At 42.1% G+C, this 72,089-nt stretch overlaps 1 protein-coding gene and 2 non-coding genes across 3 annotated transcripts; 1 reads left to right on the top strand and 2 right to left on the bottom strand.

Moving 5' to 3' along the window:
* Nucleotides 1-20,640: 20,640 nt before the first annotated feature.
* Nucleotides 20,641-20,759, bottom strand: LOC145415486 (5S ribosomal RNA). Its single transcript, XR_013900087.1, has one exon. It is a non-coding gene; the product is annotated as a 5S ribosomal RNA (ribosomal RNA).
* A 971-nt stretch (nucleotides 20,760-21,730) lies between these two features.
* Nucleotides 21,731-47,082, top strand: LOC145415337 (telomerase reverse transcriptase-like). The gene is made up of 4 exons (XM_080284614.1): nucleotides 21,731-21,776; nucleotides 22,502-22,800; nucleotides 40,580-40,806; nucleotides 45,414-47,082. Exons 1-4 carry the CDS (start codon nucleotides 21,731-21,733, stop codon nucleotides 47,080-47,082), a joined length of 2,241 nt encoding a protein of 746 aa, XP_080140740.1.
* Nucleotides 47,083-63,405: 16,323 nt separating this feature from the next.
* LOC145415480 (5S ribosomal RNA) lies at nucleotides 63,406-63,524 on the bottom strand. The gene has a single exon (XR_013900081.1). It is a non-coding gene; the product is annotated as a 5S ribosomal RNA (ribosomal RNA).
* Nucleotides 63,525-72,089: the final 8,565 nt, after the last annotated feature.

The raw sequence follows: 72,089 nt of genomic DNA, 5'->3' as shown, positions 1-72,089 counted from the left end.
AAAGGACAGAGTGAATGTGATTGCGAATGGTAGAGTGTAAGGAAGCGCCTCCCGTGGTGATCTTAATCTCGAGAGACCCTGTCGAGCTCAGGTGAGTGACAAGCTATCCTCCAAAACCTGAGGCTGACTGGGGCATAAATTCCCTCATAACATCTCGAGTAAGGAGTGATCATACCTCCTAATGTAGTGAGTAAGCGACCTTCCGAGGTACGCATCAGGTGTTTAATGTGGACCGACAGGTGCCACCGATTGTGGGGAAAGGTATTCCAATTCAAAGTGTTCATAGCAGTTATCAGAGTAACAACATTCCATCCATGCACATGTCATAGAAAATTGACTTGGGTAAAATTTGTTTTCCGAACGTGGGAGCCGTGTAGTGCCACACATTTGATATTCATGTATGTGTTTAGTAGTACTGTAATTTTAAGTTAGATAGGGTGTAACCTGAATATTAGTTTATAAGTTCCTACTCTAAGTAGTAATTCATATATTAATGATTAATGTAGGGTTAACTATTTTTACATGTATGTATCTCTGTATCTATGCAGTGGGTGATGTAATTGTGGATGTTGAGCTATGGGAATTCCCCATCTGGCCGAGTAATGAAAGACATATGCGCGCAGCTTATCCCCTTCCTTTGTGTGTTGTTGCCGGGCGCCGAGTTTAAACCTTAAACAGAATAATGATGAATATACAATTCTTTCCGTAACCTAGTTGTGAAATGTTTGCTAATGAAGCTGCTAGAACACAAGTATGTAAGATTAGCAGTCCAAAAGGCCTAAATAATGTCAATTGTGAGGATTTAAAGTTCCGTTTATCTTGGCCGTCACTAGATGGCATGAGCTGCTCTCAGATTCAAATTGAGATAGTGACAGAATCAGTATCTAAATTAAGTAAGGAATAAATCCCAAATTTTCCCCAATTCAATCAAAAGTCCTGGCGTCATGGGTACACTGCTAAATAAATTGTAAAGAGAATTGAAACCCACCATATTTCAAAAACACCACCTCATTTTATTTAGCAGTTGGCGTCGCTAGCGCCCGACGAGCTCACTCGAGCCTCAGATGTCATATCTAATGGACGTTCGTTCAGGTGAGCCGTCCACATTTCTTCTTCCTCCCCCTCTTTTTCTTTGTTTAATCCTTACTTATTATGGACTATATGAAGTAATATTGTTGAGAGTTTAACGTAGTCACTCGAGCCTCAGATGTTGTATCTAATGGACGTTCGTTCAGTCCCCAGACATCGGCAACATCAAAGTGTGCGTGAGGCCTTCTCGTGGTATTGCCCGTAGACTCTTACATACACACTTACACTACCCACGAATTATTTTACAGACCGAAAGTAGTTGATATGGTATTATTGATCCTATCAAGTGAACTTTTTTTTTTTTGTAGATAAGGAATAGAAATTTAAAAGTGATGTGATCTTGTAACGGAAAGGTGAAATTCAAATTCATTAACCGTTCTCTTTCTTTAATATTAATATGTTAGAAAAATCAGGAGCGTGGAAGGGAACTTAGTGGTTGTGAGCAATAATGTGATATTTGAGTTGTACCTCGAGGCTAAACAAGCCCGAGTGATTGGGTATTCTTGGTGATTATATTTCTTTTTCTTGAATTATTCCTCGAGGCTAGACAAGCCCGAGAGATTATGTATTTCTAGTGACTATATAGCATTGTTGATTATGAACTGTAAATAATACTGACTTGGTGTGGGATTCTAGAAAATTACATGAGGAGAATATATTATATGGGTGAAAGATGAACACAAATAATCATTCTTATTGATTCGAGGCTATGCCAGCCCGAACAGACAAATCATGCCCGTAAAAATGTCCCTGTCTTGAGGCTATTGTTGAGCCCAAGAGTAACGGCCAAAAAGAAAGTAAAGTACAACAATTCCACACCTCGCGTGTACCAAATTGTTTTCGTCTGGTAATAATGTTAGAGGAATGATCACCCAAAAACCTTGGTAACATATACAATCTTCTCTCATACTAAAAAAGGTCATGTAATTAAAAATGTTTTGTGGAAATTAACAGAATTATTAAAGTAGAGTAAAGTATATATCATTTTCTTTTCTTTATTAGTATACCTAATCAAGGAAATTATGTCCTCAAGCCAAATTCACTCCCCTTCCAATTCAAGATTCCTTCGCTGAGGGAACGACGACCACCTGTGGTACTGATTAAATCTAAGCTCGGCCCAAAACTACAAACGCTACCACAATTCTTTCTTTTCATAAATATTTACTATAAACTGTTATACTAAGTCGAGTACCACTTGTATATCCATGGATGAGTTGATCCGTACCCACAACAGGTAAGAATATAAATATCACTATCATTACACTGGTGAATACCGGTGGGATAAAATTCTTATCATCACACTCACACTTTTTTTTTTTTTTTTTTTTTTTTTTTTTTTTCCCCACAAATTGTGAAAAAAATTGGGTCTGGTTAGTACTTGGATGGGTGACCGTCGGGGAACACCAGATGCTGTTGGCATCCCTACGTCAAGTGGGGTTGGTGGAGGATTAGTGCCCCTCCCTGTAAAACAATTAACTCTAAGCCCTTGGCCACCCTGTCTGGGATACATGGCGTCTGGCAATGAATGAATGAAAAAAAATGTGAAAAAAATGCAGCGTGTGAGTACTGTATACTGTATATGTCAATGTGTAAATGAATACATTACTGAACGATAAAGTATAGTGTTTTATATCCTTTATTTATTTATTTTTTTCATTCATTAGGAAGATAATTTGTTCATTTGTAACATGTATCAGTTTCAGAACAATACATTTAAAATTAGGGCAGGGGAATGAGATGATTGTAATAATTTTTCGATGCTGCACAAATCACTGTGTGAGGCATGTGGGGAGCGTGAGGTCTGGTCGGGCAAGATTGAAATGATAGGAAACAGTTCACTCAGAGTGGCCAGGTGTGATGAACGACTATTGTTATTCCTTATGCCATAATACATTTTCTAGTATAGCTAGAAGTGTAATTTTTTTACGAAATGGATGGCAGACAAATGCTCTACAATCTTCTATAATCATTGCTGAAATGTTTGTATGTTTGTGAGTAAATGATCACTGAATAAATGAGTGATAAAATATGGTAATTCCTTTTTTTTTTTTTTTTTTTTTTTTTTTTTTTTATAAGGACGATCAAACAACAAATTGTTGTGAAAAAAAATACAGCAAATTATATGGTTATACTCAACCTACGTCGAAAGAGTGTGAGCGGTTGATATCACTTGGACGAATCCTGAGTCAAAAGAGTGTGAACGGTTGGATTCTTCACCGGGCCCCCGTGTATGAAAGGATTAAGAGGAGAGGTTGAGATAGTTGATAGAGGAGTTTGGAAGGGTGTGTGTGAAAGGAGGAATTAGAAAGAAAATGAGAATAAGAGTAAAGTGATGAAGTGTACGAGGTTGGTAGATGGTAGGAGGATAAATATAGTTTTGAATGATGAGTTGCTTGAGGAGGTGGAGTGCTTTAAATATTTAGGGTCACGTGTTGCTGTGGATGGAAGAAGAGATGTATATTTGAAATTTAGAATGAATGAAGTAGGAAAGGTGCTGGGAGGAATGAAAAAAGTGTTTAGATGTTGTTTACTGAGAATGGATGTAAAGAGAAGGCTGTATGAGTTTGTTGTTGTACTGACTGCGTTATGTGGGGCTGAAACATGGAATATGGGTGTAGCAGAGAGGAAAAGTTTGAATGTAATGGAGATGAGGTGTCTGAGGAGTATGTGTGGGGTGACATGCATGGATCGAGTGAGAAATGAAGAAGTGCGAAGGAGAACTGGAGTTGTGCGGGAGATGGCTGATTGAGTTGAGAAGAGGGTGTTGCGATGGTTTGGGCATATGGAGAGAATGGATGAAGAGCGATTGGTGAAAAAGATAACTGGATCTGATGTGAGAGGTGTAAGGCTGAGAGGAAGACCACGAATAGAATGGATGAACAGTGTGAAGAGAGCGTTGGATGCGAGAGAGATGTCTGTTGAGCAAAGAAGAGTGGCTGCGCATGATAGAAATGATTGGAGAGAAGTCATGAATGAATAAATGATAAACGCAGCCCTGAGGGGATATTCTCCCGCATTTTGTCTGATCAGCTGATCAGGTCTGGTGCGGGTAAGGGGATGAGTCTACTATGATGTGGCAGGGGTAAACCAGCTCTGCTGTCGGGCCCTGCTGCAGATGTCATTGATTGCACTGTACAGTTGACCCTCATACAGTATGGTGCGGTCCCTTCTCCCCTTGCGGCTAAGATGTGAACGATGTGTTTGAGTGGATGAGTAAATTGGAAGTGTGTCGTCCTGTCTCAGCTACCTCCCTTTCCTTGGGGGAAGCAGCCTAGGTATATTGATAGATATCCTCTGATATCCCAACATCCCATTCATGCAGCCAAATCTTATACAATGTACTGTCTACCATTCTTTTAGTGTCATTATTTCTGACTCTGTTGCCACCTGCTGATATTGTATCCTGCATTCTTTCCATGGCCAGCGTCCACTCCACCAGACTCCCCCCAAATCTCTCACTTTCCTCTCTTAAGTTAACCCTCTCTCCCGGACATGTCACCATTCAGCTCAGTGACAATGTCCAGTAAGCTCACTCCTACATCACTCTCCTTCATTAATTGTGCTTTCAGTTAACAGTCACATAGCTCTGCTTGTATCTGTGTGCTGGTTCATGGTCCTTACTCCTTCATATCCCATGGATGCTCTCGGTTGTCTCAACACTCCTACCTTTGCTATCTGCAAATATTTTTCATTTTTCTTTACCTCCTTCGCACCTTGCACAGTTTTTTTAATGACTCATCTATACTATATTTCATTAGGCCATTTTCACCCTCCTTGGGTTTTTAAAAAGTCCCTCATCATTCTCTGCAGCACACCTTTTGGCCTTCTTCATCATCCCTTTTTATACCCCTTCCATTCAGGCACATTTTTACTCTCTTCTACACCTCACTGTTCTCTGCTATTACCCTTGGCTTCCTCTCTCTAGCCTTCCTTGTGTGTGTGGGCTTCTCTTTCGCCACCTCACACACTACTTACTTATCCTTTTATGCATCAATCTTAGCAATCTCACACTTTCCTTGCTGCACTTGTTTCATGTTTTCTAGCTTTTTTTCTTTACCTGGAGTCACTGCTCTCGTTCTGGTATGTCCTTTGTTCTCCTCGCCCCGAGTTTGAACTGTTCTATCTATCTATCTATTGCCAGATGCCTCAGTCCCGTTTGGCGTGGCCACAAACAAATCGACTCCAAGTCGCCCTGTCCCCCGCCATTTCACTGCCCTGCTCCCAACTCACACCCCCCTCTCTCATATACCTCTCCACCCCATCCCTCCATCTCATCCTCGGCCTCCCCCTCCCTCTTCCCCCCTCCACCTCACTCACATACACTCTCTTCGTCAGTCTTTCACCCTCCATCCTCTCCACATGGCCAAACCACCTCAGTGTGTTCCTCATAACGCTTCCTATCACATCCACATCAACACCACAACGCTTCTTTATATCCTTATTCGTCAGCCTGTCTCTCCATGTAACTCCACAGGCTCCTCTTAAATAACTCATTTCCACTGCTCTCTCTTGACTTGTGTCTTTCCAACAACGTCCAAGCTTCACTTCCATACGTTAGAGTTGGTATCACAATACTGTCATGTAGTAACTTTTTCACTTCCATGCTCACTTCCATGTTTCTTATCACTGCTTTCAAAGAACCAGCAACCTTTCTTCCCTGCTGTACCCTTTCAAGCACTTCACCCTCCAAACCTCCATCCTTACTCATGACACTACCCAAGTACTTAAACGTACTCACATTTTCCAATTCCTCACCATCCAACCTTGCTGTACATTCACTGACTTCACCTCTCTGAAACACCATCGCTTTACTCTTCCCTACATTCACCTTTAGATTCCGTTTCTTACACACTCTCCCAAACTCATCCACCAAGCCTTGCAGCTCCCCTTCGTCTTCACTCAACAACACAGTATCATCTGCAAACAACAGTACAGGGAGTTTCCAAACACTATCCTCTCTCACCAGGGCTACTCCAACATCCACTACCCTACCTTGTACTTCTTTTATTACCCCATCCATGTACAGATTGAACAACCATGGAGACATGACACATCTCTGTTTCAACCCAACTTACAAAGAGAAAAATTCACTTAGTTCACCATCCACACGCACTGCAGCCTTCGCACCATCGTACATACTGTTCACAGCATTCAACAACTTCCCATCTACTCCATGTATTCTGAACACTTTCCACAATCCTGTTGCCAGTCTTTATTTACGCTCATAGACTTGCTCCACCAGCTCCTCACATCTCCCTAGCCCCTTATTTTCAGTCTCTAGGGTCCTGCACTTTTCTTCTGTGCATGCCCTGCACAAAATTCTTTTCCCATACATCCTGCCTCATGCCATTTCTCACACCCACTGCACTTGATCATCGTGCTCTCCACATCCTCCTCTGTGTACCCCACATTCTTTCTCTTTGCTGTCTTTTTGCACACACTGTTGTCCTTCCCTTAAAATATACATTACACAGAAGACTACCACATAGCTGTTGTTTAGTCCTCTCCATCAAGCATAGGGATTGTCTCAGCAATCGTAGGGTTACTCTAATGTAGCTGTCTTAATCATTAAAAATGTGTTAAGGAATGAGCTGTTCTTACATTTGCCTCTCATGAGAAGGACTGTTAATAGTTTAAGGTTTTATGTAAATGGGAGGCTTCCCAGGTTTTTATGATCTTTTGTTATTTTTAAACTGACTGAATTTTTTGTTACAGTTATTTCCAGACACACAAGAGCTTCCATTATGTCAAAGCCTACAAACATCCACCCAGCCAGCATGACAGCCAAGGTACTGTACAAGTCTAGTTCATTTACCTTAACTAGGCAAAGAAATGAAGATTACTGCAGAAGGCCAGTTGGCCCATGCCAGGCAGCTACTACAGGAGTGACTAACCTACTAGAATATAAAAAAGGGATAGCAAAGAGAGTAAACACAAATAAAACAGGTGATGATATCTATTGCAGATGGTGGTATTGTCAAAGCAGGAGTTTAGTCACGTGTGATTTGCCACAAGGATGTGGACAATAATGTCATTTTGTGCAGCTTTTTTATAGTGAATGGATAACGAAGGTAGTAATATTAGGGTTAGGCTGCAATGTGTGTGCTGTGTATAAAGGAGGGCATACAGAAACAGAGATGGGAGAAGATTAATCTTGTTTGAATATCTGTGTTGAGAAGCTTTGGTATTTGGAGGACCTATGTTTTGGAGGTGGGGCTGGAGCTAGCTCAGTGGTAGCAAGTGGTAAGGAGTGGTTGGGTGAAGTCCAGGGAGTTACTGTCCCTCGAATGACACTGAAAGGGCTTTCACTTCATGCCAAAGGGTCCTTGTGTGCAGCATATGTTAGGGCAATTGAGTTTCATCGCAAATGATTAATTGCCACCTTCTGGGGTACCATTTATCAGTGGAACAGGTACTAGCAATTTTAATGAGAATAATATAAATATAGGTGGTGGTGACCATCATCCACTCACTTGATGTAGTGCTGCCTACTTCTTCCTTAGCCTTTATCATTCTTTTTCTGTGCTTGCCCTCCTCTCTTCTTATTTCTTCCATCTTTCCTGTCACTTCTTATTGCTTTTCTTTCCTTTACAGGTGGCTTTACATTGGGTGACAAGCCAAATGGTTTCCTGTAAGCCAAGAAACCACTTACAATGTTGGGAGGTAACCATATAACCAAACCATACGTCCTGCCTACGTGTCAACAAGTGGGCTGGTGGAGGGTTAGTGCCCCTCCCCGTAAAACAAATAACACAAAGTCAAATGACCACCCCTTATGGGATTATGGCGTCTGGCAATAGATAGATAGATAAAATAAACATGCATTTCAGTCTGTTTTGTCTGTTATATGCTGATGACACCATAGTATTTGCAGATAATGATAAACAGTTGCAACTTGCTCTAGAAGCCATTCGAGATTATTGTAACCTTTGGTCACTGCAGGTAAATACAAATAAAACTAGTCATAGTATTTTCTAGGGGTAAGGTAAAAACGTATAAGAGCTTTAAGTCTGGAAATGACAGTATTGAAGTAGTTTACGATTATGTATACCTTGGGATGACAATTAACTTCAATGGTTTGTTTCATAAAACTAAGAAAAAACAAGTACTACAAGCCAAAAAAGGCAACATAAGGATTATTAAGTAATGTCAATGAGTTCAATCTCCCTTTAGATATAAGTATTGATTTATATGAAAAACTCATATTGCCAATTCGATCGTATGGATGTGAAATTTGGGGTTATGAGAATCTGGATATTCTAAATAAAAAACATACAACAGATTTCTGAAGGGACTACTTAACCCTTTGAGATTCCGATGACAATTTTGACAGTCGTTTCAAATCCAACCTCAGAGATTCCGATGACGCTTTTAATCGTCATTTTAAAAAACTTTTGTACAAATATTCACCATAAATTGCATTTACGCGTCATAACAAAGAAACTCAAGCATGACGTCACAGAATGGTTGTGCTATGTGTGGCGGGTACTGCACAGCTGGCCTGACTCATAGCTTTATTTCTTTATCAGTTTATTCTTGGCGAATATTTTTCCACAGCAAGGTATAAAATTTTTGGTTTTTGCCCAACTTAACTCATCAGTTTGACTTTTTATTTTCTTTGTTTTCCCTTTTTGAACATACTGCGTTAAAGTACAACTATTCAGCTTCAAAATAATGAGGCGGTGCCTCAATCGGTAGAGAGTTGGCCTGCAGTCCTAATGGACCCGGGTTCAAATCCTGCTGAGGCAGAGAACAGTTTAAGGATTTGAATTTCATAAAATCAGACTTTACTGATCTACCAGAAGACGCGCCGACATGCCGTAAAAATACCCCCGCTAATACCAATACACCATTCCTGTATGAGACAGCCTTAGCATGTATTCAGTATGGAAGGTGGGTGTTAGCGATGAAGTGGTGACATGTAGAGGTGTGCGGTACGTAGGAGGACTACTGGGCCTTGAAAGCAGGCTGCGAAGCCTATGCCCAGAGTCGGTCACAAAAAAAAAAAAAAAAAAAAAAAAAAAAACAGCAACCTATCCTAAAAAGTGTATTTACACTGACTGATCAAAGAAAAAGATTGTAAAGTGAATATGAGGCCGAGACTAAAATCATCTCTTTCCTTTCACTTTACTGTGCAATAAAATCCAAAAATTACAATATTCTATAATCATTGTAAAGGTAATTTATTGTAGTTTTGTGTGGTTTAAACCAGATTTACATATCTTTATTAGTATTTTTTTTGTCAAATATTTTTCTACGGCAAGGTATACTATTTTTGCTTTTCGCCTAACTTCATCATTTTGACAGTTTATTTTCTTTGTTCTCCTCTTTTGAACATGTTACGATAAAGTACAACTACAGTGGAGTCTCCTTTATCCGAAATTCTTTTAACCGTAATATGCCATTAACCGTAAGTTTTACTAAAATGTTCTTTTTTCGATTAACCACAAAAATCTTAAATCTGTCCGGAAATTCAAACACGACGGGCTTGTTTCATGCCACTAGCGTTAGTTTGCGATTGCTCCGCTAGTCACTAGAGCGAGCGATGGTTGTGCCAGCCCCCACCCACCACCTCGGAAGATTTGGATGATGTGGAAGATGATTTCGATGATGTGAAAATGATTCAACGAGGAAACAAAAATTATGAAAAAAACAATTAGGTTAAAGTCTGTTTGTTCGAATTGCTTACAGTGAATTACTTAAATTGTTTTGGTGAAGGTTTATTTAAGTTTATATGAATGAAGATTTATTTAAGTTGACAGTTTCTATTACAGTTACAAAAGTGCAGTTACATTCATAGTTGCTACAGTGTATTAAGTGTTTTGGTGATGGTTGAGTGGCTTTTGGGGTGCTGGTGGTGGTGGTGGGCTAGACGTCGCCAGAAATGGGTGATGGGTGAGTACAATACTGTTCCCTTGTATCCTTCATATTATTACAGTATCTTTTATCCGAAAAAATCGATTAAACGAAACCTTGAAAGTCCCATGATTTTCGGATAAAAGAGGCTTCACTGTATTCAGCTTTAAAATGACACCAAAAACAATATTCTATCATGAAAAGTGTATTTACACAGCGATCAAAGAAAAATATCAGGCCGCGAAGATGTGGGTCAGCGTGAGTGACTGACCCTAGCACAGACATAATCTGCCCAGCCCAGAAACCTGATAGGGTTAAGTTGGATAGGTATACTGCTACATGTATGGTGTATGGGGAACTTGGGATTAAAAGTATATCTGAGCACATAGACAACAGAATGGTCAACTTTTGGCTTAGAATTGCAACTGGTGAGGAGCACAAAATCTCAAATGTGCTGTATAAGTTTAATAAGGCATTATATGACAGAACAATATAAATCACCTTGGTTAAATAAACTTAAATTCCTTATGGACAGCAATGGTATGTCAAGTATACAGTAATCCCTGTACTTTCCGGACTTCCCACTTACTGGACATTGTGGGCCTGGACCTTTGGAACCCAAAGATGGCCAAAAAAAGAAAAAAATCCCCCCAAAATCCCTGTTTCTTCCCAGAATGACTTAAGAGCAAAAAATATAGAAATTGAAAATACCTTGGCTGAACTTTTGGGAATTGAAATAGAGGACATTTATGGAGGAAAAATAGATGTAATAGTATTTCATATGCCTCCAAAACTAGGCCATGGACAAAAGAAAATTATGAAAAGTTAATAAGAGAATCTGTTATTAAACTTAAGATGTTAATTAAATGAAGAAATAGAATAGTAGTAATGGGAGATTTTAACTGTTGAGAAATTGACTGGGAAAGTATGGATGCTGTGAACAGTGAGGAATCATGGGGAAATAAATTAATGGTATTGGTAATGGAAAACATGTTAACCCAATTAATTAAAGAAAATACAAGAATTAGGGGTGACAACAAACGATCAAGGCTCGACTTGTAAGGACCCAAATGATGTGAGGAACATAACCTACCAATGCCTCTTTTGTAAAAGTGATCATCTGGTTATTGAGATGGAAGTATTGGGAATAAGGGAAGGGGAAAGAGATGAAAAACACAGAAAAAATACATGCAATTATGGGAAGGCAGACTTTGCTTCCCTGTGAGACTTTTTCCAAAAAGTAGATTGGAGTAAAATGAATACAATTACAAATGTTAATGAGCAATATGAGTTTTTGATAGAAGTGTATAAAACAGGAGTTAGTAAATATGTCCCAAAATTTTCCGCAGCTATGGAAAGGAAGAAAGAATGGTTTAACTACAGATGTAGAATGGCACATGAGGCAAGAAAATGAGCATTGAAAAAAGTGAGACAAAGATATAGTGAAAGGATATGGGAGGAGTACAAGCAGGTAAGAAATGAATATGTAAGGGTGTGGAGAGAAGAAAGAAAATACGAAAAAGATATTGTAACTAAATGTAAACAAGAGCCGAAGCTATTTTACAGGTTTGTGAATGGTAAAATGAAAGTTAAGGACAGTATAATACGATTGAGGGATGGAGGTGAAACTTACGAAGGAGAAGAAGAATTGTTTGAAATAACAAGCTGCAGTCAGTTTATGTGTTGGAAGAGGAATTTGGGGCACCTGAAGTGGAACCCAGGATGAGGGGAATGGCAGAAATTACAGTTGAAGTGAATGAGGTGCTGCAGCTGATGAGGGATTTGGATGTAAGAAAAGCAATGGGACCAGATGGTGTGGTTGGATGGATCCTGAAGGAATGTGCAAACCAGTTAGTGTGGCCTGTTTATGTCATCATTAAGACCTCATTGGAAAATGGACAGTTACCTAAAGATTGGAAAAGAGCAAGTATTGTGCCGATCTTCAAGGGAGGAAATAGGGAAGACCCACTTAATTACAGACCTGTACTAGTACTGTTTGTAAAATCTGCAAGAAAATTATCGGAAAAAGATGGATAAAGCATTTAGAAGAAAATGAAGTGATAACTCCAAGACAATTTGGTTTTAGGGAAGGAAGATCATGTGTTACTAACCTATTAAGTTTTTACAGTAGGGTAAGAGAGAAAGGGATGGGCAGATTGTTTCTATATTGATCTCAAGAAAGCATTTGACAGGGTGCCCAATAGGAGACTGCTGTGGAAGTTGAAGACCTTCGGAGGGGTGCATGGGAAACTGTTAGTGTGGATGGGAGATTACTTGACAGGAAGGCAGATGAGAACACTTATAAGAGACAAGGTGTTATAATGGAGAAATGTGACTAGTGGAGTACCCCAGGGCTCTGTCTTAGTCTCAATAATGTTTCTGATATATGTAAATGATTTGCCAGAGGGTTTTAATAGTTACATAAGTATGTTCACAGATGATGCTAAAATCATGAAACATATTAAAGGTATTGATAGTTGTAAAAAACTGCAAGAGGATTGAATAAACTCCACAGCTGGAGCCAGACTTGGAAAATGGATTTTATAGAGAGGCAACGAGGATGATACCAAGCTTAACCCTTTAACCGCGGGTATTGTTTTGGTCTGACTGTCCTCTCCCGCGGGGGTTTCAGCCAAATGTAAACAAACCTTTAAACCTTAATAACTCTGCACAGAATAAAGCTAGAGAAAAAAATAAGGTACCATTAGAAAGTACTAACCTTCAGCTTTCCATTGATGTAGGTTTCATGACTTTGTTGACTTTCACAGGACGGGCAGTGCCGTTAGAAGTGAGGGGTGTAAAATCACTATTTTTCGCTCACACATCATTACCTTCGCTCATACACCATTACCAAATGCCAACCTCATTCTGATAATAATACTATAAACATATATGAACACTGCACATACGATAAACACCCACTCTGTGTTCACTGAGGCAGGTAAAAGGCACTGTAATTGCCTGCACTTCACTGCCACATCAGCAGTGTTGTAATCACTATTTTTCGCTCACACACCATTACCAAATGCCAATCACATTCTGATAATAATACTATAAACATATATGAACACTGCACATACGATAAACACCCACTCTGTGTTCACTGAGACAGGTAAAAGGCACTGTAATTGCCTGCACTTCACTGCCACATCAACATGTGTTGTCACTCACACAGCTGGACAGATACTGATGCGCGCTTGGTCAGGGGTGGGGTGGGGGGCCTAGGGGGTGGGAGGTGGGGCCCCAGGGGGGGGAAGAGGGAGGTGGGGGTCGGCTGGAGTGAAAGAACTTAATAGCTACTCTCCCTTGAAACAATTGGCGCACGGAAAAAACGCGGGGTATTCAAAATATTCACAAACATTCGAGAATGACACCCGCGGTTTGGTCCAGTTTTTGCAACGTCATTCTGGAATGACACCCGCGGTTAAAGGGTTAAGGGAACTCACCTACGAGGAGAGATTGGAAAAACTGAAGTTACCAACACTGCACGAGAGAAGGGAAAGAGGTGACTAGATCACGATATTTAGAAATGTAAGAGAATTGGAAAGGGTGAATAGAGAGGATTTTTTTGTGCTGGATGATGGAAGAACATGAGGTCATGGTTTCAAGTCGAGGAAAAGCAGTTGTCTTAATGATCTTAAAAGTTTCAGTTTCCCTAATAGAAGCATAATTATTTGGAACGACTTAGATGAAGAGGTGGTGCAGGCAAAAAAACATTCATGTGTTTAAAAGTAGACTAGATAAATGTAGATTTGGAGACAGGACAACATGAGCTTAGCTCAATTCCTGTTTACTACAAATAGGTAAATACACAATCGCCCATTTGTAGTCCAACTTTCAATCTTAACCACACAATCCTAGAGCCAACATGTCAGTACTCTTTTATATTCTCCTTCCATCTGTTACTCACAACAGTACACACTCATTCTTTTGCCCTCTCATTCTCACCTACTCCTTTGCATATACCCCATCCATACTCCCATTCTCTCTTACTCTCACCTTTCCATTTAGTTTCAGTTAATCCACATACATCCACTTTCACACCCTCAAGCACCTGGACAATCTCTCTCTCATTCACCTAATAGATAAACCCCTTACATTCCATGTAGCTATCCGTACCATGTCCTTTGTTCGGTCCCTAGTCATCACATTTTGGTCAGTCCTGGTCCGAGGCTCCTTGTTCTTATTTTTAGTTGGTTGTTTTCCAGGGAGTGGCACTAACCCTCCGCCAACCTACTTGTTGTCATGTAGGGAATATATGTTGGTTGGTTATAAGGTAACTACCCAGCGTTGTAAACGTTTTCCTGGTTTACAGGAAAACATTTGGCTTGCGACTCAATATAGAATTACCCTGAAAACAGAGCAACACTACACTAAGTGGGTGGATGCCCCCACCTTATTTACCCTAAAAACAGAGCAACACTACACTAAGTGCGTGGGTGCCCCAACCTTATTTACAGTAGGTTAGGTGGAGTTATATTTATGTGCTTTTGATTTTATGAGATTTCATAGTTGTATCATAATTTTGATCACCCGAAGCCTTGGATTCTCTTGGTGCCTGACTAAACATGGGGATATTGTTTCAGTTTTTACATTTATTATTATTATTATTATTATTATTATTATTATTGTCCATCCATCCATCATCCAATCCTATATTGCTCCATGAGGAGCGTAGGAGCCCGGGGCTAGGCAGTTGGTCCCGACATTTAAGATGAGAGTGACCAGCCTCACTCATCCCTGAGTGGCATTACATGAGCAATCAACCCCAACCACCCCGTGGATATAAACCTTCACCGGCTCAATCCGACTGGAACGCAATAGTTACCCACTAAACCACCATGCGCCAAAATGTGGTTATATGGTTACCTCCCAGCGTAGTAAATAGTTTCTTGGTGCACAGGAAACCATTTGACTTGTCACTCAGTGTAGAGTCACCCACAGGCTGAAGGAAGTGGAAAGAATGAAGGAAAGAAAGACAGAAGAGAGAGTTTAAAGTCACCTGTCGGCAGAAGGACAGGGAAAGAATGAAGGAAAGAAAGACAGAAGAGAATGGAAGGAAAGAAGGATGGAGAGGAAACAGCAGACACCTGAGAGCTGCACTACATTGAGTGAGTGGATGGTGAGCGCCCCCACGTACCACAAATTATTATTGTTAATATTATTATTATTATTATTTATTATTATTATTATTATTATTATTATTATATTATTATTATTATTATTATTATTACTGTGTGATGAGTGAATTAATGTGTTTGACTTCCAGGTTGGAGATGGGGGCATGTCAGCCTCATCACCTGCACCCATCCCCAGCACATCCAAGGCATCCACCTCCAGTGTTAAGGTATTGATTATTGTGGACGTACAGACACTCCATTTTCATCAGGGTTGTGTTCTATATATTTAGTTCTTCTCTTGCAAGCACTGTAGATTGGATAGCATGGTATTTCATCTTTGGGCTATTGTTACTTCACTTTCATTTTGTCCAAATTTTTGTCCTTTTAAATCTTACTTCTTGCAGTTTGTTGGAAGACTATGGCAATGCTTCACTCTCCATCCCTCCCATAGCTTTTCATTTTGACTGGCACCCAGGTGGTATCCTCCATATTCTGTGAATAATCTCAGTCCTACCCCCCCCCCCACCCCCCCAGGTCTGTCATTCAAGCTTACACAACACATCCATCTGAACATTGTCATCTCAGGACATATGAGCTTTTGAATATCCTGCTTTACTACCCAAGTCTTGCTACCATACAACATTACACTCCTAACTATGTTGCATACAAGGATGCCTTAGCATGGAGGGAGAGCCCTCTGTCAGGAGGGGCAACAACTCCAGAACTACTTTCAGCCACTCCTTACCCTTGCTACTAAGCTGTCTCCAACCTCACTTCCAGCATGTATCATGTCTTCCATATACTGCAACAAAACTCCTCCACACACTCAGAGTGACCCTTCAGCAAGATTAATATCCTCTCACCTGTGCTTTAGTATACTCTCCATTACATAGTGCTCACAAAAACTGGTATTATTTTGTAGCCTACCACTGATACCACTATGTCTCTTATGCATCCACTTATCAGAGACACTACACAAATTGGAGTTATTTCTCACATCTATTTGGCAAACTGCTCATGGCCACACTCCTTTGACATTACTGCCACCTGCCTTAGGTATCATCACTCTTGTTTTCTCCAAGTTTTCATCTTAAATTCACTGTCATCTTAAATGTCAGGACCAACTTACCTAGTCCCAGGCTCCTCCGCCCCTCATGCGGCACCATAGAATTGGATGATGGATGGATGGATACTCTGAAACCCTTTAACCCTATGCCATCTCTCCTTCCCAAAGCTCTCTCTCTCTCTCTCTCTCTCTCTCTCTCTCTCTCTCTCTCTCTAAGATTCTGTAGGAGTGAATAGTAATGTCAGTGCAAAGTATATATGCCTTTACTGTGATATAAGTATTATAAAATAAATAAAACTGACATTTCCAGTTCACACAGGTTAAAATTTAAAAACGCAGACAAAACAGGTTTGATCTTCAGCCTCGATGTCAGCATGTGGAACTGTCATGATTTGCCTGCGGGCCATTTAGCGTCCACCTTTATACTTGCCTACACCTTTCTGCCACAATTTTTGCCAAAGATTCTTCTGTATTTTCCCTATTCTTTACTTTCCAAATCAAAACATGCCATCAGGCATGATAATAAATATATATATATATATATATATATATATATATATATATATATATATATATATATATATATATATATATATATATATATATATATATATATACATACAGTAACCCCTCAACTAACGCAAGTTTAAAAAACGCATATTCGTTTTAACATGAGCAAATATTTAAGGAGATACGTTTAACTAACAAGGGTTTCTCGATTTAATGCAACTTTACACATACTGTGCTTGATGGTTTCAAATTAGCAGCGCACATCTTGGGCATTCCCGAGCTGATAGACCATGTGTAGCAGTTTATGCATAAATACAATGTTTTATTTGCCTGTTGCTTAAACTGGTTTTATTCAAACCATAATATTCGAAAATGAAGTTTGGTCCCATTCTGAGCAATTTGGCTCATTTTCAGACAAAATTTGACCAGGAAAGTGATGACAGATCTAAATTGTTACAACTTGATGATGCGGAACAGAAAGAAGAAAACCACTCAGACCTAGATAGAGCAGTTCTTTAACTTAAGGGAGTTATCTTCATCATCAGTAGCACAGGAGTCAGAGGAAGAAGAAGAGGAAGGACAGCAGAGCAAGGAGGGACAACAAATTTAGGGTGGGAAGCGGTGGGAGGTGGGGGAGTGGGGTGGGGAGGGACAGCAGCAGATGACGAGTGATGCATAGACAAAGTGAGGCTGTGTGTTGTTATTGTTTGTGACCTACCTACTGTAATGAAAATGTTGCTTTTCTTGTAGTGTTTTTATGACCTACTAATGCATTAATAATGTTGAGGAACTTTCACAATGCCGTGAATGAAGCAGAATTGAAACAAAACCCACGTAAAAAATGAAAACTGTATTTGGGGAGAAGTAAACAAAGCTTCGGCCCAACTAGGGCCCAGATGTTGTTTATTTCTCCCCAAATATACAGTTTTTTGTTTTTTACATGGATTTTCTTTCAAATTAATATTGTTGCTTTTAAGTTTAGAGTAGCATAACTCCTCAAATTGGTAGACTTTCCCAGAGTCCAGGAACGTAACCCCAAATATTACCATTGTTTCTTATGGGAAAATTATGTTTAAATAACACGTTTTTAACTAACGTGACCTCTCCAGGAACCTAACCCTCGCGTTATTTGAGAGGTTACTGTGTAAATACATATACCTGTATTGGTCAGCTATGTTTATCATATAATATTCTAAGCTTTTTATTTCTACGTAGGGTGTGGACTTTCTGTACTGAGTGTGTTTCAATCACCAGAGGAAGAGGGAGGGAAATGAACCTCCACCAAAGAGGACCTGTGGTGGAGACAGTAAGGGTTACCTGGACGATATCGAAGTGCCCTTTCAGTCCATGCTTTATAGGATGGCGGACCCAAAGGACTTTAAAAAACACATCTTGAATGAAGCAGCCACTGGTATGTACAGTAGAGGCTGACACAACCATATAGGCAGTCTTTGTTATCATATTCCTCATCTCTTTTATGACGTAAGAATGGGGCGAAGTAGGAACTGAAATGCAAGAGAGAGAGAGAGAGAAAACTAAGAGGACAGGGATGTAGCATTATATCAGTAATGGTGGTATTTGCCTATGTTTGAAGTACAGTAAACTCAATTTTCCAGCAAAATTCAGTCAGATCCACTGCCAGATATTGCATTGGTACCCTCAGTCATTCCTTTTCTGTCCAACTTTCTAATGCAGGGGTGTCAAACTTATGGCCCGTGGGCCAAATGTGGCCCTCGGGAAGGTCATAAATGGCCTGCGAGATGACGGTAAGATTTATCAGTCCGTGAAACTATAATTGTTATGAATGAAAATACTGTATAATATTAAGAGACAGAAAATTCATAAATTACTTTTTATTCATAATGGTAATAATTTAATTTAGATTAAAAATGCTAGTAATATCATTGCAAAAAGGGAAACTTTTTGTAAATAAATATCACGAATCCGTTTAAAACCGAAGACACAGCCACTGCTGGTATCTGAAGGCATGAGCCGCCAGGCCCAAACGTTTTAACTGTCACGAGAGACACGGAGAAGCGGTGTACGCCAGCACTTCTCTGATTAAACCTCACCGCTTTTTTAGCGAAATAGTGAGTTATACTTCTCTTTTTAATAACTCAGTTAATCAGACTATTACTAAATAATCTATGATACCTGAAGTCCCAGATTAAGGCATATTGATACATAACCCTTTTATCATTAGTGTCACTGTTTATTAAATAAAATAAAGTTTACATACTTAAGGTCACTAACTCTAAAAACGACGCCTATATTCCTGGTAAGCCAGTAAGTCCTCGTATTAAGCTGTAAACATCAGTCTTGCAAATACGTATAGGTATATATCTTTGCTGGCCCTCAAGACTGTAACTATTTTAAGAATTGGCCCTCAAAAGCTTTTGAGTTTGTCACCCCTGCTCTAATGCAAGAATTAACCGTTACTCCCAGTCCTTCAATTATGCAACAGGTCAACTCTGGAACTGTCTCCCTCTGTCTGTATTTCCTGCTAGCTATGATCTCCAGTCTTTCAAATGCAGTGTGTCCAGGCATCTCAAAATGATCGGATTTTGAATTTGGCTCTCTCTAGTATTTTGTTTTTCTCTTGGAAGGAACAGTTATTGTGGGCTCGTGGCCTTTGGTTCCTTAGCTATCCATTTCGACATTGTGTCTCAATAACTTTCCTACCCATGAGTAAAAGACTAAAACTACCAAGCCCTGGTGAGAGAGGATAGTGTTTGGAAACTCCCTGTACTGTTGTTTGCAGATGATACTGTGTTGTTAAGTGAAGACGAAGGGGAGCTGCAAGGCTTGGTGGATGAGTTTGGGAGTGAGTGTAAGAAACAGAATCTAAAGGTGAATATAGGGAAGAGTAAAGTGATGGTCTTTCAGAGAGGTGAAGTCACTGAATGTACAGCGAGATTGGATGGTGAGGAATTGGAAAATGTGAGTACGTTTAAGTACTTGGGTAGTGTGATGAGTAAGGATGGAGGTTTGGAGGGTGAAGTGCTTGAAAGGGTACAGCAGGGAAGAAAGGTTGCTGGTTCCTTGAAAGCAGTGATAAGAAACAGGGAAGTGAGCATGGAAGTGAAAAAGTTACTACATGACAGTATTGTGATACCAACTCTGACGTATGGAAGTGAAGCTTGGACGTTGTTGGAAGGACACAAGTCTAGAGTGAGAGCAGTGGAAATGAGTTATTTAAGAGGAGCCTGTGGAGTCACATGGAGAGAGAGGCTGACGAATGAGGATATAAAGGAGTGTTGTGGTGTGGATGTGGACGTGATAGGAAGCGTTATGAGGAACACACTGAGGTGGTTTGGCCATATGGAGAGGATGGAGGGTGAAAGACTGACGAAGAGAGTGTATGTGAGTGAGGTGGAGGGGGGAAGAGGGAGGGGGAGGCCGAGGATGAGATGGAGGGATGGGGTGGAGAGGTATATGAGAGAGGAGGGTGTGAGTTGGGAGCAGGCCAGTGAAAAGGCGGGGGACAGGATGACGTGGAGCCGATTTGTTTGTGGCCACCCCAAATGGGATTGAGGCATCTGACAATAGATAGATAAATAGATAAAATAAAATACAGTACTGATACACTCTTGAGCACCAGTGTCTACTCAGGGGTGTCCCTTTCCTACGCCTCTGAACTCAGGGAAGAGAGAAGGGGGGACAAAATGAGCTCCACCATCCTTTACCCCAGCTCCCTGCCTTGCTTTATACCCCCCCACCCCACCTGTCATTCTTAACTGGCAGTTACATCTCAGGCTGACCTCATACTTAACCCGTGGATTGCACAGCTACCTTTTATTATCCCACTGCATGGTGTGCAAAAAACAAAGAAAAAAAGTTTTTTTTTAATTTCAGTTTTTGTTTATCATAATTCATTCATTCATTCATTGCCAGACGCCATGTATCCCAAATGGGGTTGCCAAGGCTTAGAGTTAATTGTTTTACAGGGAGGGGCACTAATCCTCCACCAACCCCACTTGACATGTAGGAAGAACGTTATGCCAACAGCATCTGGTGTTCCCAGGCGGTCACCTATCCAAGTACTAACCAGACCCAACGTTGCTTAACTTCGCTGATCGGACGGGAAGCGGTGTACTCAACGTGGTATGGCCGTTGTCATAAACTTGAAGATAAACATCCAGGGCGTCATCTGGTGAAAAGAAAAAAATCTCTCTCTATCCGTCTTTGCGTAGCACTGTGCATAACTTTGCGTGGGGGTCGAGTTGTTTATGGTGATGCACAGCCAGCACAGCCTGAGTTGTGGCTTGCAATGTGATGCTACCCAGCCTGAGCTGTGGCTCGCGATGCACGGGTTAACACTCTTGGTCACACTTCTGTTACACAAACATAAAACTAGAATATGTGGTAGGTGGGGGTGCCCATCATCCTCACACTCGGTGTAGGGATGCAAACAGCAACTCCAGAATCTTCCAAATCTCACCCTCATTCAATAATAATTATCATCATCTACAATTCTAAAAGAACAAATTACAAAACTCACAGAGAGAGGAAGCAGCCTCTCAGTCAAAAAAGTATTTGAAAGCATCTCTAGGCGTTGTAAGGGGTGAGGGACCTAGCGCAGGATTTATGCCTGAGAATTGTGCAGTGAAGCGTGGTTTTTCTTCCGGCCGCTTATCATTGAATATGTCCAACACCAAGCACCAGCCTCCCTCCAAGACACGTTCCTCAATATCACTCTTTTCGTCACTTATTTCACTGCTTGAGAGGTCGTCATCTCTGTCATATCCACTATCATCTGGTATAAATTCTTCACCAGAACTATCACTGAGCTCCTCTGCCATGTTGAGAAACAAACAGCAGAAAAAACAGCAAAAAAAAACAGCTCAACACCCCCCTGACTGACCACAGTAGGCAACTGACTGGTTGAGCTGGCTTGCTGGCTGATAAAGCATAGACGTCACAGAGTCCCTAACCAAGAGTTCCCTGTGATTGGACGAGACCGAAAAGGGGAGGAGCTAAAACTGGACTAATAGGTGTGTCCTGCATTCTGTATCATCGCCTGGAAGCCTGGGCCAGCTGCTCTGTACTTCCCAGACTCGTCACAATAATTTGACGTCAGGGAAACGTCATGGCCCTGCCGACCGGATGGATCATGACGTTGTATTCACGTCATGGTACCGAAGGGGTTAACCCAGCTCAGGCTGGGTAGTGTCACGTTGCGAGCCACAGCTCAGGTTGTGCTAACCTTCCAGTGGCTGTGCAGCACCGCTAACTACTCCACCCTTACACAAACTTACGCATGGCGCTATGCAAAGATGGAGAGAGAGAGATTTTTTCTTTTTCACCAGATGATGCCCTGGATGTTTATCTTTAAGTTTGTAATAAACAAAAACTATTTAAAAAAAAAAAAAATTTTTTCACTACACTCCTACATAAACTTACACATGGCACCACGCAAAGATGGAGAGAGAGATTTTTTTTTATTTTTTTTTTTTTTTTTTTTCACTAGATGATGCACTGGATGTTTATCTTCAAGTTTATAATAACTTCCCCCCCCCCCACACCACAGGGTGGGATGAAAAAACATAATTGTGCAATCCACGGGTTAAACAAACGTCAAAATTTAGAAACTACAGAGGTTGAACAGAATGTGTAAATGTATTCATAATTAAAGTATTTTAAAGTTTGGAAGTTTGAACTTGAGAATATTGACTGTACTACTGTTAGTGGGTGGGGAGAGCCTTCCTGCTTTCCTTTTTTTGCCTGACCATAGTATAGTTTAGTTAGCTGTAGCCTATCCCATAACAGACAGCCTCAAAAGGACCATTAAATCTGTTGCTGTTTGCTTTCCTTTGTACTCCTTTGTGCTCTCTAATAAATCAATTTATCTGTATTTCAGATGTGAACGGGGTAACGCTAGTCATTAATGACATAGTCAGTCAAAAGGTTGGTGATGATTTACCCCAAATGACAGTGGATTACCTCAGTACACATGGGAAGTTCATGGCACTGATCAAGAAAATGATCAAAAACTATAAGAGAGTCAACTTGAATGCCATAGAAAGGAATGTATTTGGCAAGAATGATCACAAAAAAACACGAAAGCACCCTGAACGGTACATCTTGAACCGAGAGGATATGTTGAAGTTGATGCAGTGTTCTTCTCGTGAATCACCCTCAGTTTTGAAACAAGAACTGGTTAGTGTCCCTACCAATGTTAGTGTAATGTAACCTAACCTATAGCTTGGCCTAGAATTGCAGTGCCTGTCTTAAATGCACACTTTTGATTTTAAATTAACTATTGAAGCCCAGAGTAGTGTCATTTTTTGTAGTACTCCAGGATGTGGGGAGGGGGATTGTCCCCCCGTTCAAGAATTGGTTGAGAAGACCATAATAATATATAAATGCTACACCTATATCGCCTGATATCAGTATGGAATCAGAAATGGGGTTGAAGAAGGGTCATAGTTACGTGTAGATGCCACACTTATCAGAAATACCAGCAAATCACTGATTTCTGTCTCACATGGCAGATAACAGTGCAATACAGCCATTCAGGCACTTGAGTCATATGATGCCATGCTTCCTCTTCAAGAATTTGAATACTGAAGGTGGCCATGGTACAGCTGTTTTCTATGGACTGGAATAAAAAACCCAAGTCCAAAAACCAGCTTATTACTTCTCAGCAGTTGGCAGAAGCAGTTGAGGTGAAAAGAAATCTGACATATGGACAGTTAAGATTTGCAACAATGTCAGGTCGAACTGAGGTTTGAGCCGGACTTGGAAGTTGGGCTTGAGAGGTTTCCAAGCCCAAGCTCATGGCTTGCTGAAGTTCATCTCAGCCAGCTTGACTTGGCCATATTCTGAGTCAAAGCTCAAGTCTTATTTCACAAAGTCACCTTCAGGTCACAGATTTATGCAAACCTGTGAATGTAGTACTGTACAGCCTCATCATGCGATAGGGTTGCATCAAGTGAAGACTCACTGCATAATGAGGTCGATATAACATGCGTTCAATGGGGTTAGGGAGGATGACCTTGACTGCCAAGCCCAAAATGACTATCTATCTATCTGTCTATTGCCAGACGCCTTAACCCCGTAAGGGGTGGCCACAAACAAAGCACCTCCATGTCACCCTATCCCCTGCCATTTCATTGCCCTGCTCCCAGCTCACACCCCCCTCTCTCATATACCTTTCCACTCCATCCCTCCATCTCATCCTCGGCCTCCCCCTCCCTCTCCCCCCCTCCACCTCACTCACATACACTCTCCTCATTAGTCTCTCGCTATCTATCCTCTCCACATGTCCAAACCACCTGTGTGTGTTTCTCCTAACGTTTCCTATCACATCCCCATCGACACCACAATGTTCATTCACTTCCTCATTTGTCTCTCTCTCCATGTGATTCCACATGCTCCTCCCAAATAACTCATTTCCGCTGCTCTACTCTTGATTTCTTTCCCTCCAGCAAGGTCCAAGCTTCACTTCCATACAGTCCATGCTCACTTCCTTGTTTCTTATCACTGCTTTCAAGGAACCAGCAACCTTTCTTCCCTGTTGCACCCTTTCAAGCACTTCATCCTCTAAACTTCCATCCTTACTCATCACACTACCCTAGTACTTAAATGCACTCACATTTTCCATTTCCTCCTCATCCAACCTCACTGTACATTCAGTGACTTCATTTCTCTCAAAGACCATAACTTTACTCTTCCCTACATTCACCTTTAGATTCCATTTCTTACACACTCTCCCAAACTCATTCACCAAGCCTTGCAGCTCCCCTTTGTCTTCACTTAACAACACAGTATCATCTGCAAACAACAGTACAGGTAGTTTCCAAACACTGCCCTCTCTCACTAGAGCTGCTCCAACATCCACTGCCCTACCTTTTATCTCTTTTATAACCCCATCCATATACATATTGAACAACCATGGAGATGACGCATCCTTGTTTCAATCCAACCTTCAGATAGAAAAATTAACTCAGTTCACCATCCACACGCACTGCAGCCTGAGCACCCTCATACATACTCTTCACAGCATTCAGCAACTTCCCATCTACTCCATATATTCTTAATACTTTCCACAATCTTTGTCTATCCACCCTGTCATATGCTTTCTCCAAATCCATGAAAGCCGCATACAACTTCTTTCCCTTCTCTAGAAACTTTTCCACTAAAGATCGAAGAATGAATATCTGATCTACACAACCTCTTCCCTTCCTAAAGCCTCCCTGTTCTTCTCCAACTAATTTCTCTTTTCTTTCTGTAACTCTGTCAATAAGTATCCTACCATAACTTTTCCTGTTATACTAAGAAGACAAATGCCCCTATGATTACCACACACTTCTTTTTCCCCTTTTCCTTTGTACAAGGGAATAATTATACCTGACTTCCAATCCTCCGGGACTCTACCTTCCTCCCAGGCCAATCTGCACATCTTCCACATTCATTCTACTACTATCTCTCTTCCATGCTTCAGCATTTCACCACACACTCCATCAATTCCTGGGGCTTTCCCCGATTTAACTTTCTTCATTGCTTCCACAACTTCTATCCTACTGATTTCTTCCTGTCTTCTCACCTCCCTCCTTCTCCCAGCCATTCCCCAGCCACTTATACTCGCATTACTTCCATCCTCTATGTTCAACAATTCCTTAAAGTGTTCTCTCCATCTGGTCACTTTTTCTCCCTTCTCCACTAGTAATCTACCATTTTTATCTTTCACTCCCCTGCTAACTTCACTTCCACCCTGTCTTACTCTTTTCACCTCTTTCCAGAACATTTTCTTACAGTCCCTCCACTTTACATTTCACTTAATATTGCACACTGCAGTATTTGTTAAGCACATGCACTGTTATTTGGCAGTAACAGTAGTGTTTCAGTGGCCTTTCATGCCGAAGTTGAGGCCTAAAAAAGGGATGATGGTTATGTAAGGTTGACACGATTTCCAATTCAAAACTTTAAGTATTTCACTCACATACACAAAAAAATCTATCTATCTATCTATTGCCAGATGCCTCAGTCCCATAAGGGGTGGCCATAAACAAATAGCCTCCATGTCGCCCTGTCCAATGCCACTTCACTGTCTTGCTCCCAGCTCACACCCCTACTCTTGTGTACCTCTCCACTCCATCCCACCATCTCATTCTCAGTCTTCCCCTCCCTCTTCCCTCCTCCACCTCACTTGCATACACTCCTCATTAGTCTCTCACTCTTTGTCCTGTCCACATGGCCAAACCACCCCAATGTATTTCCTCAAACACTTTCTATCACATCCTCATCCACACCACAGCGTCCTTCACATCCTCATTTGCCAGTCTGTCTCTCCATGTAACTCGTCATGCTACTCTCAGATAACTCATTTCCACTGCTTTCGCTCTTGACTTGTCTCCTTCCAACAAGGTCCAACTTCACTTCCATATGTTAGAGTTGGCTTCACAATACTGTCATGCAATGACGTTTTTATGTCCATGCTCACTTCCCTCCCAATCACTGTTTTCAAAGAACCAGCAACCTTTCTTCCCTGTTGCACCCTTTCAAGCACTTCACCCTCTAAACTTCCATCCTTGCTCATCACACTACCCAAGTACTTAAATGCACTCACATTTTCCATTTCCTCCTCATCCAAACTCACTGTACATTCACTGACTTTATTTGTCTCAGAGACCATAACTTTACTCTTCTCTACATTCACCTTTAGATTCCATTTCTTACACACACTCCCAAACTCATTCACCAAGCTTTTCAGCTCCCCTTATTCTTTGCTTAAAAACACAGTATCATCTGCAAGCAACAGTACAGGAAGTTTCCAAACACTGCCCTCTCTTATTAGGGTTGCTCCAACATCCACTGCCCTACCTTATATCTCTTTTATAACTCCATCCATAAACAGATTGAACATACACTGTTTCAGTCCAACATTCAGATAGAAAAATTCACTCAGTTCACTATCCACGTGCACTGCAGCATTAGCACCCTCATACATTCTCTTCATGTCATTCAACAACTTCCAAAATTCACTCAGTTCACTATCCACGTGCACTGCAGCATTAGCACCCTCATACATTCTCTTCATGTCATTCAACAACTTCCCATATACTCCATATATTCTTAATACTGTACAGTCCACATATTTTTTCTATCCACTCTGTGATTATGCTTTCTCCAGATCCATGAAGGCAGCATACAACTTCTTTCCGTTCTCTAGGAACTTTTCCATAAAGGACGTAAGAATGAATATCTGATCCACATAACCTCTTCCCTTCCTAAAACCTCCTTGTTCTTCTCCAACTAAGTCCTCTGTTATTTCTTCAACACGGTCAATAAGTATCCTACCATATACATTTCTTATTACACTAAGAAGACAAATACCCTCATGACTGCCACACACTTCTTTTTCCCCTTTTCCTTTGTCTATCTATCTATCTATCTATTGCCCGACGCCCTAATCCCGCAAAGGGTGACCGCAGACAAAACGCCTCCAAGTCACTCTGTCACCCACCATTTGACTCCCCTCCCCTCAACTCACCCCCCCCCCTCCCTCATATACCTCTTAACTCCATCCCTCCACCTCATCCTCGGTCTACCCCTCCCTCTCCCTCCCTCCACCTCACCTACATACACCCTCTTAGTCAGTCTTTCATTCTCCATTCTCTCCACATGTCCAAACCACCTCAGTATATTTCTTCTAATCTTTTCAACCACATCCACATCTACCCCACAACGTTCCTTCACTTCTTCATTCGTCAACCTGTCCCTCCACGTCACTCCACATGCTCCTCTCAAGTAACTCATTTCCACTGCTCTCACTCTTGACTTGTTCCACTCTTGACTTCCTTTGTACAGGGGAATAATTACACCTAACTTCCAATCCTCCGGGACTCTGCCTACCTCCCAGGTCAATCTGCACATATCTATTGTGCTACTATCTCACCCCATGCTTCAGCGTATCACCACACACTCCATCAATTCCTGGGGCTTTCCCCATTTTGACTTTCTTCATTGCTTCCACTACTTCCATCCTACTGATTCCTTCTTCTCTTCTCACCTCCCTTCTTGTCTCAGCCATTCCCAAGCCACTTATACTTGCATTACTTTCTTTATGTTTAGCAGTTCCGTAAAGTGTTTTCTCCACCTGCTCACATTTTCTCCTTTCCTTGGGGGTGGCGGTGGCTTAGTCGGTAGAGAGCTGGCTTGCAATCCTACCGGACCCAGGTTCAAATTCCTGCTGGGGCAGGGAACAGTTTAAGGATTTGAATTTAATAAAAAGCAGACTCTACTGATCTACCAGAAGACCCGCTGACATGTCACAAAAATACCCCATCTAATACCAGTACAACAGTCCTGTATGAGACGGCCCTAGCATGTATTCAGTATGGACGGTGGCTGTTAGCACCAAAGTGGTGACATGTAGAGGTGTATGGTATGTAGGGGGACTACTGGGCCTTGGGAGCAGGCCGTGAAGCCTATGCCCAGAGTCGGACGCATAAAAATATATATACGAGTATATACATGTATGTACAGTATATATCTATATATCTCTGTGTATTGCCAGATGCCTTAATCCCATATAGGGTGGCCACAAACAAATCACCTCCACATCACCCTGTCCCCTGCCATTTCACTGCCATGCTCCCAATTCACACACCCCTCTCTCATATACCTCTCCACTCCATCCCTCCACCTCATCCTTGGCCTTCCCCTCCCTCTCTCCTCCTCCACCTCACTCACATACACTCTCCTCATCAGTCTCTCATTCTCCATCCTCTCCACATGGCCAAACCACCTCAATGTGTTTCTCCTAATGCTTCCTATCATATCCACATCCACATCACAATGCTCCTTTATATTAGAAGTGAGTATGGAAAATATTTAGTAGTGTACAGGGTACTTACAACACGTCCGTGGCCATTCATTACTAAGGTTAACCCACCTCCTCTAAGGCTCTGGCAGTGGTGAAAATGCTCTTGAAGCACGTACAGTAATCCAGTGTTGTGCTGCACTTAATGCTTTGCATTATGAGTTATAATTGTTTAACACTGCACATTCTGTTCTTAATATGCACCACGCCAGTTTTGACCGCCATTTTGCAATCTGTACTTAATCTTGGCACTCTGAATTCTAATTTCACAACACTGTAAATTCCCATGTGGTCTAGTGGCGAGGTATTGCAGTTTATTCACTGTTTATTCACAAAAATGAGCACGTCCAGCATCCATTGCGATGAGCATCTAGTCAGAATGGTATTTAGGTGGTAACTGGGGAGGGGGAACCAAGCGGTGAGTGTAAACACAGCTGTTCAGCGCTGAGCGCCAATTTCAAAGTACAGTTGAAAAAAATGTTAGATTTTTTGTTTATTTGTTTTTTTACATTTTTTGGCCATTTTTGGGTTCCAAAGGCCCGGGCCCAAAATATCCGGGTAGTGGGGAGTCCAGATAGTGGGCTTCTGGATAATAAACGGATTACTTATACATATATATATATATATATACAGTACTGTATATATATTAAGGTTGACTCAATTTCCCTGTCAAAAGTTTCAGTATTTCACACACAAAAATATCATCACTTACTGTTGCACACTGCACTATTTGTTGAGCACATGCACTGTTATTTGGTGATAACAGTAGTGTTTCAGTGGCCTTTCATGAACGAAAAAGAACAAAAACTAACTCGCAGCTAATATAAACACTGGGCTGCCATTTTGTTTGCGTGCTTCACTGCATCTGCGCAAGCTTCTTGGAGGCGGCTGTTGAAAATATCTTTCTAGCAAAGTCATGATTAATTCTTTAATGTACTGAGACAAGATAGAACTTTTGGTTATCGTTGTAGTGATTTATCACGATGAGGCAACATATAACGAGGCTGCACTGTATTTTCAAATCAGCCAGTCACAGTGCTGACTTTTGAATATTAAATTTTCAAATGAGCTTTATAAAATGTTAGATACCGGACATCTATACTCCTTTTCATCATCTGTGTTAATAGAAACTATATACAGTAATCCCTCTAATATCCGAACATCCCCATTAACCAGACATAATCATCCTGGGATCCAATATTCCCAAAATGGGCCAAAAACCGCAAAAAAATCGAAAAAAATCTGACTTTTTTCACTCCCATAATTTGAAATTCCCGCCTGGTGCCGAACAGCTGTTACACCATGGTCCCTTCACCCCTTCCTTCCTCCCCCTCCCCCCTCCCCTGTCAGGGTTGCCATTTGGTATTTTTCATTACCAAGTGTGGGCCAATTTGGTAATGAAAAATTCCTTTGGTAATGAATCAGAATAATGCATTACCAAATGGATTTTTCACATGTATGAGGATACACAGGATGAAGATGGTGGATTGTTTGCTCTCTCTGATTAATCTGCTACCCTACATAGCGTGAAAATAATCAACATGGTGTTAATTATAAGGAGAGTGATTACATGTATTTCCACTTGTATATATAATTAGTGAAGAATAAATGCGAATTTGGTAATGAAAGTTGAGGAGATTGGTAATGTGGCCGTTGCGATCTGGCAACTCTGTTACCCCGCCATCATCAACAGTCACAGCCAATCTCCGATCGAGAGCAGATGCTTATAGCAGTGCAAGCCACAGGTGCTTGTTTTTTGTGAATAAACAGTGAATAAACTGCAATACCTCGCCACTAGAACACACGGGAATTTACAGTGTTGTGCAGTGTTAAGAAATTAGAATTTAGAGTGCAGAGGATTAACTGTGGACTGCAAACTGGTGGTTCAAACCAGTCCAGGAGCCAGGGACTTGTAAGTACCCAGAATGTTTAATATTGTATAAACTCACCTCTAAAACCTCATTTTATGGTTCGTTTGCATTTATTTCAGTCTTTTATGTCCCTTAGTGGTGTGATATGGGTCTTAAATAGGTACAATGCATGTCCAGAGGGAGTTGTATAGGTGTTTTAGAATAAATATCAGTCGTTTTGAAACCCTTATAAAAAGTTAATATTTCTTATGCCGAGAAAACTGTGATGTTGATAAAGTAATCACGTGTTTACAACTGAGACAGGGCTCTGGCAACAGTATGAGGAACGTGTGTGATAGCGTGCAAGTTTTGTTCCACTTAAATCTTCCTCAGCCGTTCCTGATATGATGTACCGTGTGATACCCCCTTTAGCTGTAGACACTAAGAAATCATGGAGACAGCTAAAGAGATCTGGCGGCAATTAAGCCACTCCCAAGCCTCGGAACCCATCAAACCACCCAAGCCTTAATCCTTATAAAAGTTTGATGGCCTTTTATGTTGTTTATTTATTTATTTTTTTTTTTATTTTTTTTATGCGAGGAAGAAGGAACCAAAGGCCAGAGCCCGCAGTAACAGTTCCCTCCAAGAGAAAAACAAAATACAATAGAGAGCCAAATTCAAGATCCGATCATTTTGAGATGCCTGGACACACTACGTTTGAAAGACTGAAGATCATAGGCAGGAGGAAATACAGACAGAGGGAGACAGTTCCAGAGCTGACCTGTTGCATAAATGAAAGACTGGAAGTAACGGTTAACTCTTGCATTAGAGAGTTGGACAGAAAAGGGATGAGAGTTTGCTGCCAGACGGGTGCTACGCGCCCGTCGTAGAGGTGGAGGAATGCAAGCAGACAGTTCAGAGGAGCAGTGACCATTAAAGTAGCGATAGAAAAGAGATAAAGATGCAACAGTGCGGCGAAGAGACAGAGGTTGAAGGGAGTCAGTAAGAGGAGGAGAGTTAATGAGACGAAAAGCCTTTGACTCCACCCTATTGAGAAGAGCTGTATGTGGGGAGCCTCCCCACACATGAGAGTTGTACTCCACACAGGGGCGGATAAAACCCCTGTATAGAGTCAACAATTGTGCAGGGGTAAAGAAAGAGCGGAGTCGGCTTAGCACACCCAATCTCTTGGAAGCAGATTTTACAAGAGATGTAATATGATCTTTCCAAGATAAGTCCCGAGTAAATGAAACCCCAAGCATGTTCAAGGATGATGCAGGATTAAGCTGAATATTATTAAACATTAGTGGGTATACCTGTGGAAGATTTTGTCGGGTTGACAGGTGTAAGAACTGAGTCTTAGATGCATTAAAGACAACCATATTATTTTTACCCCAGTCAGAGATATGAGCCAAGTCAGACATTAGGTGTGCCATAGCCTCATCCCTTGTTTCTTGAAGTAACTGTTGAGATGGGCGTTGCGGGAACCGATTGGAAAGGTGAAGGGTGGAGTCATCAGCGTATGAGTGGATAGGGTTAGATGTACAGCTTAGAAGATCATTGATGAATAAGAGGAAGAGAGTTGGTGATAGGACAGAGCCCTGAGGAACACCACTGTTGATAGATCTAGGAGAAGAACGATGGCCGTCTACGACAGCGGCTATAGAACGACCAGAAAGGAAGCTAGCGATGATGGCACAGATAGAAGGATGGAAACCGTAGGAGGGCAGTTTGGAAATTAAAGATTTATGCCAGACTCGATCGAAAGCCTTCGAGATGTCAAGTGCAATGGCAAAGCTTTCGCCAAAGTCCCGAAAGGAGGATGACCAGGAGTCTGAAAGGTAGGTGAGAAGATCGCCAGTGGAGCGTCCCTGACGGAACCCATACTGACGATCGGAAAGAAGGTTGTGATAGGAAAGATGCCTTAAAAAAATTTTATTAAGAATTGACTCGAAAACTTTTGAAATACAGGACGTTAAAGCAATTGGACGATAGTTGGAGGGTTGGGAGTGGTCACCCTTCTTTGGGACTGGCTGAATGAGAGCAAACTTCCAGCAAGAAGGAAAGGTACAAGTTGACAGACAAAGGCGAAATAGTTTGCCTAGGCAGGGTGTAAGCACAGAAGCACAGTTTTTGAGAACAACAGGAGGGACCCCATCAGACCCATATGCCTTGTTAGTACTGAGGCCAGTAATGGCAGAAAATACATCAACTGAAGAAATTTTAATGTCAGCCATGAGGAAGTCAGAGGGGGGAAGTGATGGAGGAACAGCACCGGAATCGTCTTAGGTGGAATTGGAGGAGAAAGTCTGTGCGAAGAGATCTGCTTTATCAGTAGAAGAAATAGCTACAGAACCATCAGAGTAGAAAAGAGGAGGGAAGGATGATGAGGTAAAGTTGTTAGAAAGATTGTTGGCAAGGTGCCAGAAGGAGCGGGAAGAATTCGAGTTGGAGAGTTGAGAGCATTTAGTATGGATGAAATTATTTTTAGTAGAGCGAAGAACAGACTTAGCACGATTCCGGGCAGAAACGTAAAGATTATGTGATTCAGGGGTGGGTTGGCTCCGGTACCTTTTGTAGGCCTTCTCCTTGTTGCGGACAGCATTAGAACAAGCGTTATTATTAATATAATAATGCTTTATTTCATGTTGGGGGAGAGACTGGCAGGAAATTGCAGGCATAAAGTAGTTAAAAGTTAGAAAAATGGGCCACCGAAAAACCAATTAGAAATTTTCCCATTGATTGTTCAGTTCAGCTATCGTGTATTCAGCTGTCACGCGCGTTTACTGTGACTAATTAGGCGCCATAGCAGGGGGTTGAGTGTATATATATACATATATATATATATATATATATATATATATATATACATATATATATACATACAGTAATCCCTCCAATATCCGATGTAACAGAGCCAAAGGCATGTCCAGATAGTGATCCTGTCTGGATATTGGGCCCCAGCCTCCTGGACTTGTACTTATGGACCCTAACTCAGAAAAACACTTATACAACTCCCTCTGGACATGCATAGCACCTATTTAAGACCCAAATCACAACATTAAGGGACATAAAAGACTGAAATAAATGCAAAAGAACCATAAAATGAGGTTTTAGTGGTAGGTTTATACAATATTAAACATTCTGGGTACTTACAACAAGTCCCTGACTCCTGGACTGGTAGTTATGGACCCTAACCTAGCCTAAATCAGAAAAACACCTCCCTACTGCACATGCATAGCACCTAAGACACTATTCACACCAATAAGGGCCATCAAAGAGTGAAATGAGGTGTTAGACGTAAGTATGGAAAATACAGTACAATATGAAACATTCTGGGTACTTACACCAAGTCCATGGCCATCTCGATGAATAATCCACCTTCTCTCAGACTCTGACAGTAAGAAGGAGTTTCTGAGGCACTTGCAGTACACTGTTCATGAAGTCTTGCACAGAACTTAGTCATTTGCACTCAGAATTCCATTCTCTTAACACTGCGCACTCTTGTCTTACTTGCGCTCCATTGTACCTTAATGAAATAAGTGTTGCACTCTGCACTTTAAGTCTTTCCACTCATAAAACCATTTTCTAAACAAAACACACTCAAGTTAATTTACATTACATTGACAGTCCATTACATCTTTGTCTTTTCACTCAGAACTCAAATTCCTTAACACTATGCACTATTTTTTTCACTGCACAACACTGTAAATTACCGTGTGGTGTAGTGAAGTTCTTGGCTTCTAATCACTGTCAGAGTCTGAGAGTAGCACATGCAGGTGACCTAGGGGTGCGTCGCTGGGTCGTGGTGATGGCGTACCCACTGCAGACGACTCTGAAGAGAGGCGCAAACTCACATCGAGTGGTGACTCCACCGTGCCTGAGGCTTGGAGGATGAGGGCCTGTCTTGGGGAGGCAATGGAGTAGAGCCAGGGCTGGGCACAGCGGGGGTCACGGGCCTGAAAAAGCTGTCAATCGTTGATTGACGCAAGGAATGACGATTTTGACAATTAATGATGCGCTGCCTGAAAGCGCGCACTTCCTCCACAAGTCCCAAGGGCCCCATCTCCCTGTCGCAGTCCGGGTGCTTCAGGTAGAACAGAACGAACTCTAGGAGTTCCCGGAGTGCGCTCAGCTTGGGGATGGCTGGAGTAGTGTCACGCTGATAGGAGTCCGCATCATCGTCGCCGTCCTCGTCGGCATCTTCATGCTGGGTACTGACACCTGCAACTGAAGATGCGATCTCGATATCAGACATGGTCTGATACCCTGGATCGCCCTCATCGTCATCCAACCACTCACGCACTTTGTCCACATCAACATTGTCCCCATGCGCACATAGACGTGCATGGAAGTCATCCACATCAAAACCTAGGACATCGTGCTCCACATCTGTTCTGAGAAGCAGATGAGACCAACCATTTTCTAGAGTCTTGACAGGGATTTCCTTCCATGCACTGGCCCAGTTGTAGATGGCAGACTTGATTTTGTAGCGACAAATGTTTTCCAAAGTCCGCTGGCCTCGCGTGTCCCGTCCCTCCCTGCGCTCGTCCTTGTCCTCGAAAACAACCATCACCTAGTCCAGGAACTTCCGCCGGTACAGCCTCTTCGTTGCCATGATCACTCCTTGGTCCATTGGTTGGATGAGAGCAGTAGTATTAGGTGGCAGAAACATGCACCTAATGCACCCATTCTCAGCCACCAACTCCTTGTCGCACGGGTGGGCAGGTGCATTGTCAAGGAGAAGGAGGGCCTTTACCTGGTCACGTGGGATTCCCAGTTTCTCTGTCTGGTGATGGATGACCTCCTTGATGAAATGGCAGTGGAACCAGTCTTTGAAGATCAGGGCTGTGAACCATGCCTTCAAGGAATGGTACCAGATGACAGGAAGGACATCCATCACCCCACAAAGACACCGAGGCTGCTTTGCACGGCCAACAATAACAGGCTTGAGCCAGTGCATGCCGTTAGCATTGCCACAACACAAAGCAGATATCCATTGCTTGCAGAGCTTGCGGCCAGGTACATGCTTCTCCGTCTCCTCAGCTAGAGTGTTCATAGACAAAGAGCGATAGAATAAGCCAGTTTTGTCAGCGTTGTAGACTTGACCAAGAGTTAGGCCCTCCCTGTCAATCAAGCCCTTCATCTTCTGCCGAAACTCATCTACTCCATCCTCGTTGGCATCCAAATTTTCGCCATGAGACTTACGGTTGGTACGGCCATTTACGAACTTCTCAGCAGCAGCCTTCAGCTCCGTGCCACGCACCATCACACCAGCAGCATGTTGCTGTTGATACGAAATCAACGTAGACCGGTCGACTTCTGCATACTTGGGAGTATACATCACCTTCCTCTCCACGTTGCGTTTGCTTTTCGACGAGAAGTCAGCCGTGTACTGCATGAGTTTGTCGCGGGATCTCTTGATATCAAACAAAGTAGACCGGGCCAGGTTGAATTCATGGAGGATGCGTGAGGTAGACCATCCTACATCCACCTTGTCCAATATCTCCCTCTTCTTCTTCAGAGTCAAAACCACTCTCTTCCTCTTCTCAGGCAGCAGGGCCATCATCACACACATGAAGGAGAGGCACGAGAGCAGCAGGTAAGGCACCACCACAAAAGCGAGCACGTGGGCGGCCACGACGACGAGCGTGCACACACAAGAGACGAGCGGTAAGTGGGGAGGATGCAGGGGTGCTCTAGCAGACATCAGCGGAACAACGCACCAGAACACACCTGGCCCGCGCCGCGCGCACCGCTTCAAATTACGGGCGGGAAAAAGTCAGATTTTTTTCAAATTTTTTGCGGTTTTTGGCCCATTTTGGGAATATTGGATCCCGGGACGAAAATGTCCGGTTATTGGGGATGTCCGGAAAATGGGCATCCGGATATTGGAGGGATTACTGTAATCTGGTTGTTTTTAATGTGTCAAAGACTCACATAACTCACGCACCTATCAACTCGACAAAATCTTCAACAGGTATACCCACTAATGTTTAATAATATTCAGCTTAATCCTGCATCAACGTTGAACATGCTTGGGGTTTCATTTACTCGGGACTTATCTTGGAAAGATCATATTACATCTCTTGTAAAATCTGCTTCCAAGAAATCGGGTGTGCTAAGCCGACTCCGTTCCTTCTTTACCTCTGCACAATTGTTGACTCTATACAGGGGTTTTATCCGCCCCTGCGTGGAGTACAACTCTCATGTGTGGGGAGGCTCCCCACATACAGCTCTTCTCAACAGGGTGGAGTCAAAAGCTTTTTGTCTCATTAACTCTCCTCCTCTTAGTGACTCCCTTCAACCTCTGTCTCTTCGCCGCACCGTTGCATCTTTATCTCTTTTCTATCGCTGATTCAATGGTCACTGCTCCTCTGAACTGTCTGCATGCATTCCTCCACCTCTACAAAGGGCGCATAGCACCCGTCTATCAGCAAACTCTCACCCCTTTTCTGTCCAACTCTCTAATGCTAGAGTTAACCACTACTCCCAGTCCTTCATTTATGCAACAGGTCAGCTCTGGAACTGTCTCCCTCTGTCTGTATTTCCTGCTTCCTATGATCTCCAGTCTTTCAAACACAGTGTCCAGGCATCTCGAAATGAATGGATCTTGAATTTGGCTCTCTCTTGTATTTTGTTTTTCTCTTGGAAGGAACAGTTTTGCAGGCTCGTTGCCTTTGGTTCCTTCTTCCTCACATTTAAAAAAAAAAAAAAAAAAAAAAAAAAAAAAAAAAAAAGATTGACTGGGCAAGTGCTTGTGTGGTCCCGTTGTATAAAGGCAAGGGTGATAAGTATGAATGTACTAGCTTTAGGGGTATAAGTCTATTGAGTTTTGTAGGTAAGGTGTATGGTAGAGTGTTAATTAAGAGAGTTAGAGAGGATACAGAGGGAGTAATTGGTGATGAGCAGTGTGGTTTTAGGAGAGGGAGGGGATGCATGGATCAGGTGTTTGCTGTGAGACAAGTGTGTGAAAAGTATTTACCGAAAGGCAAGGATGTGTTTTGGGCATTCATGGATTTAGCATATAATATTGATAGGGAGACTTTGTAGACTGTTTTAAGATTGTATGGACTTGATGGTAGGTTACTAAAAGGGGTGAAAAGTTTTTATGTAAATAGTAGTGTGTGTGTAAGAGTGGGAAATACTGTGAGTGATTGGTTTCCCGTGAGAGTGGGGCTGCGGCAGGGATTTGTGATGTCGCCATGGTTGTTTAATATTTATATGGATGGTGTTGTAAGGGAGGTGAATGCAAGAGTTTAAGGTGGAGGTCTGAGTCTGGTGAATGTTCATGGTAGAGAGTGGAATCTGAAGCAGCAGCTGTTTGCAGATGATACTGCACTGGTGGCTGATTCAAAGGAGAGATTGAGACAGTTGGCAGAGGAGTTTGGAAGGGTGTGTGAAAGGAGGAAATTGAAAGTAAATGAGAATAAGAGTAAAGTGATGAAGTGTACGAGGTTGGTAGATGGTAGGAGGATGAATATAGTTTTGAATGATGAGTTACTTGAGGAGGTAGAGTGTTTTAAGTATTTAGGGTCACATGTTGCTGTGGATGGAAGAATAGATGCAGAAGTGAAGTTTAAAATGAATGAAGTAGGAAAGGTGCTGGGAGGAATGAAAAAAGTGTTTAGATGTCATTCGCTTAGAATGGATGTAAAGAGAAGGCTGTATGAGGGTGTTGTGGTACCGACTGCATTATATGGAGCTGAAACATGGAATATGGGTGTAGCAGAGAGGAAAAGTTTGAATGTAATGGAGATGAGGTGTCTGAGGAGTATATGTGGAGTGACGCGTATGGATCGAGTGCGGAATGATGAAGTGCGAAGAAGAACTGGAGTTGTTCGGGAGATGGCTGGTAGAGTTGAGCAGAGGGTGTTGCGATGGTTTGGGCACATGGAGAGAATGGATAATGAGCGATTGGTGAAAAAGATAACTAGATCTGATGTGAGAGGTGTAAGGCTGAGAGGGAGATCACGAATAGGATGTATGGACAGTGTGAAGAGAGCGCTGGATGCGAAAGGGATGTCTGTTGAGCAAGGAAGAGTGGCTGTGCAAGACAGAAATAAATGGAGAGAAATTGTGAATGAATAAATGATGACACAGCCCTGAGGGGATATTCTCCCTCATTTGGGCTGATCAGCTGATCAGGTCAGGTGCGGGTAAGGGGATGGGTCTATTATTATATGGCAGGGGTAAACCAGCTCTGCTGCGGATGTCGCTGATTGCACTGTGCAGTTGACCCTTGTTCGGTGTGGTGTGGTGAGGATCTCTTCCTTCTCCCCTCTGGGGCTAAGATGCTAATGAATGTGTTTGAGTAAATTAGGAGTGTGTCGTCCTGTCCCAGCTACCTCCCTTTCCTTGGGGGAAGCAGCCTAGGTATAAAGAAAGACAGACCGTGGCTGAAAACAGTCAAGCAAAGAGTTCTTCATCCAGGAAAGGACTGAAGCAGAAGCCACCACTGAGCTACACCCAGAAAATAGAGCTAACTCAGAGGGTAGACAATGGCGAGAGGAAGTCCAAGATAGCCAAGGAGCTGAGTCTGAATGAGTCCATAGTATGCACTATCTACAAAAGTAAGGACAAGATAATGAAGCTGATTTTGAGGGCTTCCTCAGTGAGGTTTTGCTGAAGAAGAAGCATTAATGCAGCAGCAGCATGAGGCACCGTAGGCTAGTGTGCCAAAACTGCTACCCTTCTCTCATCGATGTAAGCATTGTCATCAGTAGGATTAAGGTAAATGCTTTTTAGTATTGTTTATTATCAAACTAGGATATGTAAGGTCTTGTAATATTTTTTATTATCATTATAAGATATGCAATACATACTTCTGAGACAGGATGTTAGTGTTAGTAGTGTTAAGAGGGGTTCCATTAATGTTATACTACTGTAAGCTACCCGACACCATGGCAGAATCAGACATTTTTCCCCATAAGGTGTGTTTTTTTTAACTCACATTTTTCCAACTCATGGCTTGAGTTCAGAAGGAAATTACCATGAGTTAGAAGAGTGCAATGTTGTCTAGGCCAGAAGTTTGACAACATCCATTACATCTGATGATGGGCAAAACAGGTGCTCTGCTAATTAGGTGTGCTAATGGTTTGGCAGACATTAAAAAAAAAAATCCATTGTCTTGGTTAACATTGTCACTCAGTACAGTATTCTGGGTCATGCCTGGGTTCTGTTTCTGCCTATGGTGTTTCTCGTTCAAGTTGTTACATGTTTCTTCGACCTAACCTCCTATAGTCTTGGCTAATGTCCCTCTTACTTGCCTAACCTATAACCTAGTCTATGTTTTTTACTGATGAGTAACCCCAGTCTTTGTGGCCAGGCAAGCCACTCTGACAATAATGAGGAGAGGTTAGTCTGTCTATCTATTGCCGGACGCCTCAATCTCGTTTGGGGTGGCCACAAACAAATCGCCTCCACGTTGTTCTGTCCCCCACCATTTCACTGCCCTGCTCCCAACTCACACCCCCCTCTCTCATATACCTCTCCACTCCATCCCTCCATCTCATCCGCAGCCTCCCCATCCCTCTTCCCCTCTCCACCTCACTCATATACACTCTTTTTGTCAGTCTTTCACCCTCCATCCTCTCCACATGGCCAAACCACCTCAGTGTGTTCCTCATAACGCGTCCTATCACATCCACATCCACACCACAACAGCCTTATTTACCCTTTCACTAGAAAAGTTTCTCCCAAGCTGAATAATATCAAATGAAGGTAGCTAAAGGAAAATGAAAAAGGCATCATCAGGTAAACTTGTACTGTTTAATATTCTGTTCACTGACAATTGTATTTTTACAATCTCCAGAAAATTTTTATTCACCTGTAGGTTGATCTCATATAGTGAAGAAGTTAACAAATGCTGTATTAACACCTGCAGTTCAAAAACACAGGGTAGTCTGTATAATGCTTTTAACTCTGCTGGGTAGTTTTTGTGCTATGGCGACAGGTCAGTGTTATCAATGCCTGTTTTGCACCATTTATTCCTATTGCCAAACCAGTGCCCACAGCAGCAGACTGAGCCATCATCACAGCACATAAGATGCCACCAGGCAGGATTCTAATGAAGTGCTGTTTATGGACCACCTGTATTCTTAAAGTGTAAAGAAAAGGCTAAAGATGCATTACTAAACCAAAGGGGTTAAATGACAGTTTTATAATTTACCATCAAATTAATATAAAAAAAGAAAAACTCATCTAAATCATATGATAAATTTAAACAAGGACTGACCATATTTTTTATTACTGTGAGCAGCCAGAGAAGAAAGGACAAGTGGAGGAACAAATGGTAGCGGCAAAGCACCACCAGGTGTTTAGTGTGGTACATGCTGTTCTGCAGCGTGTAGTGCCCAGTGACCTGTGGGGGAGCAAGGATAACTTTGTCGTCCTAAAACATGCCATCACGCTTCTAACAACATTAGGACGTTGGGACAGCATCTTTTTGGGGCAAATAATGTTTGGATTTGAAACAGAGGATTGCAAGTAAGTTTTTATGCTTTTCTGAAATTGTCTCTGTACAATAAAATGTTGATTAAAAGTGAATTGACATGTTTCAGGTATTGATATAAAGTGACAGTGCAGTTAAAATGAACCTTTCCCATTTCATGCAGGTTCACTTTTTTTTTTTTTTTTTTTTCCCAACAGCTACAGAAATCTAATAACCAATCTTTAAGAACTTGAAAAACAAGTGACTTGGAACAGAATACAGTATAAAATACCTGTCTATAGCCATACACAATAATACGGAATGGGATGGCTGTTTGGCTTTTGTGAGTTAGTTGTTTTATGAAGAGGGGCCCTAACCCACTTGTTGACATGTAGAGACATGGGTGGGCTGGTTATATGGTTACCACACAGCACTGTAAATGGTTACCTGACTTACAGGAAACCCTTAAACTTGTTACTCAGTGTAATGCTACCTGAAAAGGAAAGAAGAGTAATAAAAAATGATAGGAAAAATGAGAGAAATAGGAGGAGAGGAGGGCAGACACAGAAAAAGAATGATAAAGATGAAAGAAGAAATAGGCAGCACATCGTATCGTATGACTAATGCAAAAAAACTTGGTTTAATCACTTTTGTTCCAATTTTGTCCACAACAAGGAGAAGGCCTACAAAAGATATTAGAGCCAACCCACTCCCGAACCGTATATCTCATATATTTCTGCCCGGAATCGTGCTAATTCTGTTCTTCGCCCTGCTGAAAATAATTTCATTCATACTAAATGCTCTAAACTCTCCAACTCGAATTCTTCCCTCTCCTTCTGGCACCTTGCGAAAAGTCTTTCTGACAACTTTCCCTTATCATCCTGCCCTCCTCTTTTCCACTATAATGGTTCTGTAGCTATTTCTTCTACTGAAAAAGCAGATCTCTTTGCTTAGACTTTTTCCTCCAATTCCACCTTAGATGATTCTGGTGCTGTTCCTCCATCTCTTTCCCCTTCTGACTTCCTCATGGCTGACATTAATATTTCTTCAATTAATGTATTTTCTGCCATCACTGGCCTCAATACTAACAAGGCATATGAGCCTGATGGGGTCCCTCCTGTTGTCCTCAAGAACTGTGCTTCTGTGCCTACACCCTGCCTAGGTAAAGTCTTTTACCTTTGTCTGTCAACTTGTACCTTTCCTTCTTGCTGGAAGTTTGCTCTCATTCAGCCAGTCCCAAAGAAGGGTGACCATTCCTAACCCTCTAACTATCGCCCAATTGCTTTAACATCCTGTATCTCAAAAGTTTTTGAGTCTGTTCTTAATAGAAAAATTTTAAAGCATCTTTCCTATCACAACCTTCTTTTTGATCGTCAGTATGGGTTCCGTCAGGGACGCTCCACAGGTGATCTTCTCACCTACCTTTCAGACTCCTGGTCATCCTGCTTTCAGGACTTAGGTGAAAGCATTGCACGTGACATCTCAAAGACTTTCGATCGAGTCTGGCATAAATCTTTAATTTCCAAACTGCCCTCATACTGTTTCTATCCTTCTTTCTATGCCTTCATCTCTAGCTTCCTTTCTGGTCATTCTATAGCCGCTGTTGTAGACGCCTATTATTCTTCTCCTCGATCTATTAACAGTGGTGTTCCTCAGGGCTCTGTCCTATCACCAACTCTCTTCCTTTTATTCATCAGTGACCTTCTAAGCTGTACATCTAACCCAATCCACTCATACGCTGATGACTCCACCCTTCACCTTTCCATTCGATTCCCACAATGTCCATCTCAGCAGTTACTTCAACAGGCAAGGGATGAGGCTATGGCACACCTAATGTCTGACTTGGCTCGTATCTCTGACTGGGGTAAAAATAATCTGGTTGTTTTTAATGCATCAAAGACTCAGTTTTTGCACCTATCAACCCGACAAAATCTTCCACAGGTATACCTCTTTATGTTTAATAATACTCAACTTAATCCTGCATCATCCTTGAACATGCTTGAGGTTTCATTTGCTTGGGACTTGTCTTGGAGAGATCACATTACATCTCTTGTAAAATCTGCTTCCAAGCGATCGGGTGTGATAAGCCGACTCCGTTCCTTATTTGTCCCTGCACAATTGTTGACTCTATACAGGGGTTTTATCCGCCCCTGTGTGGAGTACAACTCTCATGTGTGGGGAGGCTCCCCACATACAGCTCTTCTCAATAGGGTAGAGTCAAAGGCTTTTCGTCTCATTAACTCTCCCCCTCTTACTGACTCCCTTCAACCTCTGTCTTTTCGCCGCAATGTTGCATCTTTATCTCTTTTCTATCGCTACTTCAATGGTCACTGTTCCTCTGAACTGTCTGCATGCATTCCTCCACTTCTACAACGGGCGCATAGCACCCGTCTAGCAGCAAACTCTCACCCCCTTTCTGTCCAACTCTCTCATGCAAGAGTTAACTGTTATTCCCAGTCCTTCATTTATGCAACAGGTCAACTTTGGAACTGTCTCCCTCTGTCTGTATTTCCTACTTCCTATGATCTCTTGTCTTTCAAACGCAGTATGTCCAGGCATCTCGAAATGAACGCATCTTGAATTTGGCTCTCTCTTGTATTTTGTTTTTCTCTCAGAAGGAACAGTTTTGTGGGCTCATGGCCTTTGGTTCCTTCTTCCTCACATAAAAAAAAAAAAAAAAACTCCCAGTCCTTCATATAAGCAACAGGTCAACTTTGGAACTGGCTTCCTCTGCCTGTATTTTCTACTGCCTATGATCTCTAGTCTTTCAGATGCAGTGTGTCCAGGCATCTCAAAATGTACAAACCTTGAATTTGGCTCTCTGTTATCTTGTTTTTGTTTTTTCTTGGAGGGAATAATTTGTGGCCTCCTGGCCTTTAGTTCCTTCTTCCTTGCAATAAGAAAAAAAAAAAAATGTATCCCTTTTCTGTCCAGCTCTCTAATGCATGAAGTAGCTGTTACTCCCAGTCCTTCATGTATGCAACTGTTCTACTCTGGATCTGTCTTTTTGTGTATTTCCTATGGCCTATGACCTCCAGTCTTTCAAATGCAGTGTGTCCAGGCATCTCAAAATGATTGGGCTCTTGAATTTGGTTCTGTTATCTTGTTATTGTTTTTTCTTGGAGGAAGCAATCTTGCAGGCGTCTGGACTTTGGTTCCATCTTCCTTGGATAAAAAGAACAATAATACAGTACAATCCCAGTTAACCGGGTGGCTTGGGGAATTTACCTTCCCGGTTACAGATTTTTCCCGTATTTCTGATTTTCAAGTCAAATCTATACAAAGGCTATCACAGCAGTAAATACAGTTCAGGTACTCACCAGTCACATTAGGGGTTACACTAAGAGATTCCGCCTGAAAAACTGCCTTGTAAACACACACCATGGTCATAACTCACGTGTGCAATGTCTAGCAACTAGCAGTACTGCAAATTACACCAGTCCATTGTTTACCGAATTACTGTATTCATTATATGTACTGTACTCATAAAAATTGAAAAATAAAATATAGAAATAAAAGCTTGAACATTTATTAGTGAACTGATGATGTGTTAAGACTGCACTGTAGAATTATCACAACACCTGTGCCCCCACGTGAGTTTGTTTACGTTTCCGACTGTTCTTCTTCTTCCCTACCTGACCTCCATCACTCCACCCCTCACCCGCCACTCAGCTGTTTTGCAGAAAATAAAATAAATGATGTACGTATGAAATGCAGGCATATTATTTATTTATTTTTCTTCCAACAAAGTAAACTTTCATTTATATTAACATTTATATTCAGCCATTAGTGTTTTATAATGTTCGCCTTTTTCAAGTCTGTTGCATATGTCCAGCTTCTGTTTCAGGGTAAGCACGATACGCTTACGTTTAGTTTGCACTTTAGGCATTTTGGAGTGTACAAATTACCGTCTATCAGAGGAACACAATAGTAAGAGACCTTGTTTACTGTCTGGTGGCAAAACGCAGACTGGTGATTTTTGGAAGGTGTGGAGGATGACTGAATTCAAGTAGGGGAAAGAGGGGGAGAGGAGGGGTGGTTAAGAGGATTTGCTAGGGATTTACATCAGCCGGAAATGCCTCCACCTCGCTTTGTCTGACTTCCCCCAGCCTCGTGTGACACTATCAAACGGCGGTTTGGCGGTCCATTCAAATTGGCGCACAGTTATAACTTACTGACATTTTTACCAGCCCTTGAATTTTCCCGTTGTTCTGAGTATTCCGTTTGTCTGGATACCGGATTGCTGGGATTGTACTGTATATACAAAAATGCAGATGTGCTAAACTTTGCTTGGGATGCTGTGCACATACAGTAGATGCAACCAGATCACATGTGACCATACTGCACTCCTGCTACTGTTTGACATTGTAGTAGTTCTTTCTGCGGAGTCGTCTGATCATGATGTGACTCTTGGCATAAGCTGTAGCTGTATGGCACTACATTCTCTCAGCTTGCAAACATGGGGTTATAACCTAACACTTGCTATTTTAGACAGGATCTGGGAAAGAAGCATTTGATTCAGAGTAGCCAGCATCCAACCCCTTCAATTTAAGATGAAGAAAATTCCTTGGTGCTAATAGGAATAAAATAATGTCATTAGATTGAAGATAGATTGTAGACCGAGGAACTGGTTTTTTCTTAACAAAATTTCAATTATTTACAGATGGGCAGCATCATTTGCATCATCCACTGAGAAGGCCTATATAATAGCAAAAGTGATAATATGGGTAGTTGTGAGGATTATGGTCCACACAATAGGAGTTGCCTTCTATGTCACCGAATTGGCAGGAGGAAATTATCAACTCCATTACTACCGAAGGAAAACGTGGACAAAAATTCATCGCGAAGGACTAAAGTCTTTGGAATCAACTGGTGCAATTTCCCATCAAGGGAAGATTAGATGTCGAAAATCTTGCACAAGAATTAGATTTATGCCTAAAAAGAGTACGGGAGTAAGACCAGTGCTCCCAGGCATAAATAAGAAAGTCAAGGAATCCCAAGGAATGAAACATGCTAAGGTACTCATGAAAAATCTGTGTGAGAGGACTGGAAATGATCCTGCCAGTATATTTAAAGAGAAGTGGCAGAATTTTATCACAAACTTACGATCACGTGGTGAGTCGGGCCCTTTGTACTTTGTACGTGCTGATGTAAAGGACGCATATGGGTCAGTGGACCACACGAAGCTCTTCAGCCTGCTGGAAGAGGAAACTGGAACTGAAGATTCACTCATAACATTTGGTCAGTATGAGAAAATACAGAGCCAAATGCCATACAAGGGAAAAAAGAGCCAAAAGCCAAAAAAGCATTATATTAGGCTGGATGAGTTTGGACAGCCAACTAGTCCACTTATGCACAGAGGAGTAGGTCTAATTGAATCAGGTCCACCTATAACAATGCACAACAGAAAAACACGGGACTTCATAAAGGAATGTGTCTCACCATTGCTGTGGAGTCAGTTCTCACAGTACAAAATGGAGCGGGGTCTACCTCAGGGCGGTATGCTGTCAGCAAAACTCTGTGAATTTTACTACTCCTCAATGTGCAAAGACCACTTAGAATTTGAGAATGACACCAGTATCCTCCTTCGTACAGTTGATGATTTCCTCTTTATAACCACAGACCATTCATTGGCTGTGAGATTTTTACAGAAAATGGGAAATGGCATAGCTGAATACAAGTGCGTCATCAATGATTCAAAGACTTTGACTAACATCTCTGATGCCAAGAGAAAGAGGTTGTATTTTAATGGTGTGATAGTGGACATAGGGTCAAAGGAGCTTCTGGTTAATGTGGCAAGCCTGGTTGATATACTCCCAAGATACACCTTGAGGCTTAACCAATACAAGGGGCAATATGAGTTCGTGAAAGACCGTGTGGCAAGGATTATCATTGCACGACTACCCTTACATGTCATATGCCCAGCCTATACCACTCCTACTACGCTTATAGACAATATATGGCGGGTAGGTGTCCTGACAGGAGCTCGCCTGGTGGCTTTAATGCATCATTTCTTAGGTCAGCGAGGTTATGTCAACAACAAGGAGATGGCCGATGTTGTCAAAGGGGGTGCAAGAATAGTTTGGGGGAGAATAGACAGACAGTGGCGATATGCTGGCGCAGACCTCGAAGTCACCAGAGATCAGATCAAGTTTGTGTTTATTGCTGGGGTGTGGGCCATGTTGAACCTGCCTGATAAACCCAACCGGCGAGCCCTTCAGAGAATACTGGAAGGCATACTTACAGGGTTTGTCAAAGATATGCCACTGGAGTCAAGGGCTATACTCCCCAGAATTCCGAAAAGCTTTCTATCAGCCAATAATGACTCATAAGACCACACTCTTTCCAGCATGAAAACTTACTCAACCAGGTGAAGATGATGATGATGATGATGATGATGATGCAGAATTCTGTGATGCCGAGCTCCGCTAGCAATATACCAAGTTATCTACAACTCTGATAGTACAGGTGAAGGGTGTATGAGTACCTGTACCATTATGACTGGAGGTGAGAAAGTTAATGTGAAAAAAAGATATCAACGAGATGGGAAGAGAGTGGCAGCGTATAATTTGTGCTTACTGTTAGTATAGAAATGGCTCACTCTCTGCTCACTAGCAAAGCGATTGGCTAGCTACTGAGAGAATGAACCATCAGAACAATAAACAAATCATGCTGAGTGCTGGTTACAAAGAAATGCATGAAGTAGTGGAAGCAGATGGAAGGATGTGCAGTTGTCCTCAGCACTTCCTGCTCCTCACCCACTTCTCCCTGGGGCACCTCACAAGCCTCACAACTTCAGCACCACACTCCGCATTACAACCATGCCATTGGAAACCATGACTGTGTAAGTAAATACTTTTGCATTAACTAAGAACTTATTAGAGGTACAGGAAGTTAGTTAGGGCTAAAAGAAACTCAGGTCAGTGGTTCAAAAGTAGGGTGTGATAGAACTGAATATAATCATGTGTTGTCAGTGTGGAGTTTAGGACAAAAGTCCCCAGGAGAAAAGCCTCTTACAGCAGAAGCCCTGTTATCGTAAATAACCAAACAACAGTCAACCCTAACTTGACCTGACCCGAACTAGACAAACCTAACTCAGCCTAACCAAGCCTAACTCAGCCAATCCTTAACCTTAACCTAACCAAGCCTGACTCAACACAACCTTAACCTAACCTCATCTAACTGGAAATTTTGTACTTTCTAATTTTGAATTTGGCTTTTGTTTTTTCCAATGGGGTTTCATGTATTTTGAATTATTTTATTGCTCATTTCTCATCAGAATTTTCTCAGACCTAACTTTACATGGCCCGACAACTTAAGCTAACCTTAAACTAACATAACCTAGGCTAACTCATTTTGAGGGACAGTGCTATATTCACAGGGGCATTTGTCCAGATGATGATGTCATACAAGACACACAAATGTAGTTTTTCAGTTACATAGGTATAATTTGACTGATTATTAAGTTATTTATAAACATACTTCACACAGAAAATTAAACATTTTAAAATATTTCCATTCTAGATGCAGGTAAGATAGATCAAAATGATTTGTTAAAAACTCAGCTAATTTACTATACTTTTGGGTCTCATTTTAAGGAGCAGAGTTAGCCTGATGTATTGGGAGGGAGCAAAATATGTGATTAGTAAACCCCTCTCCTTCCTCATTCCTAAGACAGGGGTTCCCAATTGGGTCATGTTATGTTTCTCATGGTGGCCTTGGGGGTACGCCAAAGTTTTTGCAATTACTGGTGATAAAATTCTTCAGAGTTGATATATGTGAGGATTTTTTTCTTGGCCAGTAATCTTATGCAGGGTATACCAAAGTTAGAAACAGTGCATGCATGGTTCCTTAAACTAAAGTGATTCTGTGGTCATAAACTTTCATAACGGAGAATTTTGTAACAAATAATACAATTGTAACTGAGTTATGAATTCATTTGGTGCATCTGATTGAGCCATGCACAATGTCTGCCCACAATATTTTGAGTCGTGTTACTCTCATACCCAACATATTCATTTGAGTGTTTTCTTATTCAGTTAAAGATGTCAATTAGGGCAGTAGATGTTAGGCCTACCATAAATAGTTGGAGAGGAGAGGAGGCACAGAACACAAAAGTTAGGAACCACTGTCCTAAGCCAAATTTAATCAGAAAGAATTAAACATAACATCAGTAAATTTCTCTGGCCTGACAGGTTTCACTTCAACTTAAGGTCATGATTTCCTTTCAGATACTGCCAGTGTGATGAATGTGGAACTTTGTATGTTACACAGGTGAAAGCAAACAGCTAATATGGTGGATGTTTAGAGTGAAATGCACAAAAAGATACTTTTGGGAATTTGATCTTGTGAAGTGAAGGTCGTGCTGCTGGACTGCATAGATCGTGAGTCCACGATTGGTGGCCAGAGCGAGTGGATGCGTCAAACACCTGCTCCTATACCAAAGCATTGAAACAAAGTTTTGAATCAGTCCTATCAGTACAGTTCACGGATCTTGTGATAGATTTTTCGAGGAAGCATTATCTTACATTGATTTGTCCCATGCTGAAATAAAGATGTTGAGGAAGCTTGACACCAGCAGGTCAGCAGGACCGGATGGTTTCCATCCAAGACTCTTGAAAGAAGCAGCTGAGGAACTGGCAGCACCGCCCAAGGTGATTTTCCAAAGAAGTTTGGATGAGCCCAAATTATTTCGAAAAGATTGGAAATCTGCAAAAGTTTTGCCAATTTTTAAGAAGGGTGTGAAAGACAAAGCAGAGAACTACAGTCCAATGATTCTCACGGGTATCATCTGCAAGCTACTTGAAGCAATTATCTGAGAGAAAATCCTAGAACATCTCACCTCGAACAAGCTGCTGAGTGACAAGCTGTTTGGATTCCTGAATGACAGGTCAGTTGTACTCCAGCACCTTAAATACAATGACAACACCTTAACTACCATGACAGGGTGTTTGAAGCTATACAAATTGGCAGTGTTGTGGACACCATATACTCAGATTTTCAGGAAGCTTTTGATAAGGTCCCACAACAGAGACTGCTTGAAAATGCCAGAACATATGACATCAGGGATCTGTCCTCAGATGGACTGAATCTTTTCTTGTCGAGAGAACTCAGGCTGTTTCAGTCAATGGATTGACAGCGACTCTGCACTGGTAGAGAGTGGTGTTCCCTAAGACAGCATCCTGGGACCTGTTGGATTCATCATCTACATTAATGATATGCTTCTGAAAGTCATCAAGAACACCTGTCTTCTTTTTGCTGATGACACCAAGATTGTTAAGAAAGTAGTGTAGGGGATGTCCAGAAGATCTAGTCAGACACTGAGGCAATAATGGAGTGGTCCAAATTATGGCTAATGAGTTTCCACCTAGGGAAGTGGCAATCATGAGAACATTACCCAGGGAAGTGGCAGTCATGAGAACATTATACTGGCCTACCCTTACTCAGTGAATGGAGAGGCATTGGAACAGGTGGAATCAGAAGATAATCATGGTGTGTTTGTGGATGAGGAACTGTCTTTTTAAGAGCATATCCTGTCAAAGGCAGCCAAGGCCAATCAGATCCTGGGTCTTATCAGGAAAATTTTCACCTATCTCACCATGAAAACACTGCTTTAGCTGTATAAAGCCCTAGTCCACCCACACCTAGAGTACTGGAATGCTGTGTGGCCAACACCGACCAAGCCTCTGGTCAGAGCTCTGGAACAAGTGCAGATCCATGCAATCAGACTGATCGGAGAGCTGAAACATCTCGCCTCTAAGGAGAAACCGGAGGAGTTACGTCTACCCTCTTTGGTCTACAGGAGAGAGAGAGAGAGGCGATATGATAGAAGTCTGGAAGCATTTCCATAGATACAACACTGATTTGAGACCCAAATACTTTGAACACCGAGAAAGGTCCAGTCATCACCATGATTTTCATCTCACTCAATTTAGATGAGGGAATAGAACACAGGGGAGATCATTTTACTTCAGAGTAGCTCCGGTATGGAACAAGCTGCCAAAGTCAGTGGTCCACTGCAACAAGATTGCCACCTTCAAGACCAGCCTGGATAAACATTAGAGAGACAAGCCATGCCTGTATGACTGCAGTGTGGAGGATCCTGACAGGCCTGACACCATAATCTGAGGGGGCTGCCAAGTTGAAATCTTTGGGAGTTCTTACTCCTGCCAGAGAAAACCATCTTCAAGTAAGTTGGTATTGTAATTACTTGTATTCTTTACCACAGCACAGCTATTGACTTTATACAGGGGCTTTATATAGTACAACTGTCATATGTAGGGGAGCCCCTCACATACAAGTCTTCTCAGCAGGATGGAGTCAGAAGCTTTTTGTCTCAACTCTCCTCCTTACTGACTCCCTCCAATCTCTGTCTCTTCCCCTCACTGTTGCATCTTTATTTCTTTGCTGTCACTACTTCGACAGTCACTGTTTTTCTGAACTGTCTACTTGCATTCCTCCTCTGTTATGGCAGGCACATAGCACCCGTCTGGCAGCAAACTCACCCTCTCTCTGTCCAGCTGTTTTACACAAGGGTTAACTGATACTCTCAGTTGTTCATGTATGCAACAGGTAAGCACTGGGATTGTCTTCTTCTGTCTGTATTTCCTTCAACCTCCAACATCCAGTCTTTTAAATGCAGTGTTCAAGCATCTTGAAATGAACAGGTCTTGAATTTGGATTTTTTATTTTTTATTTTTTTTTAGTCTTGTGGGTTCCTTCTACATTGCTTTAAAAAAAAAATACTGTAACCTCTAGCAGTCTCTTTTTCACTGCTGAACTGTAGACCCAGTTTAGTGGTATCTAGTAGCCAAGGAATCTGTGCAAACTGCTTTGAAGTACAGGCAGTTTTCACAGGCCTGAACAGAAATGATACTGAAAACAAGATTTTTAAATTTGTCACCAGAGGTGGGCCAAGGAGAAGGTGGAAAGATTTGGTGGGTGAGTCTGTGAGGATGAAAGGTATGGAAGTCGGTGAGGCTATGAGACTGACAAGAAATGTTGGGAGAAGTGCATGATCAGGGATTTGGCACCCCTTTTTAATGTGACAGCATCCAGATTGACTCTATTGCATATATGATGTAATAGGAAGTGTTAGGAGAAACACATTGAGGTTGTTTGGCCATGTGGAGAGGATGGAGAGTGACTGATGAGAAGAATGTATGTGAGTGAGGTGGAGGGGGGGAGGCCAAGGATGAGATTGAGGGATGGAGTGGAGAGGTATATGAGAGAGAGGGGTGTGAGCTGGAAGCAGGGCAGTGAAATGGTGGGGTACAGGGTGACATGGATGCAATTTGTTTGTGGCCACCCCTTACGGGATTTAGGTGTCTGGCAGTAGATAGATAGGATACATTTATGTGAAGCTATGGAATGTGGTGAATGTTTTTGGTGTATCAGATACAGCCAGGATTCTGGGGGCTTGAATGATGAGTGAATGGAAGCATGGCCCACTGGACTGGGCAGACTTGGGCTGTCTGGATGTGCTGCTCCTCACCCTTCCCTAGGGTGGGAAAGGAGGTCTGGATGATGATGATGAATAATGATTGTCACCAGTTCTATCTTAAAAATTCAGTTTAAAAAGTTAATCACTTGTAGGGTAAAATTATGTATTGAAGTATTCTGTTTCTGTTGCTATTGTATATACAGTAATAGGATGCCACAGTTTGACCTGTAATGTGCTAGCGATGTAGATCTACATCCCCCTCTAAAATGCCAGTGATTTAGATCTATGTCGTGCACCATTGAGAAGTCATTGCAAGCAACTGAAGTAAAATTGAAGGTAATAATGTACAGTATCTTGCTAACTTCAGACATTTTTCTGCTATGTTTACAACACTGAATGAGGAGCATGGGAGGCGAGTGACAGTCTTCACAGGCTCACAACCGCTGTGCTTTCTCAGTAACCATGATGATTTAAGAGATGGAGTGGCACGAACCTGACTCAATTCAAACAACTTTTCTGGCAGTGGTGATTACTTTTGCTGTTGCCAGGGATCTTATACTGACTGATTAAGCCCATTTAGCCACACAAAAAAACTCCATGTTCAGTTCACAAGCTTTTGGCAGCTCTGCTTTCTCAGTAACCTTGAAGATTTCTGAGATCGAGTAACTTTCTGGCTTTAATGATTACTTTTATTAGTGCCAGGGATCTTACATATGCATTAGGCCCATTGAGCCAGAAAAAAAAAAATCAAAATCGGCTGGCATAGAGGGGTATCATCCCCCTCCCCAGTGCGGTACAGGTTAAAAATTTTGTGAGGAGTAGGATAACAGCAAATACGTGATATACAGTATTATTTATTTCAGTACTGTATCTGGTTGTGTTTTTCCATTTCATATACAATACTTCATAAGTGAAGTACCAGTATGTATTTGTGAGCTCTAAATTTTAGAACTGGAATGTCAACAGGTCTCATTATTCTAGGGCCGTCATGTTCTATGTGCCTTATTGCTCAGCAGCAGAAACAACCATGCATTAGACAGCATCTTTCTGAAGAGGAATATGCCTGGCTTGACAAGTCTACTGTACATGGGGCCAGTAATAGGAAGGGTATGTATGAACTGCCACTATGTGTTGATGTAATAAATGTTGAATTTTATGAATAATATTGGCACTTAATTCTACAGCTTAGCATATGCACATAATAATGCAGGCAAAAAAGTCAGTTGTGTGCTGTGCCTTCATTATTTAGTCCCTGGTTAAAAATATTACATAGAAGTGTTCAGCTTTCTTGATATTGCAGATTTTACAGCAGTGACCGCTGGTACATATGATGAAGATGTTTATCAAGATGGTGTTGAGCAGAATACTACAACAGCATCTAGAGGTTTGTGTTGATATTTAATACAGTATTTATGCTGATATCCACAAGGAAAAAGGAAACATGAATTATCCTGAGCTCTTTCGTGTATTCACATTGTTGGGAAATGTGAATATACGAGAGCACTCAGGATATTTTGTGCTTCCATTTTCCTTGTGGATGTTGGCATATGTATGAATCATGCATTATTAAGTGATTTATTTGTGTAATACTCTACAGTATGACTCTCATCGTATAGATGTACTACGAGTTGGTAGATCAGCTGTCAATATTGGTACTGGGAGAGTGTAGTCTGTTTCTGCCAGTCATTTTGTAAGCACTCATGCATTACTTATGGGGAGGGAGGGATACCTTGTAGAAGATGTGTATAGTAAGGTTTGGCTACAGTAGTCTGCCAGTATCTAACCCAGAAAGCTTATAACCCCTCTAAGTACAATGAAAGGTTTTCAGTTTTTCTTCCATATTGCTAGGTTATCAGTTCTCACAGTCTCATTTATTTGTCCCTTAATCCCCTCCTATCGGCCATCATTCCCTTGCATAATAATTTCCTATCACCTGTCATCCTATTGTATCATTTGTAAAGGCTCCAACATTGTTATCCTCCATCTTCTCAACATACCCAAACCATCTCAGTCTGCCCTTCCTCATCACAACACTAATAGATTCCAGTTCCATTTTTCCTCTCAACTCTTCAGTCATAATCCTAGTCCCCCAGGCCTCACACTGAAGAATGCACTATACATCCATCTAATTATTTTCATTTCTATACATTTGAGCTTATGAATGTCCGCTTCCCTTACTGCCCAGGTCCCACTACCATACAGCATTACGTCCTTTCATGCCTGACAATCTTCACATGATCTCCCTAACACACTGCACACAAGAAATCAGCATTGTTCCATTGTCTGCCTCAAATACCGCTACATTTTTTTATGCACCCACTTATCACAAATGCTGCACAAGATGGAGTTGCTTCCCACACCCTTGTGGTAAACACACCCTCTGCTTTGACAGTACTGTCACAAGTGCTAGATATTATCACATTTGTTTTATCCACATTTACTCTCAGACCCGTATGCCCGATTCAGTCTTCATTTCCTAAATATTTTCTCAGCCTCTTTTTCGTTCACTGCACTCAACACCAAGTCAGCAGCATACAATATCTATGGGAGTCCATTTCTTAAGTCACGAGAGCTTCTGGCACCATGACAATAAGGGGCTTGAGACGGACCCATGATGCATGCTATCATTCACGGAAAAATCATTACTCACATCTCCCTTCACTCTCACTTGGGTGTGAGCACCCACATACATGCCATAACCACTCAAACCAGCCAGCCTTCAATCATAAGCTTTCTCATTGCCCCACTTCACAACCTTCCTAGGGACTGTGGATATTCTCCAGATGAACAAGAACAAAGTACAGCTCCATTTTTATTTCCCTATATATTTTTTCTGAAGCCGTCAGACAATGAATATGTATTAGTCCTTTTAAGACTTTCTCCATTACCTTCATTATCTGGTCCAAAAGCATTATACCTCTATAATTTCCTCTTTCCAGGGCATCAACCCTCCCTGTCTATCTGTCTAATGCCAGATCCCTCAATCCCGTACAAGGTGGCCATAAACAAATCACCTCCTTGCCACACTGTCCATCACCATTTCACTGCCTTGCTCCCAGCTCACACACTCCTCTCGTATATACCTCTCCACTCCATTCCTCCATCTCATCCTCGGCCTCCCTTTCCCTCTTCCCTCATCCACCTCACTGGCATATACTCTCCTCAGTAGTCTCTCGCTCTCCATCCACATGGCCAGACCACCTCAATGTATTTCTCCTAACACTTTCTATTGCATCCACCTCCACACCACAACGCTTCTTCACTTCCTCATTTGTCTGTCTGTCTCTCCATATAACTTCACATGCTTCTCTTAAATAACTCATTTCCACTGCTGTCACTCTTGACTAGTGTCCTTCCAACAAAATCTAAACTTCACTTCCATTCATTAAGGTTTGTATCACAATACTGTCATGCAATGACTTTTTTTTACTTCCATGATCACTTCCCTAAGAACCAGCAACCTTTCTTCCTTGTACCCTTTCAAGCACGTCACCCTCTAAACTTCCGTCTTTACTCATCATACAACCCAAGTACTGAACATACTTAAATGCACTTATATCTTCCATTTCCACATCCAGCCTCACTGTACATTCAGTGGCTTCATTTCTTTCAAAGACCTTAACTTTACTCCTCGCTACATTCAAATTTATATTACGTTTCTTACACAGTCTCCCAAATTCATTCACCAAGCCTTGCAGTTCCTCTTCGTCATCACTTAACAACACAGTATCATCTGTGAAAACAGTACAAGGAGTTTCCAAGCATTACCCTTTCTCATTAGGGTTGCTGCAACGTCCACTGCTCTACTTTGTACCTCTTTTATAACCCCATCCGTATACAGATTGAACAACCATGGGGACATGACACATCCCTGTTTCAGTTCAACATTCAAAGAGGAAAGTTCACTCACATCACTATCCACACATATTGCAGCCTTAGCGCCCTCATACATACTGTACTCTTCACGACATTCAGCAACTTCCCCTTTACTCCATATATTTTTATTACTTTCCACATTCCTTGTCTATCCACCTTGTCATATGCTTTCTCCAAATCCATGAAGGCCACATACAACTTCTTTCCCTTTTCTAGAAACTTTTCCATCATAGACCAGCTGCTCTGCTCTCTCTATTCCCACTCATCAGGCTTTCAAAATATTCCCTCCATCTGGTCCTTACTTCATCCCCATGGATTAATAATATACCACCTACATCCTTCACACCATCACATTTTCCGCTTTCACTTCTACATTTTTTAAACTAATAATCATGGAAACTGGTATGTGAGTACAGTATTATTATTATGTAACTTGCAGAGCGGGTTTTTGAACTCCTCAGTACACCTGGCATAACCGTACCCAGTGCAATGCATGGGTGTTCAACACACGCCACACAGTACCCTACCAGCCACCTGCTGCCAAAGACTGCAGTTTTGTTGGTAATTTTTCAAAACATTTCATTTCTGATGATTACTGTACAGTATTGACAAATTGTGGTTTAAGCAGATTCTAATTCACCAAGCCCTCATTTTTCAAGCTGTGGCTGAGAAGAGACGTGCATATGAAGTGTGGCTGCAGAGGAAGGATGAGATGTCATATGAGAGGTATAAGGAAAAGAGGAATAGGGCGAGAAGGGCTGTGCATGATGCTAAATTGGCAGCAGATGAGAGGTGGGGTAGGCGGCTGACAGAGAATTTTCAACAGAATAAGAAAATGTTTTGGAAGGAGGTGAAAAGGGTGCGAAAGGGAGAGTCTGGGAAGGAAGAATGAGTAAAAGCAGAGGATGGAAGGATGTTTATTGAGATGGATGCAGTAAGGAAGAGATGGGCAGAGTATTTTGAAAGATTGTTAAATGTAGAGGAGGAAAGGGTGGCTGAGATTGTGGCAGATGGAAGGGTGCAAGGAATAAATGTGTTGGGAGAGTTGAATGATTCTTTGATCATGAAGGAGGAAGTGGAGAAGGCAGTAAAGGAGATGAAAACAGGGAAAGCTGCAGGTATGGATGGGTGTGCTGTGGATTGCCTGAAGGGTGGTGGAGTGACTATTGTTGACTGGTTAGTAAGATTGTTGAATGTGTGCTTTGTGAAAGGTATGGTGCCAGTTGACTGGGCAAGCATTTGTGTGGTCCCATTGTATAAAGGCAAGGGTGATAAGTATGAATGTACTAGCTTTAGGGGTATAAGTCTGTTGAGTGTTGTAGGTAAGGTGTATGGTAGAGTGTTAATTATGAGAGTTAGAGAGGGTACAGAGGGAGTGATTGGTGATGAGCAGTGTGGTTTTAGGAGAGGGATCAGGTGTTGCGGTGAGACAAGTGTGTGAAAAGTATTTAGCGAAAGGCAAGGATGTGTTTTGGGCATTTATGGGTTTAGAGAAAGTGTATGATAGAATTGATAGGGAGGCTTTGTGGACTGTTTTAAGATTGTATGGACTTGATGGTAGGTTACTAAAAGGGGTGAAAAGTTTTTATGTAAATAGTAGAGCGTGTGTAAGAGTGGGAAATGCTGTGAGTGATTGGTTTCCTGTGAGAGTGGGGCTGCGACAGGGATGTGTGATGTCGCCTTGGTTGTTTAATATTTACATGGATGGTGTTGTAAGGGAGGTGAATGCAAGAGTTTTAGGTGGAGGTGTGAGTCTGGTGAATGTTGATGGTGGAGAGTGGAATCTGAAGCAGCTGCTGTTTGCAGATGATACTGCACTGGTGGCTGATTCAGAGGAGAGATTGAGACAGTTGGTAGAGGAGTTTGGAAGGGTGTGTGAAAGGAGGAAATTGAAAGTAAATGAGAATAGAGAATAAGAGTAAAGTGATGAAGTGTACGAGGTTGGTAGATGGTAGGGGGATGAATATAGTTTTGAATGACGAGTTGCTTGAGGAGGTAGAGTGTTTTAAATATCTAGGGTCACATGTTGCTGTGGATGGAAGAATAGATGCAGAAGTGAAGTTTAGAATAAATGAAGTAGGAAAGGTGCTGGGAGGAATGAAAAAAGTGTTTAGATGTCATTCGCTTAGAATGGATGTAAAGAGAAGGCTGTATGAGGGTGTTGTGGTACCGACTGCATTATATGGGGCTGAAACATGGAATATGGGTGTAGCAGAGAGGAAAAGTTTGAATGTAATGGAGATGAGGTGTCTGAAAAGTATATGTGGAGTGACGCATATGGATCGAGTGCGGAATGATGAAGTGCGAAGGAGAACTGGAGTTGTTTGGGAGATGGCTGGTAGAGTTGAGCAGAGGGTGTTGCGATGGTTTGGGCATATGGAGAGAATGCATAATGAGTGATTGGTGAAAAAGATAACTAGATCTGATGTGAGAGGTGTAAGGCTGAGAGGAAGACCACGAATAGGATGGATGAACAGTGTGAAGAGAGCGCTGGATGCGAGAGGGATGTCTGTTGAGCAAGGAAGAGTGGCTGTGCATGACAGAAATAAATGGAGAGAAATTGTGAATGAATAAGTGATGACGCAGCCCTGAGGGGATATTCTCTCACATTTGGTCTGATCAGTTATTTCAGGTCAGGTGCGGGTAAAGGGATGAGTCTGTTATGATGTGGCAGGGGTAAACCAGCTCTGCTGTTGGGCCCTGCTGCGGATGTCACTGATTGCATTGCGCAGTTGACTCTCGTGCTTTGTGGTGCGGTGAGGATCTGTCCGTTCTCCCCTTTGGGGCTAAGATGCGAATGAATGTGTTTGAATGGATGAGTAAATGGGGAGTGTGTCGTCCTGTCTCGGTTACCTCCCTTTCCTTGGGGGAAGCAGCCTAGGTATATAGATAGATAGATAGTTATTCGACAATTTTTTGTTTCGACATTTTCAAATCTCTGCCCCTTTTCGTTGTTCGACGTGGTTATCCTTACCATTTCGACAATTCAAAATGCACACTGCCTGACAGACCAGTGTAGCTACCTGTCTCCTGAGCTCTGCCCTGCTGCTTGGTTGCCTCGTCATCTGTATGCATTTCTTTTGGCCTCATTGAATACCACAGCACCACCATGGCTCCATTCAAGGCCCCTACTATTACCCCCTGTCAAGTGCAGTCATGTGCTGACCAACCTGAGTGAGTGTTTTGCCATCCCATAGACAGGTGACAAACAGGGTTGCCAAATCTGAACCCAGCTACATTATCAAACTCCTCAATTTTCTTTACCAAATTTAACTTTTTATTACCAAATTCTTAAGGCAAGCATTTATTCTTCTCTAATTATATATACAAATGGAAATAATCACTTCATAATTTTCATGCTATGTAGGCTAGCAGATTAACCAAAGGAGACAGTCCACCATCTCCATCCTCTGTATCTTCATACTGTACATGTGAAAAATCCATTTGATTGTGAATCATGCTGATTCACTACCAATCGAATTTCTGTCTATCTATCTATCTATCTATTACCAAACGAATTTCTCATTACCAAATTGGCCTACATTTGGTAATGAAAAATACCATCTGGCAATCATCACTGATGATGGCGCCATTGATGAACGAACGCTCTTAACCCACGATACTGTTTTGGTGCCAGTTTTACGGAATGCATATCTTACTTTGCACTGGGTTAGGTAGGTTATAGTCATTGGAGGGGTCCTGGGGGCAAAGCCCCCAGTTAGGTTTCAGCACTTCCAGTTAGGCTTCCACTGCAATTAATGATTATAAATTGAATACATTTGAGTTTTTTTGGTGTGGTGATGTCATGTCCAGTCAGTGGGATAGGCAATACACACACTATTGAAGGCGTTCAGCTGGCCTTCTTTAATAATGCTAAGTAGTTATATTTCGTTTATTCTCCAATTTTTTTTTGATCGAAAATCAGATATCAATCGTGTGAGATGTATGTAGTACTAAAATAATTTTCCTTGAGAACATAGGTCTATACGAAAACAGTTTAAATCCCTGTGTCACTTTCATATTTACCGGTATCTTTTCCATCTTTATTTAATATTTTTTGAATGACGAAGGTGGTCAGGAACCTAACCCCCTATTTCTTAACCCTATATTGCCGACCGTAACAATTTCGTAACGCTTGAAATAAATGGTGGCTAGGCAGAAATTACGAACTAGATGAGGTGTGACGATTACATCACGTTCTACTGAGCACAGGGGAGGGGTTGGCAACACCACTCGTTGGCAGTATCTGGCATATTTGCCTCAGTGTTTACAGAGAGTCAGCTGGTGTGGGGTGCAGCAACTTTACTCTTTTTTTTCACCTGTTTATGTACTTTCACAGGTGAGTGCTGTGCTTAGTAAAATTAGAACTTGTAGATAAGTCACTGTTGATTGTATAGGTGTGAAAAGCAGGCATAATACACACTAAATACACACATTTCACGGTGATTATTTGTATGTAACGATTTTGTACACTTCGTCATTCTAGTGGATGGTACAAATAGTGCTTTGGACACATTGAACCTGCCACAAGTCAGTCATTCTTTTTTTTTTTTTTTTTTTTTTTTTTTTGCCAGACGCCATGTATCCCAAACTGGGTGGCCAAGGGCTTAGAGTTAATTGTTTTACAGGGAGGGGCACTAATCCTCCACCAACCCCACTTGACACGTAGGGATGCCAACAGCATCTGGTGTTCCCAGGCGGTCACCCATCCAAGTACTAACCAGACCTGTTGAGTATTTTGGGAGCTTTTTTCATCTGATAGATAAATATAGATAGATAGACTGAGATTGATAGAGAGAGAGAGAGAGAGAACCAGCAAATCTAAGCAAGGCAAGCAAGCAGGATCAGTTAGGCAACACCACATTCAATAGAGCCAGTTAGAGCCAGGCAGGAGTGAGTAAGAGAGAGAGAGAATTTGAAAGACGAGAAGGTAAATACAAGTACAGTAGAAGTCCGAATTTTCGGCATCTATGGGACCAGGCAAGTGCCGAAATATCAAAATTGCCGAATTATCGAAAACCCTACCCACTCAGTACCTTATATGTTTCGGTGAACACTATCATCATTACTCATATCATTACAAATGTGTTTGGAGAGAGTACTGTATACTGTTTGATACTGTACAATACTGTAATGAATACAGTACTATACATGAATATGAAAAATAAAGAAATTAGTGAACATACTGTATATAAATGTAATGGTACAGTAGGCCTACAAGTTCACATGCACTTACCTAAACTTATAGTAGGTTCCTTATTTACATATGTACAATAGAAGGGGTTGATTGGAGTCTGCTACTGCTGGAAGAAGTCCACATCTTATGTGTACGCTTCTTGCTAACACCAGTTAACTTTCCACACTTGGAGGCCATTTTCAAAGCACGCAGAAGATGTTTATACTGTTCACAACACACGGCTGGTCCACTCAGGTGTTACAAAGCTCCTGTCTGATGTTACGGTGCTTACAGCACACTCGAATGGTAATTTCAGAGGTATTTCGGTACGAAGTTCACAAAGCACACAGAAGAATCAAGAGAAGTCGGCAGCAGCACGGCAACAACTCGGAAGAATGGCGAAACAGATTCTCTTTCCCATGCTAGACTCACTACATGTTTGTCCTCTCTTTATGCTATAGGAGAAAGAGCTAGCCTCTGAGCTTCATGGCAGTGGTAGACTCGTTCCATCACTTTCACTATCTCACTCACTAAGGCGGGTAGCTAGCTGGCGAGCCTCATGGAGAATTTCAAGACTGACGAAAAAAATCGGAGAATCTGCCGAACGATCGGAGATTTTCATAAATGGGACTATTTCTCAAAACTGCCGAAATGTCAGATTTGCCGGGGAATTGGATGCCGAAATATTGGACTTTTACTGTAAATGACTGCAGAAGAGGAAAAAACAATAAAACCTCCTGAGAGAGAGAGAGACACAGACAGACAGAGAACATGCAAATCTAAGCAAGGCAGGCAAGCAGCGTCAGTTGGGCAGTGCCACATCCAATAGAGTCAGTTAGAGCCACCCCTGGCAGGAGCGAGAGAGAGAGAGACAGACAGAGAGGGAGAGAGAACAAGCAAATCTAAGCAAGGCAGGCAAGCAAGCAGCATCACTTCGGCAACACCGCATCCAATAGAGCCAGTTAGAGAGAGAGAGAGAGAATTTGAAAGATGAGAAATATGAGTAAATGACTGCAGAAGAAAAACATTAAAACCTCCTGAGAGAGAGAGAGAGAAAGCAACCAAATCTAAGCAAGGCAAGCAGCATCAGTCAGGCAGCACCACATCCAATACAGCCAGTTATAGCCAGGCAGGAGGGGGAGACAGAGAGAGAGACAGACAGACAGAGGGAGAGAGAACAAGCAAATCTAAGCAAGGTAAGCAAGCAGCATCAGATGGGTAACACCATATCCAATAGAGCCAGTTAGAGCCAGGCAGGAGAGAGAGAGAGAGAACTTCAGTATACATTTCCATTATGCTGAATGTTTGCTCACCCACACAAAAAAATACTTTTGCAATAAAGATAACTATTTTATTTTGTGTTTCATGAAGCAAGTTCTTGAATGTCATGTTTGATACACACTCAGATAACCAGTTGGTAACTTGATTTTTTATTGTGTTTTTTTGTGGAAAAAAAAAAACATTGTGTTACTTGTTTTGGTATTTTTCTGCAATTTATTATGCCTAGCACAGTACAGGACAAACATTAAAATCTATATATATACAGGTATTTTATATCGTAAAAGATGAATGTGACAATTTTGTTCATTCATTCATTCATTCATTGCCAGATGCCATGTATCCCAAACAGGGTGGCCAAGGGCTTAGAGTTAATTGTTTTACAGGGAGGGGCACTAATCCTCCACCAACCCCACTTGACACGTAGGGAAAACGTTATGCCAACAGCATCTGGTGTTCCCAGGCGGTCACCAATCCAAGTACTAACCAGACCCAACGTTGCTATGTTTGAATAAAATTTTGTATAATACTGTATATATTTCTCAAAACTGAATGAAATTATGGCTTAATTTCAGCACTGAGAAAAAGAAAAAAGCAAGAATAATTTTTTTTCTAATCATATCATAGTTCAGGTGTTATAGGGTTAGCAGTCTTATGGGAAAAATCAGTTCATTATTCGACCAAGTTGTTATTCAACCACTTTTTATGGAACGCATCCCTGTTGAATAGTGGTGGAGAGGTGTATGGTAATTTTTGGTTCATTCATTCATTCATTCATTGCCATACGCCATGTATCCCAAACGGGGTGGCCAACGGCTTAGAGTTAATTGTTTTACAGGGAGGGGCACTAATCCTCCACCAACCCCACTTGACACGTAGGGATGCCAACAGCATCTGGTGTTCCCAGGCGGTCACCCATCCAAGTACTAACCAGACCCAACGTTGCTTAACTTCGCTGATCGGATGGGAAGCGGTGTACTCAACGTGGTATGGCCGTTGGCAATTTTTGGTACTATCATGAAAATAAAACATAATTCATAAATTGCAAAGTGAGGCACTTGTGTGGTTACCACAGCAAACCCCCTGACACCTCGCCACATGTCCTCTCGGTGGGGCAGTCCACCACAATAAACTGGATGTCATAGTGCATAAGCTTTATTTCATTCATTCATCATCTAATCCTTTGTTGCCCCATGAGGAGCATAAGAGCCCGGGGCTAGGCAAGTTGGTCCCGACATTCAAGATGAGAATGACCAGCCCCACTCATCCCTGCGTGGCATTACTTGAGCATTGAACCCCAACCACCCATTGGATATAAACCAGCATCAGCTTAGTCCGACTGAGGTGCCTTAACCCTTTAACTGCGGGCATTGTTTTGCCCCGACTGGCCTCTCCCACGGGGGTTCCAGCCAAAATGTAAACAAACTTTAAACCTTTATAAATCTGCACAGAATAAAGCTAGAGCGAAAAATAAGATACCATTAGAAAGTACAGGTAACTCGCACGGAACACGATCTCACGGAACGCGCTCGCAATTATACACGGTAAGGGCTGGGATACATATAAGACAACGTAAGATTAAAAAACCATTATGAAAACTACAAATTAACGCAGGAGAGGCCTTTGAAAGATCAAATCCTCGAACGTCACCGCAGCGCGCGGTTTGTTTTGATTACGTGACGATCTAGGCGGGAAATTATTCAGTGAGTGAGACATTCCTGAGTACAGTAGCACAGTATTTGTAAGTTAAATATTTACAGTACTGTACTGTTCTGGTAAGTTTATGTGCAACTTAAAGTACTATTAAATAACGTTAAAGCAAGAAATAATCTTATAACCAGTTTACCTGATAGGCGTCAGAATATTGCCTTTTTTATTTGTTCGTTTTTTCCACAGTGCTGTTCAGTATTTGTAAGTTAAATATTTACTGTTCTCGTATGTACTGTACTTGTAAGCACTTAAATAAAGTTAAATCATTAAATAAAGCCTTGTAACCAGATAACCCGAATTATATGATTACCCATGATGGGCGTCGGAATATTGCCTTTTTTGTTTGTTCGTTAAACTCTTACTGTACAGCTTTTCTACAGTACTGTATTTGTAAGTTAAATATTTACTGTTCTGGTATGTACTTGTAAGCAATTAAAGCATTAAATAAAGCCTTGTAACCAGTTAACCTGATTTATATGATTACCCATGATCGGCGTCGGAATATTGCCTTTTTTTTTTGTTTGTTCGTTAAAGACTTATAATGAGAGAAAAATACATTTTTGTCTTGGTATCTTTACCTATTTGCTCAGGTTTGCTGTAATGGTTTGCAACTTGTAGAAAACTGTGACAACTTTCGGGAAGTGAACGAAAATCTGGGACATGACCTTGACTTCACCCTCTCATGTATCATCTGTCAGACTCAGTTCACCACCGGCTATCGTGATGAGTGGATGTACGATTTTTTCACTCGTGGCCATGCCTACCCACACATAGTTACACCCATTATCTCGACCCAGACAGAAAATACAACCTTTTTCCTCCCTTGCAAAACACAAACAACCACCCTGTTTACGAGACAGCAATATATATTGCGAAAATAACAAGGTAAAATGATAAAGATGAACGTAAAATGATAGAGAAAGATGAACATGTTATGACGGAAGAAATACGTTTTTCCTGTCTGTAAAGGTATTTATTTCTGCTTTGTATCTGTATTCGTAATAATTAGACTTATTGTTAGTTCTGAAACTGCATTACGATTCTATTTTTAGCCATTCTCGTGGTGTGGGAGCTGGAAGTTGTGACACAACTTCCGTATTGCTAATCGGACTGACCCTCCACTTGATTCTCCCGTGGCAGAGTCTAGCCTTGGAGGACGTGCAGTTTTCTCATTTAGGACTGAAAATTCAACTCTTTCGCTCCCTTTTCCAAGCATGGGCACAACGATAACGTAAAAAATAACTCGAAACTACCATAAACATATATTAAAAAGGTGAAAATGTAATCATTTTTTTTTCCAGCCATTCCTAACAGATTATGTACTGAAATCATTCGATATCACAGTACTGCATTTCTAAGTTAAATATGTACTGTTCTGGTATGTACTTGTAAGTTAAAGCACTGGTACCAGTTAACCTAATTTATATGATTACCTATGATCGGCGTCGGAATGTTTCCTTGTGTTTACGTACAGTATTTGTGTGTTGAAGTTTTGCTCAGGAGTACTGTATTTGTGAGTTATAACATTAAATAAACCTTCTAACCACTTAAAGTGCTTTCTAGTGACAGATAACAGCAAAACAACACATTTGGGAGGTCTAGGGAGCAAAATACGGAGTAGTTTAAATATACGCGATTTCGCACCTAACACGGCACGGTAGGAACGAAACCCACGTGTTCCGTGCGAGTTACCTGTACTAATCTTTGGCTTTGCAATGATGTAGGTTTCATGATTTCGTTAACTAACACTGGATGGGCAGTGCCATTAGAAGTGAGTGATCTAATATCACTATTTTTCGCTCACACACCATTACCAAATGCCAACCTCATTCCGATAATAATAAGTGCCCCTCCCTGTAAAACAATTAACTCTGAGCCCTTGGCCACCCCGTGTGGGATACATGGCGTCTGGCAATGAATGAATGAATGAATATATGAACACTGCACATACGATAAACACCCACTCTGTGTTCACTGAGGCAGGTAAAAGGCACTGTAATTGCCCGCACTTCACTGCCACATCAGCGGTGTTGTAATCACTATTTTTCACTCACACACCATTACCAAATGCCAACCTCATTCTGATAATAATACTATAAACATATATGAACACTGCACATACGATAAACACCCACTCTGTGTTCACTGAGGCAGGTAAAAGGCACTATAATTGCCCGCACTTCACTGCCACATCAGCAGTGTTGTCACTCACACAGCTGGACAGATACTGATGCGTGTTTGGTCAGGGGTGGGGTGGGGGGCACGGGGGGGGAGGAGGGAGGTGGGGGTCGGCTGGAGTGAAAGAACTTAATAGCTACTCTTCCTTGAAACAATTGGCACACGGAAAAAACGCGCGGTATTCAAAATATTCACAAACATTCGAGAATGACGCCCACGGTTTGGTCCAGTTTTTGCAATGTCATTCTGGGATGACACCCGCGGTTAAAGGGTTAATTACCCACTAACCACCAGGTGCCATAATTTGGTTACTCTTATTAAACACAGAGAAGTTTGTTATTCACGATTGCTAAGCAGTACTTTGCTGTGAATTTGACACAAAATAATGATGGTGAGGTACTTCATAATAGCTAATTTACTAAAAAGATTGGCCGGTGGAATATATAATGATGTTTAGGCTATTTTTAAAGCCTGCATAAGCTTTATTCACATACTTCCTGTAATTTATGTTTCTTGCCTTGCCTTTACCTGTACATTTCACAATACAACATATGTTTCATTCAAGTATTTTGGTATCCTTTCATCTTTTGCCATCATGTAGGCACTGATATACACACACATGTATGTGAGTATGTATGTATGTGTGTGTGTTAGCAAGCCTATAAATGGCATGGTATTTGAATTTTTAACCTGCCCTTTCACTTTGAAATTATTAAGATACAGTAATACCTCAATATACAATACCCCTAGATGCGATACCCAGACTTAACGATGGAGGTAGAAATACCATCATACCCAGCCTAACGATGACCAAACCCCCTTTAAGCGTTTTTTTTTTTTTTTTTTTTTTTTTTTTAAAGTAAAATTGTATGTTTAGGTTGATTTATAAACTGTTTTTAAACTAAGATTAATGTGTTTTAGTCATAGGTGGGGTGAACATTGTCATTTTGGGGTGCAGTTTACTTACCTGATTTTTTCTAGACTATTTGACAATTTTAAGATTTTATTTGTTGGTTTTAGTGAGTTATTTACAGGTTTTAGGTTTAGGTTAGCTTCTTTTACAGCTGTTAGGCCATTTAGATTGGCTTTAAACTTGTTTTTGGGCTGATTTGGGTGGGTTTTGGACTTGATTTGGGGGGAAACCCAAGGCTGATAAACGCTTCCCATTACTTTACATGTTAAAAGTACCCCGTTATATGATACCCCGCCTAACGATGGGGTTTTACATAACCAGTTACATCATTAAACTGGCATAGGGGAGGGCGGTGATGGTTCGGACAGTGCATTCCCCGAGAAACATATTGGACCTAGGGCCGTGTGATCTTGTGTGAAAATGAAAGAGTTTGTTTACTTCAACTACACAGAACCTCCAAGCTAGAAACACTTCATTTTTTGATGCAGGTCAGATTTTATGTTTTTTTGGATCTCCTACATTATAATTTCAGTATATCGTAAGCTCTACCTTTATGAATATGCCAAGCATCAAACTGTGCATTATCAGGATGAATCTGTGTTGCTTGTAAAACATATTGCTATGAAAAACGAATGTTAAACTCTCTTGGGTGAAACTTGAGGGTACCCATCAGTTACATAGATTCAGGATGATTTGGACATTTGAGGAGGGGGATAGTTTGGAGAGTCCAAACTATCCCTCCACTACTACAAAGTCATGACCTTATCAAATGATAATGCTACTTTTGATCATTTATATTTGAACAGATAGTGAAACACCATTCTTAACCCCTTAAGTCCTAATTGCATCAATTGATGCGATTTGAGTTTTATGCCAAAATGCCTAATCGCATCAACTGAAAGAGGCCTGTAAAAACTGCGGAGCGCTTGCTCCACCCCGATTATGACATACATGGCTTCAGGCCAATGAGAACTCGCCCCTGATGTGGCGTGAAGGGGGATCAGACCAACCTGGGCGGTGGGGGGGCACCCCCCTCTTGGCCGCCTCCATGCCACCCTCTACTCACTCCCTCATGCCCTCCTTGTCCCTCATCACTCTTCCACCCCTCTACGCAACTGCATCTCTCCTCCCACAACAACCTCTGTCCCTTCCCACCCTCTCTTGCCCCTCCTCCCTCCCTGCTAGCCTCATCCCCCCCCCAAACCCCACCCCATCTCTCCCTCCTTGTCCCTCACTACCCTTCCAACCCCCAACAGACCCCCGAGTGTCAGGCCTGATGTACGTACCTGTTTCATATTATTTCTACTTCTTCCCAAATTTTTACACCTCACTCTGTTCATTTCTCACTTCGTACCTACAAGTTTCTGTATGTACGTAGTTGGGGAATGCTGTATGTTGTACTACATACGACGCAGCTTATTATTATTTTTTTTTCATTCTCCCTACCTGCCCAGATTAACACCTCTGAGTAGTGTCCGTCTGTGTTAGTTTTCAAAAGACTATGAGGCTTTGTAGGGCTACTCCCCGCACCTGTTTCATCTCCCCACACATACAAACACACCTGTTTTCATGGCTGGTGTGATAAATTCCAATGAAATGGAGAGTTTCCACAAAAGAATTTGGTTGTTGCTGAAACTGTAATGATAAGTGTGATGAAGTTTAACCCCTTAAATGCGGATCGTCGCTTTTGCGACAGTCGGCCCAAAGGACAGAACGGCGGATCGTCGCGTTTGCAATTTGAGTTAATTTTGAATAACCGCGGGCAAGCAGGCTCCAGCTGGTATTGTCTATCAGTACCGCCACCCGTGAGCTACGTTTAGCACACTTGACCTTTGTACTACTGACCTCGGTTGTTGCCAAGTTTCATTTTTTTTTACCCACCCACGCACCGATGCGTCGCCCTCCCTCGTCGTGCGATATGGCAACGCGCGGACGGCTCATACGTGTCAATCTGCGCCGTCATCTCGCAAGCACTTTCTGCTATTGGGAAACACTCGTTTCCCCAGTTGTCACACTGTGATTTTTTCATGTGGTTTGCCCCTGTTTAGCGTCAGTCCACGCGAATCTTCCACGGTGACACCATGTCAAATTCAAGCTCTTCCGAGTCTGTGCCTTCCAGCCCTCCGAAAAAGGGTTTTGTGACCTCAACCCCCTTCAAAACCTTACCAGGAACTGCTAAGGGACTGAGTGACTCTGCAATAGCCAGTGAACTATTGAAAGCTTCGATGGATTATGGGAGTGACGTCGGTGTTTGGTCAAGCCTGGCAGAGTCTGACACGCAATCTAGTGCTGAGTCTGTGCCAGAAGTGACTGTTTCAGTGCCAAGCACCTCGACAGGCAAGGCTCCTGTGAAAAGGGGCTTGGAATATGGGAAGGGAGCAAAGAGGAAAAGGAGTGGTGACCCAAGTTCACCGCCATTGTCCCCTACGCCACGTCACGCCACCGCCAGCCCGCCACGCAATCCCAGCCCCATTCTCTCGTCCTCCTCTTCAGCTGCCCTGTCTCCTGAGTCTTCAGAGTCGCCTTCACCACCTCGAAAGGGAAGTGGACGTTCAACTTTACGTAGTAGAGGTTTCCGTAGGCCCAGTGTTCGTGTTGGTAGAGCTAGAACTTTGTCCCCTAGTGTAAGGCTAGCTCGTAAGGAAACTCGCACTAGGCAACTTGCCAGTCACACCACCGCGAGTGACCTTGAACCCTCAGATAATCTCACCACCACCACCACCACTACACCAACACGACCTAGGACAGCCTCTGCCTCACGCACTGTCTCACCGCCTGCCTCACCCACTCCCACAGGACCTGCCTCACCCCCCGCCGCCCCCAGCACCTCCCAGCCTAGGCAGGGCACTCTTGATGCCTTCGTGTGGTCAGAGGGCTCAGATTTTGTGCCAGAGGATCTGCCCTTTGATGACAGTGGGTGTGGAGTTCAGGCTGACTTCCCTGTCGACGAGGATGGTGAATGCTTGGACTACCTGTTGGCCTTCCTTGACAACGAGGTAATGGAGCAGATTTGTACCGAGACGAACAGGTACGAGGGGCAATCTGCTGCAGTTCGTGAAGGAGAAGGTGAGGCGGCAACGCCATCCACGTTGCAGATGGCAGCATGGGTGCCTCTAACGATCAGGGAACTTTTTGTATTTATTGGGTTGATGTTATTGATGCCCCACAATTGGAAACATAAGCTGGAGGAATACTGGAGTTCAGACGATCTTTGCCCAACACCAATTTTCAATAAATACATGAGCCGCGATCGTTTTAGGCAGCTCATGACTTACCTTCACTTCGCGAACAATGATGTGCCTTCCCGAACTGACCCATTATGGAAAGTGAGGGGAATCCTGAACTTGATCAAGGATAAGTTTATGAGGTTCCTGCGCCCTTTCAAGAAAGTGGTGATTGACGAGTCCTTGGTTTTGTTCAGGGGCCGTCTTCGGTTTGTGCAGTATATTCCAAGCAAACGGCACCGCTTTGGAATCAAGTTTTTCGTGCTGTGCGACTGCAAGACGGGGTTCATCTTAGACTTCGTGATTTACACCGCCAGCAATGTCGATTTGGACAAGACTGACCCCCTTGGATTCTCTGGTTCTGTGGTGAAAGTGCTTTTGGAAAAGTACTTTGGCGAGAATCATGTCCTGTATACGGACAATTACTATACAGCTCCTAAACTCGCCAAGTACCTTTCTGAACACGGCGTCGGATCCTGTGGCACTGTCAGGAGCAATAGGGCACACTACCCTGCCTTCCCCGAGGCTGAAAAATCAAAGCTGGGAGACGTGCACCTGAAGAAATCTGACAAGATGCTTGCGATCAGATGGCATGATAAGAGAGTCGTGAATGTGCTCACCACAGTACACAAGGGGGAAATGCTGGCCACAGGGAAGGTCGACAGAAGGACTGATGAGCCTGTGATGAAGCCTGATGCTGTCATTGACTACAACGTCAATATGCGGCTGGTGGACAAGTCTGACATGATGATCGGAGAGATAGACTGCCTGAGGAAGAATCGTCGTTGGTACAGGAAGGTGTTCTTGCACTTGATTGATATGTGCATGCTGAACGCCTTCATCCTGTATAAAATCAAGAACAGGAAGCCAGCAAACTACTCTCTCCGAAGATTTTCTAAGACTTGTGTCTACCAGCTGCTTCAGCGTTATGGCCAGGTACTTGCAACAGGTCCCAAACGCCACCCTCAGACACCTCCAGACCGCCCACGGTGTCAGGCCTACCTTCAGCAACACCACCTGGAGCCACTGCCTGCCACTGCCAAGAGGGGAAAAGCACTGAGGAGGTGTCATGTGTGCAGCCACACTACCAGGCAGGACAGAACCTTTAGGCGCACCTCCTTGCAGTGCAAAGAGTGCAAAAGTCCCCTCTGTGCTTACCCGTGTTTCTTTGACTACCACAGCCTGACTAGATTTTGAAAATAAGGGTAAGATTCTTGGAAATAATACTGAGAGTGACAGTGATACTAGTGTTTAGTTTTCTTTTATGTACTGACAGTGACAGCCTGATGAGTGTAAATTAGTGTATGTACTTGTAAAAGCACTGACAGTGACAGTGTTTTTTGGTGTAAATAATTGTACATAGTAATAATATAAGTATTGCGAGTGACAGTCACTCCAGTGTAAGAAGTTGAAAGCATATGTTCCTATTCTATGTTCTGACAGTGACAGTTTGTTCTGTAGAAAATATTATTTTTATAACAATGGACAGTGACACTGATGAATAAGGCAAAAAACGGACAGCTACAGTGAAAGTGAACGAT

Source organism: Coenobita brevimanus, chromosome 102 (assembly GCF_032717465.1).
Source record: "Coenobita brevimanus isolate Jiangsu-jjx chromosome 102, ASM3271746v2, whole genome shotgun sequence".
Lineage (NCBI taxonomy): Eukaryota > Metazoa > Arthropoda > Malacostraca > Decapoda > Coenobitidae > Coenobita > Coenobita brevimanus.
The sequence above is the reverse complement of the archived record's forward strand: the minus strand, read 5'-3'. Positions and strand labels throughout refer to the sequence as shown.

Bases quoted from the DNA above. Each gene is read 5' to 3' on its own strand.
- LOC145415337 (XM_080284614.1), top strand. From the start codon at position 21,731: ATGGCCCTGCCGACCGGATGGATCATGACGTTGTATTCACGTCATG. The intron at 21,777-22,501 runs GTACCGAAGGGG...TCTGTATTTCAG, and splicing joins GACGTTGTATTCACGTCATG to ATGTGAACGGGGTAACGCTA. The intron at 40,807-45,413 runs GTAAGTTTTTAT...AATTATTTACAG, and splicing joins TTTGAAACAGAGGATTGCAA to ATGGGCAGCATCATTTGCAT.